At 37.4% G+C, this 61,893-nt stretch overlaps 2 protein-coding genes across 4 annotated transcripts; one reads left to right on the top strand and one right to left on the bottom strand.

The window, feature by feature from the left end:
• Nucleotides 1-27,223: 27,223 nt before the first annotated feature.
• On the bottom strand, nucleotides 27,224-29,857 carry LOC140183396 (uncharacterized). Its single transcript, XM_072231811.1, has 2 exons — nucleotides 29,788-29,857; nucleotides 27,224-28,107 (listed from the first exon to the last, which is right to left on the bottom strand). Exons 1-2 carry the CDS (start codon nucleotides 29,855-29,857, stop codon nucleotides 27,224-27,226), a joined length of 954 nt encoding a protein of 317 aa, XP_072087912.1.
• Nucleotides 29,858-33,972: 4,115 nt separating this feature from the next.
• LOC112805185 (protein LOWER TEMPERATURE 1) lies at nucleotides 33,973-45,924 on the top strand. 3 transcript variants are annotated; one of them, XR_011863290.1, is made up of 8 exons: nucleotides 33,978-34,276; nucleotides 35,271-35,316; nucleotides 36,073-36,190; nucleotides 36,421-36,491; nucleotides 36,923-37,026; nucleotides 37,696-37,784; nucleotides 38,738-39,062; nucleotides 45,270-45,924. XR_011863290.1 is itself a non-coding variant. In XM_072198577.1 (7 exons), the coding sequence occupies exons 1-6, from the start codon at nucleotides 34,178-34,180 to the stop codon at nucleotides 37,735-37,737; spliced, it is 480 nt and encodes a 159-aa protein (XP_072054678.1). In that variant the 5' UTR covers nucleotides 33,978-34,177; the 3' UTR covers nucleotides 37,738-37,784; nucleotides 38,738-39,157. The 3 variants fall into 3 exon arrangements, 2 of the variants coding, with proteins under 2 accessions (XP_025703377.1, XP_072054678.1); XM_072198577.1 differs by lacking the exon at nucleotides 45,270-45,924 and having other exon boundaries at nucleotides 38,738-39,157; XM_025847592.3 differs by lacking the exons at nucleotides 38,738-39,062; nucleotides 45,270-45,924 and having other exon boundaries at nucleotides 33,973-34,276; nucleotides 37,696-38,020.
• The last annotated feature ends 15,969 nt before the right edge of the window (nucleotides 45,925-61,893 follow it).

Below are 61,893 nucleotides of genomic sequence, written 5' to 3'. Positions count from 1 at the left end.
TTCCCTTTCTCCATCATGGACCTAAGTGGAATTGAGCAGTCCAGAAGGACTCTGGGGTCATATGCTAACCCCATTACAGCTGCATATGGGAGTAGCATCTATATACCTCCCATCAAAGCAAGCAGCTTTGAGCTAAATCCTCAACTCATTATCATGGTGCAGCAAAATTGCCAGTATTCCGGTCTTCCACAGGAAGAACCTGCTGAGTTTCTGGCACAGTTCTTACAAATTGCTGACACAGTACGTGATAAAGAGGTGGATCAGGATGTCTACAGACTATTACTGTTTCCATTTGCTGTAAAAGATCAAGCTAAGAGGTGGTTGAATAACCAACCTACAGCAAGCATAAAGACATGGAAACAGTTATCAGACAAATTCCTGAATCAATTTTACCCTCCAAAGAGGATGACACAGCTAAGGCTGGACATCCAAGGCTTTAAACAAGAGGATAATGAATCCCTTTATAATGCCTGGGAGAGGTATAGAGGTATGCTAAGAAAATGCCCCTCTGAAATATTTTCAGAGTGGGTACAGTTAAACATCTTCTACTATGGGCTTACAGAAAAAGCTCAGATGTCTTTAGACCACTCAGCTGGTGGATCTATACACATGAGGAAGACAATTGAAGAGGCTCAAGAGCTTATAGATACTGTTGCTAGAAATCAACATTTGTACTCTAGCAATGAGTTCTCTACAAAAGAGGAAGTTATGGTAGTAACCACTGATCCTAATCCTCAAGAACAGATGATTGAGCTTAATCAGCAATTACACCTGATGACAAAACAGTTAGCAGAATTTAAAGAGATGCTCCAAGAAACTAAAATTGCTAACAAGAACATAGAATCGCAGTTGAATCAGGCAAAACAGCAGCTATCTAAACAGATAACAGAAGAATGCCAAGCAGTTCAACTGAGGAGTGGGAAGACATTGAATAACACTGCTCAAAGTAGCAAAAAGCCAAATAAGGAACAATTGACAGAGGATAACCAAACCACTGTCCAAAATCCCTATGAGGATAGTAAGAGCCCAGAGAGGAATACTTTTGGCATTCAAACGCCAGAAAAGGGGAGAAAGCTGGCGTTAAACGCCCATTCCCTGCCCAGTTCTGGCGTTCAAACGCCAGAAAAGGGAGAAAAGTTGGCGTTAAACGCCCAATCTTCACCCAATCCTGGCGTTCAAACGCCAAGGGAGGATCAAACACCTGAGAGTGCTGATAGTAATCCCTCTAAAAAGGCTTCTTCAACCACTTCTGTAAGGAATAAACCTGCAGCAACTAGGGTTGAAGAATATAAAGCCAAGATGCCTTATCCTCAGAAACTCCGCCAAGCGGAGCATGATAAGCAATTTGCCCGCTTTGCAGACTATCTAAGGACTCTTGAAATAAAGATTCCGTTTGCAGAGGCACTTGAGTAAATACCTTCTTATGCTAAGTTCATGAAAGAGATCTTAAGTCATAAGAAGGATTGGAGAGAAACTGAAAAAGTATTTCTCACTGAAGAATGCAGTGCAGTCATTCTGAAAAGCTTACCAGAAAAGCTTCAAGATCCAGGAAGCTTTATGATACCATGCACATTAGAAGGTGCTTGCACCAAGACAGCCCCGTGTGATCTTGGAGCAAGCATCAATCTAATACCTGCATCCACTATCAGAAAGCTTGGGTTGACTGAAGAAGTCAAACCAACCCGGATATGCCTCCAACTTGCTGATGGCTCCATTAAATATCCATCAGGCATAATAGAGGACATGATTGTCAAGGTTGGGCCATTCGCCTTTCCAACTGACTTTGTGGTGCTGGAAATGGAGGAGCACAAGAGTGTAACTCTCATTCTAGGAAGCCTTTCCTAGCAACTGGACGAACTCTCATTGATGTACAAAAAAGGGAAGTAACCCTGAGAGTCAATGAGGATGAGTTCAAGTTGAATGCTGTAAAAGCTATGCAGCATCCAGACACACCAAATGACTGCATGGGCGCTGACATTATTGACTCTTTGGTGGAAGAGGTCAATATGACTGAAAGTCTAGAATCAGAGCTTGAGGACATCTTCGAGGATGTTCAGCCTGATCAGGAAGGACCAGAGGAAACAAAAGAATTTTTGAAAATTCCTCAGGAGGAGGATAAGCCTCCCAAACCTGAACTCAAACCACTACCACCATCCCTGAAGTATGCATTTCTGGGAGAGAGTGACACTTTTCTAGTGATTATAAGCTCTGCTTTAAATCCACAGGAAGAGGAAGCACTGATTCAAGTGCTAAGAACACACAAGACAGCTCTTGGGTGGTCCATAAGTGATCTTAAGGGCATTAGCCCAGCAAGATGCATGCACAAGATCCTATTGGAGGATAATGCCAAACCAGTGGTACAACCACAAAGGCAGCTAAATCCAGCCATGAAGGAGGTGGTGCAGAAAGAGGTCACTAAATTACTAGAGGTTGGGATTATTTATCCTATTTCTGATAGCCCCTGGGTGAGCCCTGTCCAAGTTGTCCCCAAAAAGGGAGGCATGACAGTAGTTCATAATGAAAAAAATGAACTGGTTCCTACAAGAACAGTCACATGGTGGCGTATGTGTATTGACTACAGAAGGCTCAATACAGCCACCAGAAAGGATCATTTTCCTTTACCATTCATAGACCAAATGCTAGAAAGACTAGCTGGTCATGATTATTACTGCTTTTTGGATGGCTATTCAGGTTACAACCAAATTGCAGTAGATCCTCAAGACCAAGAGAAAACAACATTTACTTGCCCTTCTGGCGTGTTTGCTTACAAGAGGATGCCTTTTGGTCTGTGTAATGCTCCTGCAACCTTTCAAAGATGCATGCTATCCATCTTCTCTGATATGGTGGAGAAATTCCTGGAAGTCTTCATGGATGACTTCTCAGTATATGGAGACTCATTCAGCTCCTGTCTTAACCACCTAGCACTTGTCCTGAAAAGATGCCAAGAGAATAACCTGGTTTTAAACTGCGAGAAATGTCACTTTATGGTGACTGAAGGAATTGTCCTTGGACACAAAATTTCAAGCAGGGGAATAGAGGTGGATAACGCAAAGGTAGAGGTAATTGAAAAATTACCACCACTTGCCAATGTTAAGGCAATCGAAAGCTTTCTGGGGCATGCAGGATTCTACAGAAGGTTTATAAAGGATTTTTCGAAAATTGCAAAACCTTTGAGCAACCTGCTAGCTGCTGACACGCCATTTGTGTTTGACACACAGTGTCTGCAGGCATTTGAGACCCTGAAAGCCAAGCTGGTCACAGCACCAGTCATTTCTGCACCAGACTGGACATTGCCATTTGAACTAATGTGTGATGCCAGTGACCATGCCATTGGTGCAGTGTTGGGACAGAGGCATAACAAGCTTCTGCACGTCATTTATTATGCCAGCCGTGTTCTAAATGATGCACAGAAGAATTACACAACCACAGAAAAAGAGTTACTTGCAGTGGCCTATGCCATTGACAAGTTTAGATCCTATCTAGTGGGATCAAAGGTGATTGTGTACACTGACCATGCTGCTCTTAAGTACTTACTCACAAAGCAGGATTCAAAACCCAGGCTTATAAGATGGGTGTTGCTTCTGCAAGAGTTTGATATAGAAATAAGAGACAGAAAAGGGACAGAGAACCAAGTAGCTGATCATCTGTCCCGAATAGAACCAGTAGCTGGGGCGTCCCTCCCTTCTACTGAGATCTCTGAGACTTTCCCAGATGAGCAACTCTTTGCCATTCAGGAAGTTCCATGGTTTGCAGATATTGCAAATTATAAAGCTGTGAGGTTCATACCACAGGAGTACAGCAGAGTGTAAAGAAAGAAATTAATTTCAGATGCCAAGTACTACCTATGGGATGAGCCATATCTCTTTAAGAGATGTGCAGACGGAATGATCCGCAGATGTGTACCCAGAGAAGAAGCACAAAGGATCTTGTGGCATTGCCATGGATCACAGTATGGGGGACATTTTGGAAGTGAGCGAACAACCACTAAGGTCCTCCAATGTGGCTTCTACTGGCCTACTCTCTATAGAGATGCCCGAGAGTTTGTGCGTAACTGTGACAGCTGCCAAAGAGCTGGTAACTTGCCTCACAGATACGCCATGCCTCAAAAAGGGATCTTAGAGATTGAGTTGTTTGATGTATGGGGAATTGACTTTATGGGTCCATTCCCACCATCATACTCAAACACTTACATTCTGGTGGCAGTGGACTATGTATCTAAATGGGTAGAAGCAATTGCTACACCCACTAATGATACTAAGACAGTGCTGAAATTCCTCCAGAAACACATCTTCAGTAGATTTGGTGTTCCCAGAGTCATAATCAGTGACGGGGTACTCATTTCTGCAATAAACAGCTTTACTCTGCTATGGTCCGATATGGAATTAGCCACAAAGTGGCTACCCCGTATCATCCACAGACAAATGGGCAAGCTGAAGTCTCTAACAGAGAGCTAAAAAGAATCCTAGAACGGACTGTAATAGCCCGAAGAAAGGATTGGGCAAAGAGCTTGGATGATGCTCTGTGGGCATACAGAACAGCATTTAAGACTCCAATAGGAACCTCACCATACCAACTTGTGTATGGCAAGGCCTGTCATCTGCCCGTGGAACTGGAACATAAAGCCTACTAGGCAACCAGATTCCTAAACCTGGATGCTAAGTTAGCTGGTGAAAAGAGATTACTCCAGCTAAATGAGCTAGATGAGTTTAGACTCAGTGCCTTTGAAAATGCAAAGATTTATAAGGAAAAGGCAAAGAAGTGGCATGACAAGAAGTTATCATCCAGAGTCTTTGAGCCAGGACAAAAAGTTTTGCTCTTCAACTCTAGGCTCAGATTGTTCCCAGGAAAACTTAAATCCTGGTGGAGGGGTCCGTATGTGATTACAAGAGTGTCACCATATGGATATGTTGAGCTTCAGGATACTGATTCTGACAAAAAGTTCATTGTTAATGGACAGAGGATCAAGCATTATCTTGAAAGCAATTTTGAGCAGGAATGCTCAAAACTGAGGCTGGAATGATCCTCAGTGAAGGTCCAGCTAAAGACAATAAAGAAGCGCTTGCTGGGAGGCAACCCAGTCATTAGCAGGTTATATGTTTTGTTTCTACAAGGGCAACTATCAAAATTGAAGGAATTCACAGAGTTACAGAAGGATTCAGTGCAAAAAGCAGAGAAAAAGAGCATGCTGGCGAAAAAAAATGCCAGAAAAGGGCACTTTGGGTGTTAAACGCCAGAATGGGCACCATTCTGGGCATTTAACGCCAGTAAAGGTGCCATTTTGGGCGTTAAACGCCAGAATGGGCACCATTCTGGGCGTTTAACGCCAGGTGTGCAGCATCCTGGACGTTTAGCAAAACGCCCAGTGACAAAGGGAATTCTTGCGTTTAACGCTAGCCAGGGTACCTGGCTGGGCGTTAAACGCCCACAATGGCCAACAAATGGGCGTTAAACGCCAGAATGGATACCATTCTGGGCGTTTAACACCAGAAAGGTGGGGGACGGAGATTTTGCTTTCTGATTAAAATTTTTTCAAACTTTCCTTTTTTGACCCATACTTTTCTACGTAAACATATTTCAAACTTTCATCATTCACCTTCAAATTTTCAAAAATTAAAATCATTCTTCAAATCTCTCTCAAATCCTTCCCAAATCTTCTTCAAAAACTCAATTTTCTCTCAAATTCTGTCCATATCTTCTCAAATCTCCTTCAAAATTTTCGAAATCTCTCTCCCCACCATTCGAATTTGCTCTCCTCCTCCCTCCCCTCTTTCCTTTCTTTTGCTTGAGGATAAGCAAACCTCTAAGTTTGGTGTGCTTTTCCGTGATCACTAAGCCAAGATTCATCAAGATCATGGCTCCTAAGGGAAAAAAACCAATTTAAGAGGAAAGAAAGAGAATAATCCAAAGAATCTTTGGAATCAAGAGAAGTTCTTAACCAAAGAACATGAAGACCACTATCACAAAATAATGGGTCAGAGGTCAGTGATCCCAGAAGTCAAATTCGATCTGAAAGAAGATGAATATTCGGGGATCCAAGAGCAAATTCGAAACAGAGGATGGGAAGTTCTAACCAATCCTGAGATAAAGGTTGAAAGAAATATGGTTCAGGAATTCTACTCAAATCTGTGGCTGACAGATAAGCAGAGAATGACTAGAACTGCTTTCCATACTTACAGAACCATGGTCAGAGGGAAAGTTATCTAATTCCATCTGGACAAAATAAGAGAGGTCTTCAAATTGCCTCAACTGCAAGATGATCCTGAATCCTTTAATAGGAGAATGGTGAGAGCAGATAAGGGGTTGGATCAAGTTCTAGAGGACATTTGCCTCCCTGGAACTAAGTGGATAACCAATTCAAAAGGTGTCCCAAACCAACTCAAGAGGGGAGACCTCAAACCAATTGCAAGAGGCTGGCTAGACTTTATTGGGCGTTCCATATTGCCCACTAGCAACCGTTCTGAGGTCACTATCAAGAGAGCAGTGATGATTCATTGCATTATGCTTGGAAAAGAAGTGGAGGTTCATCATCTGATTGCTTGTGAGATCTACACAATTGCGAATAAGAATTCCACTGAAGCCAAACTGGCTTACCCAAGCTTGATCTCCTTGCTCTGTAAAGAGGCTGGGGTGAAGATGGGAGTAGATGAATTCATACCCATTGAACATCCAATCACCAAGAAGTCAATGGAAGGACAAATGCAAGACAACTCTATCAAAAAGAGGGCGCAGGAGTTCCTCCCTGAATTTTCTGAAATTGACTACTGGGCCAGCCTAGAAGCATCTATCACCAAGTTGCAAGAAACTATGGAGCAACTTAAGGAAGAACAGCAGAATCAGAACTGCATGCTCTGCAAATTGCTGAAGGAACAAGAGAAGCAGGGGCGTGAACTTCAAGAGTTGAAACGCCAAAAGTTCTCCCCGTAATTTGAGGGAGCATCCACTTCTCAAAATCAAGGTTGTTGAGTCCTAACTCTGTGATAACCTCTATCATTAGGAGCCTATTTAAATTTTTGTTTGCTATTCCTACTAGTCTCATCTTATATCTATTTTTGAGTCTTGTTCTTAATTCATGATTAATAAAGTTTAAAGTTCATGTCTTAAAGCTATGAATGTCCTATGAATCCATCACCTCTCTTAAATGAAAAGTGCTTTAATCACAAAAGAACAAGAAGTACAGGATTTCGAATTCATCTTTGAAACTAGTTGAATTAGTTTGATGTGGTGACAATACTTTTTGGTTTTCTGAATGAATGCTTGAACAGTGCATATGTCTTTTGAATTTGTTGTTTTAAAGAATGTTAAAATTGTTGGCTCTTGAAAGAATGATGGAAAAGGAGAACTGTTATTGAGGATCTGAAAAATCATCAAATTGATTCTTGAAGCAAGAAAAAGCAGTGAATACAAAAAAAATGAAAAGAAAAGAAAGAAATAAAGTTGTGATCCAAGGCAAAAAGAGTGTGCTTAAGAACCCTGGACACCTCTAATTGGGGACTCTAGCAAAGCTGAGTCACAATCTGAAAAGGTTCACCCAATTATGTGTCTGTGGCATGTATGTATCCGGTGGTAATACTGGAAGACAGATTGCTTTGGGCCACAGCCAAGACTCATAAAGTAGCTATATTCGAGAATCATCGTACTTAACTAGGAGAATCAATAACACTATCTGAGTTCTGAGTTCCTATGGATGCCAATCATTCTAAACTTCAAAGGATAAAAGTGAGATGCCAAAACTGTTCAGAAGCAAAAAGCTACTAGTCCCGCTCATCTAATTGGAGCTTAGTTTCTTTGATATTTTGGAGTCTATAGTATATTCTCTTCTTTTTATTCTATTTTGATTTTCAGTTGCTTGGGGGCAAGCAACAATTTAAGTTTGGTGTTGTGATGAGCGGATAATTTATACGCTTTTTGGCATTGTTTTTAGTATGTTTTAGTATGTTTTAGTTAGTTTTTATTACATTTTTATTAGTTTTTAGTTAAAATTCACTTTTCTGGGCTTTACTATGAGTTTGTGTGTTTTTCTGTGATTTCAGGTATTTTCTGGCTGAAATTGAGGGTCCTGAGCAAAAATCTGATTCACAGGCTGAAAAGGACTGCAGATGCTGTTGGATTCTGACCTCCCTGCACTCGAAGTGGATTTTTTGGAGTACAGAAGTCCAATTGGCGAGCTCTCAACGACGTTGGAAAGTAGACATCCCGGGCTTTCCAGTAATGTATAATAGTCCATACTTTGCCCAAGATTTGATGGCCCAAACCGGCATTGCAAATCAGCTTCAGAATTCCCGGCGTTTAACGCCGGAACTGGCATAAGAATTGGAGTTAAACGCCCAAACTGGCATAAAAGCTGGCGTTTAACTCCAGAAAAAGTCTCTACACATAAAAGCTTCAATGCTCAGCCCAAGCACACACCAAGTGGACCCCGGGAGTGGATTTTTACGTCATTTACTCATTTCTGTATACCCTAGGCTACTAGTTCACTATTAATAGGATCTTTTGATATTGTATCTGTACCTCATGACACTTTACACGTTTCTCATTGTATCTTTTACAGCATGAGTCTCTAAACCCCATGGTTGGGGGTGAGGAGCTCTGCTGTGTCTTGATGGATTAATGCAATTACTACCATTTTTCATTCAATCACGCTTGCTTCTATTCTAAGATATCACTTGTTCCTAAACTTGATGAATGTGATGATCCGTGACACTCATCATCATTCTCACCTATGAACGTGTGCCTGACAACCACCTCCATTCTACCTTAGATTGAGTAGATATCTCTTGGATTCCTTAATCAGAATCTTCGTGGTATAAGCTAGAATTGATGGCGGCATTCAAGAGAATCCGGAAGGTCTAAACTTTGTCTGTGGTATTCTGAGTAGGATTCAAGGATTGAATGACTGTGACGAGCTTCAAACTCCTGAGGGTTGGGCGCTAGTGACAGACGTAAAAGAATCACTGGATTTTATTCCAACCCGATTGAGAACCGACAGATGATTAGCCGTGCTGTGACAGAGCATGTTGAACATTTTCACTGAGAGGATGGGAGGTAGTCATTGACAACGGTGAAACCCTACATACAGCTTGCCATGGAAGGAGTCTTGCATGCTTGAAGAAGAAGACAGTAGGAAAGCAGAGGTTCAGAAGATAGAGCATCTCCAAAACCTCAACCTGTTCCCCATTACTGCAAAACAAGTACTTATTTCATGTTCTTTTGCTTTTTACAATCAACCCTGATAAGTATTGATATCCTGACTAAGAGTTACAAGATAACCATAGCTTGCTTCAAGCCGACAATCTCCGTGGGATCGACCCTTACTCACGTAAGGTATTACTTGGACGACCCAGTGCACTTGCTGGTTAGTTGTGCAGAATTGCAAAAGTGTGATTGCAATTCCATGCACCAGTCATCACGCCTAGCCTTCAGGAGTTTGAAGCTCGTCACAGTCATTCAATCCCAGAATCCTACTCGAAATACCATAGACAAGGTTTAGACTTTCTGGATCCTCATGAATGCCGCCATCTATCTAGCTTATACCACGAAGATTCTGTTGGGGAATCTAAGAGATATGCGCCCGGCCTAGAGTAGAACGGAAGTGGTTGTCAGTCACGCGCGTTCATAGGTGAGAATGATGATGAGTATCACGGATCATCACATTCATCAAAGTGTTGTGCAACGTATATCTTGGAATAAGAATAAAAGAGAATTGAATGGAAAATAATAGTAATTGTATTGAAACTTGAGGTACAGCAGAGCTCCACACCCTTAATCTATGGTGTGCAGAAACTCCACTGTTGAAAATACATAAGTGAAAGGTTCAGGCATGGCCGAATGGCCAGCCCCCTGAATGATCAAAAGACCGAATGATCAAAGACTACAAAGTCCAAAGATTAAACTGTCAAAAGATGTCTAATACAATAGTAACTTATCCTATTTATACTAGACTAGCTACTAGGGTTTACATGAGTAAGTAATTGATGCATTAATCCACTTCCGGGGCCCACTTGGTGTATGCTTGGGCTGAGCTTGATCTATCCACGAGCTGAGGCTTTTCTTGGAGTTGAACTCCAAGTTATAACGTGTTTTGGGCGTTCAACTCCGGATCATGACGTGTTTCTGGCGTTTAACTCCAGACAGCAGCATGTACTTGGCGTTCAACGCCAAGTTAAGTCGTCAATTTCCGATTAAAGTATGGACTATTATATATTGCTGAAAAGCTCTGGATGTCTAATTTCCAACGCCGTTGAGAGCGCACCATTTGAAGTTCTGTAGCTCCGGAAAATCCATTTCGAGTGCAGGGAGGTCAGATTCCAACAGCATCAGCAGTCCTTTTGTCAGCCTTTTTCAGAGTTTTGCTCAAGTCCCTCAATTTCAGCCAGAAATTACCTGAAATCACAGAAAAACACACAAACTCATAGTAAAGTCCAGAAATGTGAATTTAACATAAAAACTAATGAAAACATCCCTAAAAGTAGCTTGAACTTACTAAAAACTACCTAAAAACAATGCCAAAAAGCGTATAAATTATCCGCTCATCACCACCCAATATGGCCGAAACTTAACCCCTCTCCCTCCACTATAAATGCCCTCCATTCTTTTTCATTTTTACACAACACAACCCTCTCTTCTCCTCCTTGTCCGAAACACAACCTTCTCTCCATCTCCTCCATATCTTCTTTTTCTTCATCTATTCTTTCTTCTCTTGTTTGAGGGCGAGCAATATTCTAAGTTTGTTGTGATAAAAGCATAGCTTTTTATTTTTCCATAACCACCTATGGCACCTAAGACCGGAGAAACCTCTAGAAAAGGGAAAGGGAAGACAAAAGCTTCCACCTCCGAGTCATGGGAGATGGAGAGATTCATCTCTAAAGCCCATCAAGACCACTCCTATGATGTTGTGGCCAAGAAGAAGGTGATCCCTGAGGTCCCTTTCAAGCTCAAGAAAAATGAGTTTCCAGAGATCCACCATGAGATCCAAAGAAGAGGTTGGGAAGTTCTGACCAACCCCATTCAACAAGTCAGAATCTTAATGGTTCAAGAGTTCTATGCCAATGCATGGATCACTAGGAACCATGATCAAAGTATGAACCCGAATCCAAAGAACTATCTTACAATGGTTCGGGGGAAATACTTAGATTTTAGTCTGGAAAATGTGAGGTTGGCATTTAACTTGCCCATGATGCAAGGAGATGCACACCCCTACACAAGAAGGGTCAACTTTGATCAAAGGTTTGACCAAGTCCTTATGGACATATGTGTTGAAGGAGCTTAATGGAAAAGAGACTCAAAAGGCAAGCTGGTTCAATTAAGAAGACTGGACCTCAAGCCTGTGGCTAGAGGATGGTTGGAGTTCATCCAACGCTCCATCATCCCCACTAGCAACCGATATGAAGTTACTGTGGATCGGGCCATCATGATTCATAGCATCATGAATGGAGAGGAAGTAGAAGTTCATGAAGTCATCTCCCTTGAATTCTACAAAATAGCCAAAAAGTCCTCCACCATGGCAAGGCTAGCTTTTCCTCATCTTATTTGCCATCTATGTTACTCAGCTGAAGTTATCATAGAAGGAGACATCCCCATTGAGGAGGACAAGCACATCACTAAGAAAATGATGAAGCAAACAAGAGAGCCCACTCATGGAACCCAAGAGACGCATGAGGAAGCTCATCACCAAGAAATCCCGGAGATGCCTCGAGGGATGCACTTTCCTCCCAACAACTATTGAAAACAACTCAACACATCTCTAGAAGATTTAAGTTACAATATGGATCAATTAAGGGTGGAACATCAAGAGCACTCCATCATTCTCCATGAAATTAGAGAAGATCAAAGAGCAATGAGGGAGGAGCAACAAAGGCAAAGAAGAGACATAGAAAAACTCAAGGACATCATTGGTTCTTCAAGAAGAAAGCGCCACCATCACTAAGGTGGACTCATTCCTTGTTTTTATTTTTTCTGTTTTTTTACTTTTATGCTCTATGTGTGTTTACGTTTATGTCTCTACCTCATGATTATTATTATTATTGAGTAACTATGTATTAAGGCTATGAATAATTCCATAAATCCTTCACCTCTCTTAAATGAAAAATGTTTCTAATTCAAAAGAACAAGAAGTACATGAATTTCGAAATTATCCTTGAATTTAGTTTAATTATATTGATGTGGTGACAATATTTTTTGTTTTCTGAATGAATGCTTGAACAATGCATAATTTTGATCTTGTTGTTTATGAATGTTAAAATTGTTGGCTCTTGAAAGAATGATGAACAAAGAGAATGCTATTGACAATCTGAAAAATCATGAAAATTGATTCTTGAAGCAAGAAAAAGCAGTGAAAAAGTAAAAGCTTGCGAAAAAAATGGCGAAAAAAAGAAAAAGAAAAAGCAAGCAGAAAAAGCCAATAGCCCTTAAAACCAAAAGGCAAGGGTAAAAAGGATCCAAGGCTTTGAGCATCAATGGATAGGAGGGCCCAAGGAAATAAAATCCAGGCCTAAGCGGCTAAATCAAGCTGTCCCTAACCATGTGCTTGTGGCATGCAGGTCCAAGTGAAAAGCTTGAGACTGAGTGGTTAAAGTCGTGATCCAAAGCAAAAAGAGTGTGCTTAAGAACTCTGGACACCTCTAACTGGGGACTTTAGCAAAGCTGAGTCACAATCTGAAAAGATTCACCCAGCTATGTGTCTGTGGCATTTATGTATCCGGTGGTTATACTGGAAAACAAAGTGCTTAGGGCCACGGCCAAGGCTCATAAAAGTAGCTGTGTTCAAGAATCAACAAACTTAACTAGGAGAATCAATAACACTATCTGAAATTCTAAGTTCCTATAGATGCCAATCATGCTAAATTTCAAAGGAGAAAGTGAAATGCCAAAACTGTTCAGAAGTAAAAAGCTACAAGTCCCGCTCATCTAATTAGAATTAATATTCATTGATATTTTGGGATTTATAGTATATTCTCTTCTTTTTATCCTAATTGATTTTCAGTTGCTTGGGGACAAGCAACAATTTAAGTTTGGTGTTGTGATGAGCGGATAATTTATACGCTTTTTGGCATTGTTTTTAGGTAGTTTTTAATAGGATCTAGTTACTTTTAGGGATGTTTTCATTAGTTTTTATGCTAAATTCACATTTCTGGACTTTACTATGAGTTTGTGTGTTTTTCTGTGATTTCAGGTATTTTCTGGCTGAAAATGAGGGACCTGAGCAAAATTCTGAAAAAAGGCTGACGAAGGAATGCTGATGCTGTTGGATTCTGATCTCCCTACACTCGAAATGGATTTTCTGGAGCTACAGAACTTCAAATAGCGCGCTCTCAACGGCGTTGGAAAGTAGACATCCAGAGCTTTCTAGAAATATATAATAGTCCATACTTTATTCGTGATTAGACGACGTAAACTGGTGCTCAACGCCAGTTCCATGCTGCATTCTAGAGTCAAACGCCAGAAACATGTCACGAACAAGAGTTGAACGCCAAAAACACGTTACAACTTGGAGTTCAACTCCAAAAGAAGCCTCTGCACGTGTAAAGTTCAAGCTCAGCCCAAGCACGCACCAAGTGGGCCCCGGATGTGGATTTCTGCATCAATTACTTACTTTTGTAAACCCTAGTAGCTAGTTTAGTATAAATAGAACATTTTACTATTGTATTCAGCGTCTTTTGACCACATATCTAGTCCTTCTCCTTATTTTCAAATTCATATAACGTTTTGGGGGGCTGGCCATTCGGCCATGCCTAGACCTTCATCACTTATGTATTTTTAACGGTGGAGTTTTTACACACCATAGATTAAGGGTGTGGAGCTCTGCTGTACCTCGCGTTTTAATGCAATTACTATTATCTTTTATTCAAATTCAATCTTATTTTTGTTCTAAGATACTACTCATACTTCAACATGATGGATGTGATGATCCGTTACACTCATCATCATCCGTCCCTATGAACGCGTGCCTCACAACCACTTCCGTTCTACAAGCAAAAGCTAGAGTGTGTATCTCTTGGATTCCTGATGCACGACGCATGGTTGCCCTCGCCTGACAACCGAGCCTTTCATTCCGTGAGATCAGAGTCTTTGTGGTATAAGCTAGAATTGATGGCGGCATTCATGAGAATCCGAAAAGTCTAAACCTTGTCTGTGGTATTCCGAGTAGGATTTCGGGATTGAATGACTGTGATGAGCTTCAAACTCGCGATTGTTGGGCGTGATGACAAACGCAAAAGAATCAAGGGATTCTATTCCGACATGATCGAGAACCGACAGATGATTAGCCGTGCCGTGACAGAGCATTTGGACCTTTTTCACTGAGAGGATGGGATGTAGCCATTGACAACGGTGATGCCTTACATACAGCTTGCCATGGAAAGGAGTAAGAAGGATTGGATGAAGGCAGTAGGAAATCAGAGATTCAGAAGGAGCACAATATCTTCATACGCCTATCTGAAATTCCCATCGATGATCTACATAAGTATTTTTATCTTTATTTTCTGTTTATTTATTATTATTATTCGAAAACTCTATCACCATTCATTATCCGCCTGACTGAGATTTACAAGATGACCATAGCTTGCTTCATACCAACAATCTCTGTGGGATCGACCCTTACTCACGTAAGGTTTATTACTTGGACGACCCAGTACACTTACTGGTTAGTTGAGCAAAGTTGTGAAATTATGTTTAGACCATGGTATTGAGCACCAAGTTTTTGGGGCCATTACCTGGGAATTAATTTTGAACAACAATTTAAGTATGAATCACAATTTCGTCCACCACGTGGGTAGGGGTGGGTGGCAATGACGTGTCCACGTGGGGAACGCAGTCGCGTCAACTAGAATTGTGCTAAACGCACGAAACCAGCGTCGTTCTGGCAGAACTTTCTGTTTCAATTGGGGAGGCAAAAATTTTCAGGCGACGCGTGGTGGGTGTAAGTGAAAATGAGGCGTTCGCATTATTGATGCGCACGCGTGGCCTAATTTATGCCTAACGCATACCAGCCGCATGATTCCAGCCTAACTTTTTGGGCGTTGGATGGTGACGCCGATTTGGAATCGACGCCCACGCGTGGTGAGGCGCGTTTTTTTTAAGAATATGCAGAATGAAAAATGCAGATGCGGATGTGGATGTTATGAATAATACTAGGGAAAATAAAATAAAATAAAACTAAAAACAAACAAAACAAAATAAAATTTAAATTGAAAGGGAACGATCATACCATGGTGGGTTGTCTCCCACCTAGCACTTTTAGTTATAGTCCTTAAATTGGACATTTGATGAGCTCCTTGTTAAGGTGGCTTGTGTTTGAACTCATCCAGGAATCTCCACCAATATTTGCAATTCCAATAGCCTCCGGGGTCCCAAACTAGATACGTAAAGCCTTCGAGCAAGTTGAAGCAGGTGTTCAGGTTCCAGGGGGATTGATTATTAGAAAGAATCCCAGGATCCCAAACCTTGCTCTTGTACCCGTCTCTGCCTTGATCTATATCTTTCCAGCCAGGCAGTACAAAACATCTTTCGAGACCCATTCAATCGAACTCTATACCAATCCTGGCACCTCAATTTGAAGCGTGGAACCATATCGAATCTTGCATATCAACTCCTATTACTAACCATTTCCCTTTTTCTCTTAAAGCCACAAAGAGCTCTAAGCTGGCCATTGGTTTCAAGCAAACCATATTCAAGTGGAAAGGTGAAGATAAGGGCTAAGGATTTTACCCACTTGAAGGTTGTATTGGGTGGTAATGGCCTTGGGACAGGTGTTTCTAGTGGTTTTGCAGGCTCCACTTCCTTGTACTCCTCTGTGAATTCTTTCAATTCCTGACAAACCTCTTCAACTGCAACCACGTCTTGATCAAAGTCTTCGATTTCTTCCTCATCATTCAAGTCATAAGTTGAAGGTTGAGAAAAGTCTACCTCCACATCGGCTTCGTATTCACTTGGGGAGGATTCTTCAAGCTCAAAGAGTTCAATGGTGGATGCAAGTTCATCACTAGAAGAGTTTGAGTCATGATCATCACTACCAGGGGAATTAGCTTCTTGATCTGTTCCGTCCAATTCTTCATAAGATACATGTCTTGGGGGTTTTGCACTATCCTCTTTGGCATCAGTTGTAATTTTCTTGGCAGAATTCTCTACAATTATTGATTTCCATGGAGGTTCAGCATCTGCTAAGTCTTCAACCAATTCTTCTTCTTCAATAAATTCGTCTTCCTCTACTTGTTCCAGTACAAAGTCATGCTCTTTACTGTCTATCGGGGCATCCAGTGTCTCCTTCATGCTATGTTCTTCATTAGATTCCCCACATGAAGCCATGGGGGTTCCTTGAACATCTAAAAGTTGCGAGGCTAATCGATTTATTGCTTGCTCCAATTGGTGAAGAGTTGCATGAAATTGGTTCACTGTTTCCTTGAGATGATCCTTTGATTTTTGTTCCACTGAATATGGGCATGGTGCATATGGAAGTGGTGGTTCTTGGGAGTAGTTGGGTTGGAATTGGGGTGAATATGGGTTAGGGTCATAAGGAGGTGAATGGTTGTAGTTGGCTTGTGACTATGGTGGTTCAAAGTTATGTTGAGGAGGTGGTTCGTAAACATATGGCGGGGCTTGTTGGTAACTACAAGGGGTTTACCATATCTATCATCTTGGTATGCTCCTCAGAATGGCTCTTGACTATAGTAATTGGATGGAGGTAGTTTGTCACGAAGGGGTCCACCATAACTATTGTCTTGGTATGCATCGTAGAATGGTCGTTGTCCATGGTACTTTGGAAAGTATTGTTGCCGAAAGGGTTGATCAGATCCTCGTGGCTCCTTCCATCTTTGATTGTTTCGACCTTGATGCATGTTCCTATTATAGCTTCCATTCCTTGTAACAACATTGGAACCAAACTTAAAGCCAGAGGGGTGAGAACTCATAGTAGCTAATAAAAATTAAAAAAAACAAATAAATAAGCAAAAAGCAAATATTTACAATAATCAATAATAAGGCACACGTTTGCAATTTCCCGGCAACGGCGCAATTTTGACGAACGGACTTTTGCTAGTAAAGAATTTCATAAGAATAATCACGTTGTAAGTATAGTTTCTAAACCAATAGAGAATCTTTTCGTACAAAAACTTATTTGTCACTAAAGCAAACCCAATAAAATTTATAACCGAAGTATTCAAATCTCGGGTCGTCTCTCAAGGAATTGCAGTGAGGTGTGTTTATTATTGGTTATGGAAAAAGTATATTCTTGGGTTTTGAAATAGGGAACAGGAAAATAAACTGGCAATAACGTAAATTAATTATCATGAAAACCATTCCAAGGTATAAGAACTGGAAATCATATCCTAGTTATCCTTATCAAGTGTGACGAAAATTATTTATTGCTCCCACTTAGTTAACCCTTACTAAATAAAGGAAAGTCAAGTTGACTAATCAATTTGATTCCTAAAGTCCTAGTCAACTCCTATGGAAAGACTAGCTTTAGAAGGATCCAAATCAATCAGCAAATTCTAATTTTCAATCAACATCTGAGTTTGATAACTCAAGTGTCACCAATTACTCAATCAAAGCAAAGGAAAAAAATCCAAATTATTTATATCCTAAAGAGAAGAAAGCAATCATAAATCTGAAATACCTCAATGTGTATTAAATAAGAAAATCAAATTCAACATAGGGATTCATAAACCATATTGAGAAAATAAACAACTAAAGTAATAGAATAAATAAAAGTAGAAGAGAACATAAATTAAGGAACATTGAACCTGGAATGAGGAAGAAGTAAACCTAACCTAAGAGAAATCCTAAATCCTAAAACCTAAGAGAGAGGAGAGAGCCTCTCTCTCTAGAAAATTACATCTAAAACCTAAATTGTGAATAATGAATGTTGTTTTTTTTTTGAATGGATGCATTCTCCCACTTTATAGCCTCTAATCTGTATTTTTTGAGCATGGATTTGGGCCGAAAAGGAGTCCAGAAATTGCTGGGGACATTTTCTGCAATTTTCTGCACATGGCATCCGTCACGCGTGCGGGTGGATCACGCGTGCGCGTCATTTTGATGTTTTCCTTGTCATGCGTACGCGTCAGTCATGCATGCGCGTCGCTTGAGCTTTGTGCTAGGCATGCGTTCACGTCGTCCACGCGTGCGCGTCGCTTGGGTTCTGCGCGAGTCACGCGTCCGCGTCGTCCATGCGTGCGCGTTGCTGCCATTTCCTTCAAAACTTCATTTTCACGCGTTCCTTCCACATTTGCATGTTTCCTTCCTATTCTCTAAGCCATTCCTGCCCTATAAAGCCTGAAAATACTCAACACACAGATTACGGCATCGAATGGTAATAAAGGATAATTAAAGTTAATAATTGTATGGACTAGGAAACATATTTTCACATATATTAAGGAATAAAGAAGGAATTGTAAAACCATACAATTTATATGAATAAGTGAGCAAAGACTTGATAGAAACCACTCAATTGAGCATAATATAAATCATAAAATAGTGGTTTACCAATCTCCTTACCTTAACCCTCTCTTTGGATTGAAATTTTGGAGCCTGTTCCCATTCCATAAAACTGCCAACGAAGAGGAAGTCACACAATTCAATTAAGATTAATGGTAGCCTTTAGAAACCCAAATCGAACCAAAGTAGCCTCCAAAAAATGCCAGTCTACCCTGTCATAAACTTTTTCTAAATCAATCTTGCACGCCATAGTCCCTTTTCAAAACTTGGTGTTCCTTATGAAGTGCATAATCTCCTGAGCAATGATAATATTCTCTATGCTTCCTCTTCCTGGAATGAACCCTCCTTGTACAGGACCAATGATCTCCGACAAGAAAGGTCTAAACCTATTAACTAGAACCTTTGTGACAATTTTAGAAATTACATTACATAAGCTACTAGGCCAAAACTCCCGTAAGGAAGAGGGAACTTCCACTTTGGAAATTAGAACAATGAGAGTATCGAAAATAGCCGCATTCATAGGCTCACCCTCAAAGGCTCGCTTGACCAGCTCACACACATCATTGCTAAGAGAGTTCCAGAACTCTTTGTAGAAAATTGCTTGAAATCCATCTAGCCCTGGGGCGTTAAACAAACTCATGGTCATCACAACTCTTTTAACCTCTTCAGATGTCACTGGTTCCACTAGCTTTTGACAAGTCTCAATGCTAAGAGACGAGCAAGGAAAAGGCCCTATGGCATTGATAAACCCATATTTCATGGTTTATCTTGTCCTCAATTGAGTGGTTTTTATCTACTCTTTACCCACTTATTCATACTATTTGCATGTTTTACATTTTCCTTCCTAATTATGTGCTTTGATTGAAAACATGCTTCTTTGACCTTAATTTTATTAATATTAATTCTCCTTTTATACCATTAGATGCCTTGATATGTGTGTTAAGTGTTTTCAGAGATTACAAGGCAGGAATGGCTCAGAGGATGGAAAGGAAGCATGCAAAAGTGGAAGGAATACAAGAAGTTGGAGAAACTGCTAAGCTGTCCAGCCTGACCTCTTCACACTCAAACGGCTACAAATTTAGCTATAGAGGTCCAAACGATGCGGTTCCACTTGCTTTGGAAAGCTAACGTCCGGAGCTTCGATTTGATATATAATTTACCATAGCTGCCCCAACGCCAGGCGACATGAACGCGTGGGTCACGCGGACGCGTGACCTGACAGGAACACAACCCGCGCGGCCGCGTGAGCCATGCGGCCGCGCCACTTTTCCGCGACCTGTACGGACCAGAAAATGCTGGAAGTGATTTCTGGGCTGTTTCTGACCCAGTTTTCGGCCCAGAGAACAAAGATTAGAGGCTATAAAGTGGGAGAATGCATCCATTCATGATCATACTCTCATAATTTACTTTTCCATGTTTTAGATGTAGTTTTGGAGAGAGAGGTTCTCTCCCCTCTCTCTCTCTCTTAGGATTTAGGTAGTGTTTTAAGAAATTAGGATTTAGGACTTCTCTTAGCTTTCTAGAGTGACTCTCGATCCCAGGTTTAATATTCCTTTTTACTATTTAATTTCTCTTTTATATTTTGATTACTCTGAAGCCTTTATTATGTTTGATTGATGTTGCCCAATTGGCTGTTGATGACATTTTTATTTAATGATAATTGAGGTATTTTCAGTTTATAATTATTCTCTTTGAATTAAATTGCCATTGCTTCTCATCCAAGGATATTTTTATTATTCCAGCAATTTTACTTTTTTTTCCCTTTTGGTTCTGATTAGGAATTTAATAACTCAACAGTTATTAAACTCAACGTAATTAATAATCGTTAACTTGCTAATTGAGCTGAACCTAAATAATCCCAACCTTTTCTTAGGAAATAATTAGGATTCAAAGGTCAGTTTAATTAGTCCCTTGACTTTTCTTTGCCCTGGCAAAGGTTGACCAAGTGGAGTTTAGATTCAACTTTTATTATAGTTGAGAGAGATAACTAAGCTAGACCTCTAAATTCCCTTATCTTGCCAAAAGTTGTTTTACAATTATTATTTATTTTTAATTGCCATTTAATTCACTCATCATTTAAATTACTTGCTTCTCACCTTCTAAACCCCGATTACAACCTTTATAACCAATAATAAGAACATACTTCCTCGCAGTTCCTTGAGAAGACGACCCGAGGTTTGAATACTTGGTTAACAATTTCTAAAGGGGTTTGTTACTTGTGACACCCAAAACGTTTGTACGAAGGGATTTTTGTCGGTTTAGAGACTATATCTACAACGCGACTATTTTTATGACATTCTTTACTAGTAAAAATCCTAACGTCAAAATGGCGCCATTGCCGGGGAATTGCAAACGTGTGCCTTATTATTGGTTATTGTAAATAATAAAAAAAATTATTTTGCTTGTTTAATTATTTTTGTTTTTAATTTTTATTAATTACTATGAATTATCACCCCTCTTGCTTTGAGTTTGGTTCTAATTTTGTTGAAGGAGATAGAAACCACAGGAGGAATATGCATCAAGGTCAGACTAATCAAGGATGGATAGAGCCAAGAGGATCTAATCAACCCTTTAGGCAACAACACCATCCTAGATATCATGGACAAAGACCAGGCTACAATGCATCCCAAGCTGATAGATATGGTGGACCACCTTGTAGCTACCAACAAGCCCCACCCTATGCTCAGAGATCATCCTTTCAACACAACCCTAACCCACCACACTCACAAGCCCCTTTCCGCCATTCACCTCCATATAACCCTAACCCTCAACCACCATACCAACCACCTTATGAGCCATATGAACCATATATAGAACCACCCCAATTCCAACCCAATTACTCACAAGAACCACCACTTCAATATTCACCATCTCCATATCCATCAATCCAAGAGCATTATGATCTTACTTATGAGAACCGAGTGCATCAAGAGGCAAAGGATTGTCTCAAGGAAACAATGGATCAATTCCAGGAAACCACTCAACAACTGGGGCAAGTATTAATTCAATGGGCTTCTAGACGCTTAAATACACAAGGATCAGCCACAGCCCCATGTGGACAGTCTAGTGAAGAGCATAGCATAAAGGAGATACCAGAAACTCCAGTGGACAAGACAAAGCATGAATACATACTAGAACAAGTAGAAGAAGCTATCATTGTTCAAGAAGAAGAGTTGGTTGAAGACTTAGGAGACGCAGAACCTCCATGGGAAAGACAAGACATAGAGCCTCCTTCCAAGACGGTTGAAATTGATGCTGAAGAGGGTGTACAACCTCCAAAGCATATCATAGTTGAAGACTTGGAAGAGGTTGATCAAGAGATGGAGATTCAAGAAGAAGAAGCACAACCTCCCATGCCCTTGGAAAGCAATAAAGGGAAGATTGAATTGGAAGAGAGCTACCAAGAGGAAGAGGTTAAAATTGAAGAAGCTTGCAAAGAGGTGGTAGTTATCCGAAAAGAGCACAAGGGAGTGGAGTTTACAATTTCATTAAAAATACCTCCCCCTAAGTTGCCATCATCCTTCACAACTTTCAAGTGGGTAAAATTCATATCCCTTAGTTTTCGAATTCCACTTGAATACAGGCTACTGGAGACGGATGGTCAACTTAGAGCTCTGTGTGACATTAAGAGTAAGCGGAAGATGGCCAGTGGTAAGAATTGTCCTGCAAGGTTCATCATAGCTGGAAGCTTTAAGTTTAAACGCAAATGTTGGTATAAAGCTCAACTGAATGGGTCTAGGAAGCTGTTTGGCAGCTCTAGTGAGAATTCAAATTGCTTGCTACCCGAATGGAATCATGTTGATCTACACAAAGACGGGTGCAAAGGCAAGGTCTGGGACCCCAGAATCCATTCTATCAATCACCACTCTTGGGGCCTTGTCACTTGCTTTAACTTACTTGAAGGCTTTCTGCGCCTAGTTTGGGACCCCGGAGGCTACTGGAAGTACAAACATTGGTGAGGATTCCTAGATCAGTACAAGCATAAACCACCATAACAGGAAGCTTATCAAATGTCCAACTTATGGACTATAACTAAAAGTGCTAGGTGGGAGACAACCCACCATGATATGATCGTTCATTTTGCAATTTTAATTTTATTTAGTTTGTTTGTTTATGAAATTTATCTTATTTTATTGAACCTGGAATCATGCATAGCATTCACATTAAGCATTGCATTCTGCATTTTTCAGATTAAAAAAAAAAGCGAGCACGCGACGCGACCGCATCAGCGACGCGTCCGCGTCGCAAGGAGATGAGAGAATAATAAATTGAACAGAGAGTTACGCAGGAGCAGGGCTGGAGGCGCGCTATTAGCACAAATTGACTCCACGCGAACACGTCGATGACGCGTCCGCGTCATTTGGAAAAATAGCCTCCCACGCGACCGCGTCACCCACGCGGCCGCGTGACCTGAAATCGGCGTAAAAAGGGTGTATGGCCGAAAGTTGTGCTGGAATTGGGCTGGACTCGTGTTAGAAGCCCAAGCCCTCCCACGCGACCGCGTGCCCCACACGGCCACGTCGTTTTCCAAAAATGGCCATCCACGCGATCGCGTCACCCCAATTTTGGCAAATAAATTAATTTGAACAGAGAGTTGTGCAGGCGCGAGGCTGCACTCGCGCCAGAAGCATCACATGGGTCACGCGACCGCGTGACCGACGCGACCGCGTCCCCTTACTTAAAGCGCAATCACGCGAACGCGTGCCCCATGCGTCCGCGTCGCCTGCGCCGCACAACATATCCCAATTTACCAAATATCTTATCTCTTCTTCCCCAATCCTAATTTTTCCCTCCCTCATTTCTTCCTTACTTCTTCTTCCCTTTTTTCCCTTCTAATTCTTCTTATTTTTCTTTTTATTTTATTTTAATTCATTTGCATACTTTCATTCATTGCATTATTTTCATTGGTGTTAGAAATTTATTTGGGTAATTATTTACCATATTTTGCTTGTGGATTATTAAGGGAATTGTTTGACAATTATATTAATTTTTAAAGGGTTGCTTGCATGTTCAATTTAATACTTTCAAATAGATTATTTCCCGTGCATGCTATGTGTTTGTGAAAACGCCAGTATGGCATTGTGCACTATTTTTAAGATTTCTTTTAATCTACTACTATAAATGCCTGCTTTTCACAAATTCCCTTTACTATTTTATTAATTAAATATAATTGTTAATACAAACGTTATTGTTAGTTTCTCACGACTAACAATACATTAAAAGCTTTTGATGCTTGATCTATGCTACTCATGCCCTTGCCGGCATGCTAACATCTTGCATCCAATACTCCCCATGCCTTGCTATATTTCCATTGATGAACTGATCACATGGAATCGCGATCATGTCTTTCATTCACTATTTATTTTGCTTGGCATGATTATCACTCGTACCGCCCTCCTCTTTGCTCCACCCCTTTGACTTCATGTGCCTTTCTCTTCTCTCTTTTTCAGGCTGGCCACCAAAACGGGTAAAGAGAAAGCCTCTACAAGAGAGCACCAGCTGAGGAGCCACAACACCCGCCCACCTGTACTTCTCAGCATGCACCAAGGACGGTGCAATCTTTAAGTGTGGGGAGGTCAATACCGATCTCCACGGGTTAGTTAGCCCCTTCTCAACACCAAATTTTTGTTTTTCATTGTTGCATTTGCATGCTTGTTTCTTTTTGTGCATATTTTACCACTTGGATAAAGTAATATTTTCTTTTTCAAGAAATTTTTATAGTATTTCACTAATTTGAATAAAACTTTTTGAAAAACTTGTATGAAAGAAATATTATTTTGGAACATAGTTTAAAGCTCGAACACACAAAACCAGAGAGATCTTGAGCCTATTTGATTGGTTGCATTTTATCAACCAATATTTTATTTTTGGTGTGTGTTTCTCTCTCTAAAATTGTGATCTTTGTCTTGCTTAATTCTATATTTTCATTGTTTAATGTATGCATACACTTATATGATTGAGGCCTTGTTTCACTGAGCTTACATACCCATATGGCCTTAACCTTTTCATTATCTATTGCAAACCAATTTTGAGCCTATTTTACCCCTTTTGTTCTTTATTTTAGCACATCATTAACTCTAAGCGAAAAACAATAATGTCTTTAATTTGAATCCTTAGTTAGCTTAGACTAGTGAGAATGCTTATGAATTAAGTGTGGGGAAGAGTGGGTTTGGAAACATCTGGTTTGAGAATTGAGTATGTTAGAATTTTCTGAAAATGTGAAAGAAATGTTTAGGACATGTTCGTGCATTCAATAAATTAATAATATGCATTGAGAAAAAACAAAAGAATATATATATATATATATATATATATATATATATATATATATATATATATATATATATATATATATATATATATATATATATATATATATATATATAAAGAGCAAAATAAGTGAAAGGGGACAAAATGGCCCAAAGTAAGTGAAAGCAATGCATATGAGTTATACTTGAAATTAGAATGCATGAATATGTGGAAAACATGGTTAATGGATGGTTAGATGTTGTATTATGATTACATGGATTGTTTAAGTTAGGTGAGAAATTTTAAGTTAATTAAGGATTCAGATTTTAGTCCACTTGGCCAAATACAATCCTACCTTGACCCTAACCCCATTACAACCCTTAAAAGACCTCTTGATATGTGTATTTATGCATTAAATTTATGTTGATTGTTAGATGAAGAGCAAGCCTTAGAAAGCAAGGTTAGTAAAGAATTGAGAGAATCGAACCTAAAACACTTGAGTGATTAGAGTGATATACACTACTAAGTGAGGGTTCGATGCTCGATTCTTTGTTCCCGGCTTTCATGAGCTATTTTCTTCTACAAGTCTATTTGTATTTCATTTTTATGATTTGAATTAGTGAAATCCAGTTCATATTTATTCTTGGGGATTTATTTGCTTTTAACCAAGTAAGTAGAAACATTTTTCATTTAGTTGCATTCATAGGTTGCATCTCATACATTCTATCATTCCTCTTCATCTTTATAGTTTCTCTTGAGCTTAGCATGAGGACATGCTAATGTTTAAGTGTGGGGAGGTTGATAAACCCATATTTCATGGTTTATCTTGTGCTCAATTGAATGGTTTTTATCTACTCTTTACCCACTTATTCATACTATTTGCATGTTTTACATTTTCCTTCCTAATTATGTGCTTTGATTGAAAACATGCTTCTTTTACCTTAATTTTATTAATATTAATTCTCCTTTTATACCATTAGATGCCTTGATATGTGTGTTAAGTGTTTTCAGAGATTACAAGGCAGGAATGGCTCAGAGGATGGAAAGGAAGCATGCAAAAGTGGAAGGAATACAAGAAGTTGGAGAAACTGCTAAGTTGTCCAGCCTGACCTCTTCACACTCAAACGACTACAACTTTAGCTACAGAGGTCCAAACGATGCGATTCCAATTGCGTTGGAAAGCTAACGTCTGGGGCTTCGATTTGATATATAATTTGCCATAGCTGCCTCGACGCCAGGCGACGCGAACGCGTGGGTCATGCGGACGCGTGACCTGGTAGGAACGCAACCCGCGCAGCCGCGTGAGCCATGCGGCCGCGCCACTTTTCCGCGACCTGTACGGACCAGAAAACGCTGGAAGTGATTTCTGGGCTGTTTCTGACCCAGTTTTCGGCCCAGAGAACACAGATTAGAGGCTATAAAGTGGGGGAATGCATCCATTCATGATCATGCTCTCATAATTTACTTTTCCATGTTTTAGATGTAGTTTTGGTCTCTCTCTCTTAGGATTTAGGTAGTGTTTTTAGAAATTAGGATTTAGGACTTCTCTTAGCTTTCTAGAGTGACTCTCGATCCCAGGTTTAATATTCCTTTTTACTATTTAATTTCTCTTTTATATTTTGATTACTCTGAAGCCTTTATTATGTTTGATTGATGTTGCCCAATTGGCTGTTGATGACATTTTTATTTAATGATAATTGAGGTATTTTCAGTTTATAATTATTCTCTTTGAATTAAATTACCATTGCTTCTCATCCAAGGATATTTTTATTATTCCAGCAATTTTACTTTTTTTCCCTTTTGGTTCTGATTAGGAATTTAGTAACTCAACAGTTATTAAACTCAACGTAATTAATAATCGTTATCTTGCTAATTGAGCTGAACCTAAATAATCCCAACCTTTTCTTAGGAAATAATTAGGATTCAAAGGTCAGTTTAATTAGTCCCTTGACTTTCCTTTGCCCTGCCAAAGGTTGACCAAGTGGAGTTTAGATTCAACTTTTATTATAGTTGAGAGAGATAACTAAGCTAGACCTCTAAATTCCCTTATCTTGCCAAAAATTGTTTTACAATTATTATTTATTTTTAATTGCCATTTAATTCACTCATCATTTAAATTACTTGCTTCTCACCTTCTAAACCCCGATTACAACCTTTATAACCAATAATAAGAACATACTTCCTCGCAGTTCCTTGAAAAGACGACCCGAGGTTTGAATACTCGGTTAGGAATTTCTAAAGGGGTTTGTTACTTGTGACACCCAAAACGTTTGTACAAAGGAATTTTTGTCGGTTTAGAGACTATATCTACAACGCGACTGTTTTTATGACATTCTTTACTGGTAAAAATCCTAAAGCCAGGCATCCATGTCAATATCCTCCCTTGTAGAAAATAGATTTTGAAAGAAAGAATTTACCGCCATTTCTAGAGTCAAAGTCTCCGTGGCCCAAGACCCATCCTCCAAAAATAACCCATGAATTTTGTTCCTCTTTCACCTGATAACTATCTGCAGATGAAAATTTTTTGTATTTCTGTCTCCACATCTCACCCATTGTTCTCTAGATTTTTGGTACCACAACAACTCTTCTTGAGAAGGACAGCATTCAGTTCTTGATGCAAAACTTGCTTTTTGATCCTAAGCTGTTGATCCTCCCGACTCTCTAGAGTAATTTGAACGTCATTCAAAAACCTCTCTAGCTCCCTTTTCTTAACATAAATATTGCCAAAAACCTTTTTATTGAAGCTACTTGCATCTTTTTGAACCTCCAACAAACATTTGACCACATCCGGAGCTCCTTTATTCCTAGTTGTATGAACAAAATTCCTAAAAAGAGGATGAGTCATCCATGCAGCCTGGAATCTGAACGGGCGATTGCCCTTGGTAGCCCTCTCTGCCATCTTGTACCTAGTGAACAACGGATAATGATCAGCGTAAAGACGCGCCATCACCTCAGTATAAGCCTCCGGAAACATTAGTCGCCAGTCCTGATTGATGACTGCTCTATCAAGCTTCTTAGCCACCTGCACCCCACCTTTCACCCTCCTGTACCAAGTGAATCTTCTCCAAATAGCTCCCATATCAAATAGCCCATAATCCTTCAATGTTTTCGCAAATTGTTCTGCTTTGGAAAGTCTAAACTGTTCCCTTCTAACTTCACTCTGCAACAGAACATCATTAAAGTCCACTAACATGATCCAAGGTTCGTGGATCATATTAGCAATCCTTGTCAAGTCACCCCAGAATTCTTTACGCCGATGTATATGTGGATTAGCATACACCGCACTGCAGTAACTAGAAGTATTACCCAAAGAGGTTTCAAAACTAATACATTGATCAACTACATCCAACACTCTCACAGAAATATTTGAATTAGAACATAGAACCCAGATACCCCCACTATGACCATTAGCCTCAACAACACCAACACCTTAATTGTTGTCACGCTTTTAATCATTCAAAAACGTATTTGTAATTTCAGAGATAATTATTTCTGTTCACGTTATTATGCACTTGGGATACCACTCCAGTAGTTGGAATAGATATAAATATAATGCATGAGTCAATGCATATATTTAGTGAGAGATGTTTTGTGCAAGTATTTTACACTTAAATATTTTCATATAATTAATTGATTATATATATGTTCTTTATGGTCAAATAATTTTATGGAGTTAGTTGTCAATATAGAATGGTGATCGATTTTTTCATGGTATGATTGAACATTTTGTTAATTACTTCGTAGTTCAGTCGATCTTCACATCTACATAATATAGTTACAGGATTGGCACAGGTTGGTTGCTTTTATCTCCATCTCAGTACTGTGTAGGGATATTTGCATAAAATCTACCTTGAACTCATTTTACCATTCTTACTAATGAAAAATATAACAACTTGTCCAAGCATTCCAAAAAAGATTTTGTTCTGGTGCAGAAAGTGCTGAAACATTTAAGTTAGATTTTTTTCTCAAAAATAGTAGGTTATTTTATTTTAAATAAAAGAAAATATTTTGTCCAAAATTTAGGACTATACAAAAGAAAGTGGGTTTCTCCCATCATTCGTTTAAACATTAGCGAGGCACAGTAAAAAGAATGAAACTAAGAAAAAAGTAAAGTTAGAATTAAGTTGGGGTTTCAGTGGGTAAGTTTATAAGTTCTTGATTTTGTTTGGTAGCAATTGCCAAAAGTTCTTCAAGATTCATAGATTGGCATTCGAGCACCCTCCTACACCTTTCTTTCCATATATGCCAGTCAATAATCAAAGCAAAACGGGTCAAGTTCTTACTCACAGATTGGTAACCTGGGGCAACAATTTGGAGTCTCCACCAATCAAAAAAGGAGATGCAGTTCGGATTTGGGGTCAAGTGCGCTATTGGACTCTTGCTCCAAGTTTCTGAAGCATCTGAACTGTTGAAGATGAAATGTAACAAGGATTCTGGTTCAGCATTGCAAAATATGACAAGTTGATGAAGTACTAGGGAATCACTGATTTATGAGCTGCATGATGGGGAGTTTTTCATGGAGGGACTTCCACCCAAATACCTGAATCTTGTGTGGGGCTGTTAGACTCCAAAGAAAATTCCAAATTTTCGGTCGTTGCATGATATTTGGACAAAATTCTAGAGAAACATGGCGGAAAAGGTAAGCAACTCTATATCTTGAAACTACATCATATATCTTGGATCTGTTGAGTGTCCATTGAATTTCATCCTCCCTTTCTTCTGGTACTGTAGATAGAATTCTCTGGGCAACATCTTGAGAGAATATTGAATTAATTAGGGACTAATTCCATTGCTTATGTGCAGAGAACATATCACAAACTAAGAAGATTGAATGTCTAGCTTGGGACTGACTTGTAAGAGTTGGTATTGAGAATGGATAAGGAGGTGGGAGCCAAGGATCTCTAAAGATTTAGATTGATGTTCCTAAACCAACTCTCCAGTTTAACCCCTTTTCAATGACACTTCTACCTGCAATGATACTCCTCCATCCCCAAGAAGGTAAGGACCCCAACTCTGCATCTAGAATGGAATTATATCTAAAATATTTTTCTTTTAAGATTCTAGATAATAAAGCATCAGGATTAGTGGCAATTCTCCAACATTGTTTACCTAGGAGAGCCAAATTTTGTGCACGTAGGTCTTTAAAGCCAAGCCCTCCTTCTTTCTTAACCCTTGTCATTGTATCCCAACTAATCTAAACCATACGATGTTCCACAGCTTGTTGACCCCACCAGAATTGATTAAGAATGCCATGAATTTCCTTGATTAGATTATTTGGAAGTCTGAAACAAGACAGGGCATATATCGGGATTGCTTCTCCTACCGCCCTTAGTAACACTTGTCTTCCTTCATTAGATAAAAGATATCGTTTCCAGCCTTAGACCTTTTTGATAACCCTTTCTTTGACAGCAGAAAAGGCGGCCTTTTTCGATTTATTTACTAAAGAAGGCAGTCCCAAATACTTATCTTAAGCTCCAATGTGTGAAATATTCATGGTAATAGCAAGTGATGTGTGTATATCATGATGAATGTTATTGCTGAAGAATATTGTAGATTTATTAAGGTTAACTTTTTAGCCACTGAAGCTTTCAAAGTCCCCTAATAAATCTAAGATCCAAATGAACCTCAAATAAACTAAGAAATGAACCGAAATTACTTAAGGAATAAAAAATTTAGTCGGTACTCATTAGCAGCATCAGGTGAACCTCAATTAACACACAAATGAACCGAAATTAGTTCAGTTTTGAACAAGCAGTAAAAAAGACTCAATAATCAATAAAAACACATACAATTTATTTCTGGATCCAAATAAACCTCAATTAAACTAAGAAATAAACCAAAATTACTTAAGGAATAAAAAATTTAGTAAATACTTAGCAGCTGCATCAAGTAAACCTCAATTAATTCACAAATGAACTGAAATTAGTTCAATTTTGAACAAATAGTCAAAAAGACTCAATCATCAATAAAAACACATCAAATTCATTATTGGATCTAAATGAACCTTAATTAAAAGGAGAAAAAGAAAAATACAATAATAACAATAGTAATAAAAGAATGATGATTGAGAGAAAACACGCAAAGAAGAAGAGAAAATACGAATAAGACTAAGGAGGAAGGCGAAAAAAAAGAAGGAAGAACACAAAGAAGAAGAAGAATAAGAAGGAATACGAAGACGAAGAAGGAGAAAAACGAAGAAGAAGAAGGAAGAACACGAAGAAGAAAGAATGCGAAGACGAACAAGGATATGTTTTGCGTTAGTGAAACGCGTGTGTGTACACGCTGGTGTGATGAAAGATTTTTGTTGAGTTTGGACCAACTTGGTTAGACTTATTTGCTAAAAATACTTGGATGTGTAGTTGGACTGTTTAACATGATATGAAAATTTGAAAATTCATTTGGATTAGCTTCTAAAAACAATTTTTTAAAATAATATTTTTAATATTTGAAAAATTAAAAAATATTGAATTTTGAACATTTTATATAAAAATATTTTTTTATTAATTCTGTCTGATTATAATAATATAAAAATATTTTTTCTAAAATAAAAAGTTTTCTTTTTAAAAAGATAAAAAATTGTAGTTTTTAGAAAATATGCTTTTATTTTTATAGTATTTTACTTAAAAAAATTATTTAACGTACCAAAATTTTACATAAAATCTTTTTTATCACTTAATGCATGTCATCCAAATATATGCTTTTACTTTTTTTTTTCTTTAAAGTTAAGAGTAAGACTCGAATTTGAGATCTTTAGATAAGAATAAAAAAACTATATTATTTGATCTATAGCTAGTTGGTAAATACATGCTTTTACTTGTTCTACACAGTTTTGTAAAATTAATTCTTGAGTTAATAGTCAAAGTCGTCCCTAAAAGATACATCGATCTCCATTTTCGTCCCCAAAAGATAAAATTAATCAAAAGCGTCCCTGAAAGTTACCAACGTTGATCGAGTTCGTCCTTCTGTCATCTCAGTTACTGAGGTGTGTAACGTTTGCTAAGCTGGAATGTTAAGTTCCAACGTGGCACACTCCAGCATGGCTAACCCTAATGCTGAGCAGATATGTTTGTTTATTGAGTTCAAATTAGTTCTAATGTTTCAACCCTAACCTAACCCCAATCTGAAATATAAATGTGCGTGATTCTCACAAAATGGCTCCCCTTCATGCCTTGTCTATCAAGAGTCAGTTCCTTTGCTGAAGTAATACGCGTTTGAAGAGCTTTTGAAGCTTATATTTCCTGCATCAAGCCTATGGATTGACAACTTGATGCAACTTGCTTTGTTCCTTCACTATGAAGGGTTGAAGTTAAAGCCAAAAATTGAAAGGTCATGTTCTAGTTTTTCAAAACTTGCTGGAGCATCTGAACAAGAAAATGCAATATGCCATGAAGATGAGGCCCTTTTTGGAGATCTTTTCTCTGAGACTGCACGTTCTGTTGGGTCTACAGATGGACGTGAACAACCTGGTACTGAGAATGCTTTTGGGGAAGAGAAATCTGTTGAACTGGCTGGGAGCATGATTTCCTCCCTGGTGGAGTTTGGTAAATTTGCATGTCTAATAAGCGCGCTCTCATCTTTGTTGGACAAGTACTTGCAAGCCCATCAGAAAGCTTTTCTTGGTAGCCTCAGTTACCAACAAAAGTCGGCTTCTAATTTTTCACCATTCTTGCTCATGAAACATACTGGAATTGATAAAAGCCTGCAGGATGAGCTGCTTGAGAGGAGTGGCTGTAATGAAGGTGAGCTTAAGTCTATCCTTGGCCTCCTATCACAGTTGGATGCTACTGTTGAGTGGCACTAGGAAAGACCCTTCAAAGTCTGCTATTTTTCACTTTTATCTTGGTATTGAAAATGTGCCTGGACAGATAAGTAGGCATTTGCAATTGCATAATGGTGACTGTTTAGTGCTAATTGATTCGCTGGATACCTGTTACTCTGAATATGTGAATGTGAAGGTTCTCGATTTCTTTGTGGATCATTTATCTGGAGAGCAATTTCCTTATCTCAGGCTGAGAATACAAAGGAAATTCCTTGGAAAAGATGTACATATGGTGTCTAAGTAGTTGGAGAAGAGGCTCTTATGAAGCATAATAAAATTAGATACTGGCGTTTGTGCAAAGGAGACCTCCATTTCTCTACAGGAATCAACAATAAATTTTATTCGGCCCAAAGAGTTGCAACATCATATTTTTAATTCTATGCTGCTGTCACTTGATACTGCTTTTTTGCAATTTGATATACTTACAGGAAACTCATATTTTAGTTTCATTGTTCAGATTTTAAGAGGAGAGTCATTAATGAAATAGCTTTTGAAGAGGACTGTTGTGTTGATGGATAAACTAGTAGGCAATGAAAGTTTGATTCCAGGGTTGAAGTTTCTATTGGGCTTTATTGAAATTGTCTTAAGTGATTGTAAATCTAGTAAAACTTCACTTCAAATAACAACTAAAAAGTGTTCATCTAGCAGTAGTCTTGAAATAGGGCATGTGTCTGCCCGATCAGTTGGATCCAGAAAGAACCCAAACACATTTATTCTTTCTGCCAATCAAAAAGGAAGATCAACGTCACTTAAATGTGATGCAATTTCTGTTGATGAGGACGAGGATGATGCAACTTCTGATGGGAAGGTTCTGAGCATAGATAAGGAAGATGAAGAGGATGCTAGTAGTGAAAGGACCTGTATGCTTTTAATGTCATCATAACAGCGACTAGACAAACATAGAGGATCATCTACTACGAGAATCACACACATTTATACTTCAAATTGGGGTTAGGTTAGGGTTGTAACATTAGGACTAATTTGAGCTAAATAAACAAACATATCTGCTTAGCATTAGGGTTAGCCATACTGGAGTGTAACATGCTAGAACTTAACATTCCAGCTCAGCAAACGTTGCACACCTCATCAACTGAGATAACGGAAGGACGAGCTTGATCAAAGTTGGTAACTTTTGGGGACATTTTTGATTAATTTTATCTTTCGAAACGGAAATTGAGATCGAGGTATCTTTCAGAAACAATTTTGACTATTAACTCATTAATTTTTTATTATTTATTAACATATCGTAGAAAACGTTCTCTCCAAAATATACTTATCCGTGATTTCTCTTTTTATTTTTCTTCTAATTTTTTTAGTCATCCGAATAGTAGACATACTCAAAAAACCAAAATTAAAAAAATTGCTCTTTAAAAATAATTTCCCGGCTTAAAAAAAAAAATTGCCGGGAAAATTACGTTGCCAAAATTAACACGCGGTTAATAATAAAAAAACACAAGAATACCCAATTACGTTTTCTCGCGAGGAAGTGTATAAGGTAAATAAATCTAATTAATTTCCGTGGTGGTCAAAGGGAGAGTCCAACTAAGGTCTATTTCGGTGTATCAACACCACAAACTTATTCTTCGCGGTAGTTCTGAACTGAAGCTGTCGCTTCAATTTGATTCCGAGGGTTTTCTTCTTCTTCTTTGTTGTGTTGGTTTCGTTCTCGTGTTCAATTCGATGGTTATGGATACGAATCGCTCATCTGGTGCTTCTTCATTTCTCTCCGATCTTCCCTCTCGAGGCCTCTTCTCTTCCACCGTTGTGTCTTCCAATCCGGTAAATCACTCTTACTTCCAACTTTTTTTTTCTTTCTTTCTTTTTCTTCTTTTTCATGCATGATTAGCGAATTTGAATTTCTGTTGGATGCTTTGATATGTGGTGTTCTTTTGTATTGATTTTGTGAATTTGAATTACAATGTGGTTTCTTGTTTATTGTTACTGTTAGGTTTTGTGGTTTTGGTTGAAGCATTGACATTTGCTTAAGAAATGTTAGAATATTGCTGTGAAAAATGGTTGATTACTTAGTACATTGATGGTTGATGTGATGTATGGAGTTTGGAGTTGAGCTAAAACATCAAAACTTAGATGAAAAAAGTGAGGAATTTTATGGCTTCGAACTGTTGTACTAAATAGCATGACTTTTCTAATAATTGAACTCGTGTCACTAACGATTCCCAACTTTGTAATAAGTAGTTTAATACGCAACATTGGAGGCTCTTTCACTTGGTATTAATCATGTGTTGTGATTAATTCGTATATTTTCTTCTTCTGCCTTTGTTTTTGTTTATGAAGATCTTAGAATTGCTTTTGCATTTCTAGTGGAACAGAATATTAGGAGCATTTGGGAGAAACTAAAAGCACTGCACATTAGGCTTCTTTTACAAGGGATTCTTTTTTAAAATTGAACCTAATCTTGTTAATGTTATACCTGTAATGGATGCTTATTACGTGTTTGAAATCTTGAAATTATTTGTTTAAATTCATGCTGAATTAAGATAATACAGGAGCTCTATTTTCATCATTAATCACATTTCCTCTATCCTGCTGGGTTCTACTGCGTAAGCATTCTTTCTTCTGAAATAAATATCAAGTGATTTTCTGCCGTGCTTTCTTTGACGCACATGCTTTTTATGTAAAGCTACCAATGTCCTACATCATAATGATACTTCTTGTCATTGAAAATGATTTTCCTTCCAGTTTTTCAGAACTCTGCATGATGTTATTTGCAAGACATTATATTCAAATTTGATTTGACATCCTGATTGTGCAGGGTGGGATGCGGGTGTACGTATGCGATCATGAAACAATGCCACCAGGTCTTCTCATTCTTTATCTTATAGTATTAAACAGGTTGCTACAACTCAGTATAGTTTGATTGCTCCAATAATGATATTTCACTTCGCTCTCAAGCAAAGACTCTAGCAATGAAACAAATGAACTTTTACCATTTTCTTCTTATAGAAACCAGAAAATTTCTCTTATCTAGAATTGATTGTTTAGCTATCATAATAAACCGTTATTAATTTAGGGAGGTATACTATGTAGCCATAGATTGTTTCGTTATAAATTATTTCCTTCTCATCGCCAGGGTTAAGATTGGCTCCCTATCATCCACAAACATTATACTTTATCATATTCAAATGGTACTCGTATTTGCCAATGAAAGATTCTTTATGAGTTTATAAGCTTTTATGTTATGTACTTTGTCAAGTTGGATTGGTATTTAGCATATTTATTGTTGCCTTAATTTGTTGAGTTTAGGGTGTTTAGTGTTTGTACATTGCATAAGTGCTGCTTAAAAGTGCTGACCATCGCCTTTATTGAGCATGAAAGGACCTTACCATCTTAGTTTCTAAATGGTTCTTGTTATCAAATTTTATTTCTTGAGTTCTTTATTGAATTTATGAAACCATATATTAAGAAGCTTTCGACACCTTCTTGGTGACTTGGTCATGATGTATATTTTTACGTAGTAAGTGGTTCATGTCATAGATTTTTGTCATATCTTTAGTATTTTCTTCATTTGATAATCATCATGAAGCAGAGGTTTTCTAACTCTCTTGTTGATCCAGAGGGCCAGCATATTAAGACAAACCAACAAAACATACTTATTAGAGCACTCACCCTAGGCCTCAAGAAACAAAAATGTGATTCCAGCTCAAAGGATGGAACCGAGGGATCTAGAAAGAGGTATTATTCCCCCCATGGGATGGTAAATAACCTCAATTCACCAACTTGCCTGCAAATTTTCTGCCACTATGTGTCTTTTGATGAAGAGATATGGATAAGTTTTTCCTTTCTCTTCACTTGCCTCTTGTGAATAACTAATGGTGCCTATTTTGCGTTCAATTAATGTCTGTATTTAAGTATTTCAATCTCGTTGTGTTATTGAACCCGGCCTCATTAAACTCTTTTATCAGGGCTAGTGACAAGGGTTTGGATGGCAGAGCTTCAGCTAAGAGAGCAAATAATCAAATAAACTCTCTACAAGGTGGGTATGGCCTTTGTAAGGCATTTTGCATTGGATCCTGAGTGGGATGTATGTAAACATTGGATTCAATTACCTACATCCTTATGCATTTTATATCATATATGTATACCGTTTGTTGGGTGTGGGATTGGTCACATCTCTTATCATACAGTCTGATACGTATCGAGACATGCACCTCAGGCTTATGTTTTAGTTATGCTTAATTTATGTGACTGGAAGTTCTCTTTACCTGTGCTTGCACCTCTAATTCAGGCTGCCTCTTGAGTTTACCTCAGGTATTTGTGATTGGCAAAGATTTAAGGTCATAGGTCTGACAATTACTATAAATTAGTTTACCATGATCCTTAGTAAGATTGCTGAACAGAGGTTTTAGCATATGGATTCTCTATATATCTCAATGACTTTTGTTTCTTATGGTTTTAAACATTCAGAGGGATCAACCAGTCAAACATTCAATAAGGATTTCCACAGGTTGACTGTAGAGAGGCTTCGTAATCTTTTGAAATCTAAAGGTCTTTCAACCAAAGGAAAGAAGGCAAGTATTTCTGCAGTTTTTTAAAAACCGGTACATAAGTTGCACTGAGATGGCACCTGCATGCATGCATAAGGATGTCCATATGACTGTTTCCTATATGTTATGTTTTACTGATGGTCCATATATATCAAATCATAATCGCATAATGGTTCCATTTGTTTCAATTATTCATAAAATTTTGATATAAATATCAAATGGTATAAGTCTAAGGGCTTGTTTGGACGCTATTTTCAAAAAAAAATCTTTTTTTTAATGATCTTTTTTTAAAAGATTTTTTATAAAAGTAAAAGTGATTTTATGTTTGGATATCTCATGTAAAAAGATTTTTTTTATCTATCAATTATGTTCGGGTAAAATAAGATAAAAAATGACTTTTTTATTCATTTATTATGTGAAAACCATCTTTTTTTTAAGGAAAAAATCTTTAAAAAAAATATGCAAGTTATAGTTTTTTAAAAAAGATGTTTTTTTTTCTAGTGCTTTTTTTTACTATTAGAAATTTGTCAGTCACACTAAAAAATAAGAAGATATTTTTTCATTAAAAAATATCTATTTTTATTAATTTAATAGTGTCCAAACAAGCACTAAGATTGACTATTGAAAAAGTACTGACTTCTATATATATATACCTATATTTGCCTTTACTAATACGTGATTTAAAATCTGTAGGAGGAGCTTATTGCACGTCTTAAAGATGCAACTGATTCGTGAACAAGAAGGGAGAATAGTAGGAAAACTCTTCTCGTTAAACATCCAATGTGAGTAGTTAGTGTTTTTTCAAGGTAACTAAGATGTAGAACTAATATAATATATTGACCTCTACAGACCTAGTGCAAGCTGCAGTAACATTTGAATATTATTGTTTTGGTGCTTCCTGTTTCATGTGAAAGCACATTCTGTATGTTTTTCTGAGTAAGTAGTTGCGTTGTATGTACTGGATGCTTTAGCTCGGCCTGAAGTTAAAAATTAATTATGCCAATCATAGTTGTTAGTATTTCCCGAATTGAATCAATTCCTCATCCTAACTATCCACAATTAAGACAAAAATCGGAAATGGCCATGAATACAAACGAATTGCTGGAATTGGTTTGATCCAGTATCAATCATACAATCATATAAACCATCTATTCGACCGATACAAAAGCCATTCGGTATCAGTGATACAACTTATTCGAATGGCTCTTCTGGCCATCTTTCTTCTGGTGGAGCCGTGGAGGGATAATTGCGGCCTTTCATTGTGGTTGATGGTGGGTGGTGAAGACTGCTATTATTCTGTGCCTCAGCCTCTGCTCTCTTTTCTCTTTTCCGTCAGAATTGGAATGACTGAGAAATGAAGGAATTAAGAAGACAAACAGAGGCTACTTGTCCTTACATGTGTGTCTTTCCAGCGGCTCTGCAAGCCTGCAACCGTATTGGAATTTAGTTGCTTACATGTTTGTTTTTTGGTTAAAAAAGGGGGCATAAACCCATAAAAAAGAAAACTTAATTACAAACTAAGCGGGATAATGTAATCCCTCTGATATTTACTCAGATTTCTAGCTAACTCAGGAGGAGGTAAATCCCAAAAAACAAAGTCATATCTATCTTTAACTCATTTGTTAGGTAATAAGCACATCTATTACCTTTCTTATAGTTCTGTACAAAATATGCTTGAATCTTATTTCCTCCTCTCATTGATTTCTCTAACATTAGCATTTGGATGGATGACCAGGTTCTTGCCTCCATTCAAAAGGTGCACCACTGCTGCTGCTGCATCAATCTCTACCACTACTTTTCTACATCCCATAGTCCAAGCTAGCTCCATGCCTTTTTTCACTCCCCATGTCTCTGCCCCAAATGCCTTTCAGTGCCTATCTTGTAGGAGAAACCCCCGATCCAGCTGCTACTCTCGTTCCTCAACAGTCTGCCAAAACCGGTGGTACGTGGGTTTCCTTGTGCGGTGCCGTCAATTTGACCCGTCCGCTCATCCTTTCTATGTTTTTCGTCAGCGGTAGTCATTGGTCAAAAATTTTATTACCAATATGATATTTTTTAAGGTGAGTTCTATCTAATTCTCTCAATATTAAAGGCTAAGTTACTCTTTGTTACATGCTACATTATTATTAGTTAAAATAAGTTGGCTTACAATCAACCGCTTTTTAAAAAATAGAAGTAAACAGTGAGATGACTTGCGTTACATTCAACAAAGAAGAATTATAACTTTATTTGTTGAGAAAATTTCTAGTAAATGCAAAGAACACAATCTTAAGAGTATGTATTGAAGGAAAGTGAAGGGTTATATACCACTCTGAAATGCACAACAATTAATTTAAACTTGAAATTTTTTATAAGATGCTTCCCGATCGAGCTTGTAATGCTAATAAATAGGGATTGTGGAATTAGGCGTTATGGTGTTCATAAAAACGGTTATTCAAATTCATAATTTATTTTATTTAAAATGTATTAATTTCAAAGGTAAAACGCATGTATAAACTAAACACGGCTCAAACTTACATGAAAGTCCCAAATTAAAAATGTTATGCGCATGTTCTCTTGCATATTTCTATATAAATCAAATTGATAAAATTCAAATTAGCTATTTAAGTACTAAAACGAATTGAGAAGATTCGAATTAGTAGGAATTGGGATAAATCGACATTACTTGAGTCAATTTATTAACGAATGTAGTTCGATACTAGTAAATCGAATCGAATGGTGTAAATTCGATTTATAAACAAGGGCATAAAGTAGATAATTCTATTTAGTGTGGTTTTACGTATATAAAAATTTGTTCATATCAAATTTCATACTATACTCTTCCGTCCATTTTTGATAGTTCATAAATATTTTGAAAAAAAAAATTATATATATTTTAGGAGAAAGATTTGTGGTCTAATTTAAATAAATTCATTAAAAAAATTATTAAAAAATATATTTATTCAAATTCCGAATACAATAATACTCTTCTACATAATTAATAATTTAAAAAATAAAAAAATAATATTATCCAAAAATTTATGAGACTTTTTCAAAATAATTACAAAGTTCTAAAAATGGACGGAAGAATTTTGTATGGAATTTGATATGAAAAATTTTTTATACAATGATATGAGTATTTTATATAAAAATCAATACAAAACAATCACAATTTAAATTCTATACAATATTCTTCTGTTTATGGTTAAAACTTTGTAATTATTTTGGAAAAATCTCAAATTATTGGATAATATTATTTTTTTAATTTTTAAATTTATGAGCTATCAAAAATGAATGGAAGAGTATTGTATTGAATTTGATATGAAAATTTTTTTATATACATAAAACTACAATAAATCGAACCTAGTGGATTCAATTTATGAACTTTATGCTATTGCGTATAAATCGAATTTACACTTTTTGATTTACTAGTATCGAACTACATTCGTTGGTAAATCGAGTCAAGTAATGTAGATTTATCCCAATTTTTATTAATTTAAATCTTGTCAATTCGATTTAGTAATTAAATGACTAATTCGAATTTTATATAAAAATATGCATGGGATATGTACGTAATATTTTTTTATTTAAGATGTTTAGATAATTTTGAAATGTGTTTTGTAACACTCTAACTACTTTAAACCTTACCTCGCATCGTAAAGTAAAGGTTAGTCAAAGGTTACGATAATTCTAAAGCTTATACATGTATATATATAGAAAAAAATAATAATTCTAAAAGCCCGATAAAGAAAAGCTCAAAAACAGAGTTTCAAAGCGCAAAACGTTCACACGAAGCTACACTAATCGAGGTACAAGATATACGTACAGATATCAAGACATATATATAGGTATATCAAAGTATAATAGTCATAAGAATCTAGCGGCCGCTCGTGGAGTTTAAGCCGGCTAGTTATATACAGACATATAGAATTTAGAGAGTAAAACAGCTTATACAAACTTCCTCTCAAGGTAAGCCTCTAGGCAAAATAAATAAAAAGTGATAGATTTAATCAAAATAAATAAATAAATAAAAACTTCAAAACATAGCAAGCATCCTCTGCTCTGTCACCATCAAAGTAACTCACCGAGGTGGGTTGCGACTTGCATCTGAAAAATAACAACAGAGTATGGGATGAGAACCAGAGGTTCTCAGTATGGTAACAGTGCCCAGTGATGTAAGATATAAGACTCTTGGATGCCAGAGGAAATCCTAAAGTTTCATATCCATCACACGATTCAAGCTTAAAACATAAGTAAACTTAAAAGCATAATTTAAAACCATAAAGATAAGGGTAATCTAACTTAGTGGATTTCGAATCTAATAATTCTCCGCTGTCCCATAGCCTTGGCCAACTTAACCGCCATGCGATCCCATTGCCACTGCCTTCTGAACCTCCTCAATTCCAGTAGAATACACATATAATAATAATAATACAAGTAAAGCATAAGTATAAGCATGTATAGCAATTAATTCAATAAGCATTTAGGCCTGTTAAACACTTAGGCAAAGAATACAAGTCGAAAAAGCAAACAAACAGATAGAATATGCACATGATGAATGTCTGTACTATTTAGCTGTGATATCACATTATCGGTTCAACTGCCAACCCGACACATCTCCATGGAGATGCCGCCTTTCGATCTTATATTGGAAACCCCCGAGATATTGTGCCCGGATCACGGTCCACGATGTCAGTGTCGGCACACTATAGTAATTTCAAAAAGTTGCGAGCGGAATACTCTTGCCACAGACCTCACATCTCAACGTAAGCGAGACTAACCACCGCCCTTACGCCGTCGTCCCTACCAGGCGTATAGCGTCACAATAATCTCAACTTTAAAAGTGTTACATCAGTGGTTTTCAAAAATCATTTAGTTTTGGTTCTCAGTAGTTCACCACTTTCACAATTCGTATCATCAATCATCAATACAATGCTTTGCCATCTTACTCAACCCATTTCGTCCCTAGTACTCCAGAACCTAAGTCTCCGTTTTCAAAATTCATGTAAAATTCACTTATTTAAGTCCTTAATTATCCTCCCTCAATCCTTAGACCTAACCATAAACATTATCCTTAAACTGCATCTTAGAAAAGTTTAGAAAGTTGAGAGAACCCTTTTTTAAAAACATAAAAAATCATTTTCAGCAAAACACGGGTCTCGCGTACGCAGGCCCCTGCCTCGCGTACGCAGGATGTTGAAAAAGGGGTGGTCGCGTATGCAATCACCTGCTCGCGTACGTGAGTATCTCAATCCGAATAGGTTCCTTGCATCGCGTGTTGAAGTTTGCGTACGTGAGTTCCCCAACCTGAATGGGTTGGTCGTGTATGCAGCCAGTACAAAACTTAGAAAAATTTTAAATGTTGTAGAATTCAGTTTTTGGCACCAATCTTTGAACAGTCATAACTTTCTCTACAAAAATCTATTTTTCACAAACTTTATATCAATTTAAAGCTCTCAAATTCATCTTTAATTTAAAAGATTCATTCAATTTCAAGCTTTGAGGCTCGAGTTATGCTCTGTCAAAGTTCACCAAAAATTAGTTTTTACCAAAAACAACAAGGTCCTCAACCTTCCAAAATCCACAACCAAAACCAATTCAAAACCAAACCAAACTCCAATTCACATCAATTTCTACCCTTTGTGTCACAATTCATCACTCTTACAAAATTTTTCACTCAAATTATACACTTCTCAACCCCAATCATCAAATATATCGTTCTAGAATCATTTCTCAACCAACACAATCATACATCATCATTCCTTAGTTATCAATCATAGTAATCAACCTTAATCATTCACAATATAAATATTCAACACTATTCATTAATCTCAACAACGTTATTCATCCAAATCATCAAGTCATCAATTCATCATAGATCATCAGTCAACCAAGTTCAACAACCAATTCAATCCAACCTATCCTATGGGTCACTAGCCTAAGTATCCAGAAATATTATATATTACATAGAAAAAACTGAAACAATACCTTAGCCAATTTCCAATATACCCAAAATCCAAAAATTGAGTCCAACTTAAGTTCCAATCACCAACAATCAATCCAAAGCTCCAAATAAATGCCAACAATCACAACTTCAAGCCATATACACACATAATTTAAAACCATTCAACTTAGGGTTCATCATAATCACAATTTCACAAGGTAAAAAGTTTTCTTATCTTTTATGATGGTGTTTGGAGCACAAACCACCGATTGCCTAACCTTAAGTAATACCTAAACAATTAAAAACACAAAATCTATTCAAAACCAAAACCCACAAATTTGAAATTCTTAGGGCTGCAGGAAGGGATAGAAATATCAAAATCTTATCTAGAAGATTTAGATGAGAGTAACGGGCTAGACAAGAGTTTTGTGTAGCCGCTGACGGCACGCGAATCGGAGCACCATAACTCGAGTTATGGCCATCGGAAGTTATATGTGAATAGTAACACTTCTCTCTTCTCCTCTCAATTCACGCAGCTGCTCAAACTCTTATGTGTGTGTGTGTTTGTGGCTGAAAGGATTAATTAATAAGTGTTATATATATTGGGCTTGGACCCTACTTAGGTCCGGTCCAATCCGTTAGCGTTTTTTGTTCGTTTGGCCCAATTTTGGGCTAAACTTTTAAAATTAGCACTCGGTTTTTAACTTTAATTTATTTTCTAAAATTTTCTACTGTTTTTATTATTCTCGCATAGTACCGGATAGATTTAAGCTGGTACCGTCGGTAAATTTACCGACGAATTTTTACGCAATTTTCTGAAGAAAATGACATTTTCCAACTCAGAAAAATCTACTGGGTCCAATTATCATGTTTATATTTTCTAATTAATATTCTAAATTTTTGGAACCTATTTTGAGACTATTAATTTAATTTAATTAAGCGGCTAATTAATCGCAGTTCTTACATTGCCATTCTTAAATTTTCCCTCAACTTAAACCTACCTCTCACAATTCATCTTTCTCATTTCTCCATGTCAGCTCAAATCCCTATTTACATCCTTCATTCTTATTTCTAACGCCATATTTTATTCGAATTCAAGTCTACGCTATTCTCATTCTGCTCACTCTTAACTTCTCTCAATTCAACTTCAATGCTACATCAGCATTTCAACTCAATATGTTCCAAATTCGTCTCTCAAATAAACCATTCCCTATTTCAATCTAAACCCAAAGTCACCATGATCTATTATCTCAATCTTTATTTTCCAAACTCGACAATTGCACTCACTTATCACCCAAATTCTAATTTATTCACCTACCTTCATCTCCACAACCTATCCCAATTTATTCTAATCTTACAGCCAATAGCCTACTAAACTCTTCCAGCATTCAAGTCTAAAATATTTTCAGTCACCATTCTACTACTTCTATTAACAACTATACCAATTCTAATCTTAAAAAATTTTTCATAGCTCTAAGTACAATATCCATCAATTTTCAACCATTTAAAACTTCCAAAGCCTAACAACAGTTCTTATACCAACCACAATTTCAACACCATCCACTCAATCGTACTCATAATACACTTAATCATTCTAAAACTTAAAATATTCTATTCTCTATTTTCTTTACTCATTTGCAAATTCCCAAGGTCCACAATACCACCATACCGTTTATTCCGCATCTAATTATCCAATTCATTTATAATTCTACCAATGTATACAATTCAACCTCCTTTAGTCATGCTAATCAACTAATAAATTCCTACTTATCATAACTAAATCAAATGTTGAATTCAGCCAAAAATTCAAGCCTAAATTTATTCTCACTTATTTTTCTCCTTCTCTACTTATCTCTGCACTCTATAATTCACTAAGTACCAAATATTATATAAACCACCCTATAATCTACACATAAAAACCAAAGTCAAAAGAGAGCTCAATGGTTGCATCTAGAGATTACATGAGATGTCGAAATGAGCTCAAGTTATCTGAAGGGATATCAAACTCAAAAGAGAGCAAATAATTTTTAATGGTATCCGTAAGAAATTGAAATGATACATTATGTTGTAATCAGACAAGGTTGTAGAAAATAAGAAATGTACCAGAAAGAGAATTAGAGTAGGGATGGCAACACCACCCAAATTCGTGGGTACCCACCCCACATCGGGACAGGTTTTTGGGAGGGGCGGGGTGGGTCGAGTTTAGGTAATACTGATGCGTGAGTATCTTGCTTATCTTTTCCTAGTGAATTTGTACTTAAATTGTTGAGTTTAATCAAGAATTAATTATCTTTTAGCCACTATGGATGCTACTTTGAGTCTTGTGTATTTCTATTTATTTCAGGTAGCATTCAACTGGATTTGATGGAGTTTCTACAGCACAAGAATTAAAGGAGAAAACCAGCGAGGAGCAATGCGTGCGTGTGCTTGATGCGTACGCGTGATTTGGAACTTTTCATGGCGACGCATGCGCGTGGATGACGCGTACGCATGATTTGAAGATTTGCACGGCGACGCGTGCGCGTGACACGCGAAAAAGACTATCGACGCGTATGCGTGACATGCGCCACGTGCAGAAAACGCTGGGGGCGATTTTTAGGATGTTTTTGACCCAGTTTTCAACCCAGAAAGCACAGATCAGAGGCTGCAGAGTGAAGGAACCAAGTGGTCCCCATCCATCAATTGAAGACTTGCGGATTGTTATAATTAATTCTTATTTAAATTCAAATTTGATTTTAAATTAGAAAAATATATTACGTAAATTTTAGAAAATAGATTTTTAAATTAAATTATTTAGGATTAGTTATAAAAAGGGATTCCATTAGGGAATTCGATAGCAACTTTATATGCCGCAATCTGGCACTTTTACCTGAATCCTTTTTTTTCTCTCTAAACCATGAGCAACTAAACCTCCACTGTTAAGGTTAGAAGCTTTATATATTGTATGGATTGATACTATTATTTCTCTATTTTAATTCATGTTTTGATTTATATTTCAATAATTGTTTTCATTTTTTATTTTATGAATTTGGGTGGAACAGAAGTATGACCCATGTTCTAATTGAGTTCTTGTATAACTTGGAAAAGCTCTTTACTTGAACAACAACTTGAAAATATATTATCCTGAATTTCTAATTGTTTGTATTTAACGGGATACGTGACATATAATTTCCTTATTTTTGGATAATTAGGATTCTTGTGGCATATAAATTGGAATTTGATCATCACCCTCTAATTGGAATTAATTGACCAAGGAATTGGCAGTTGATGAATTTTAGAGGAGACTAGGAAGGTCTAAGGAATTAGGGTCTAGTCACAGATAGTTTGCCATGAATTAAATCTTGCATGATTAAAAAAGTTAATAAGAAAAGTCAATCCGAAAAATAGATAACTCTGAAACCTTAACTGTTTTCTCTATATTTTATTTCCAAACCATTTACTTTACTATTTTAGTTTCTGCACGATTGTTTAATGCTCTTTGAACATCCAACACTCTTTTTTGTTTGCCTAACTAAGTAAATCAATTAACCATTGTTGCTTGATCCATCAATCCTCGTGGGATCGACCCTCACTCACCTGAGGTATTACTTTGTACGACTTGGTGCACTTGTCAGTTAGTTTGTGGGTTATAAATCACCGCACCAAATACCCATCCCGATATATATATATATATATATATATATATATATATATATATATATATATATATATATATATATAATATAATTTTAATATATAATATGTATAATATATGTAAATAATTAATAAATGATTAATAATATTGTATCATATTTAAATTTTACTTTAATTTATGTTATGTATGTAATGATGGTTATATAAATTTTAAAATTTAATTTTATTTATTGGATTTTAATAATTATAGGGGCGGGTACCCACAGGGGTGGGTTAGGGTTCAACGTTTTACTACCCGCGGGTAGAAGCAGGGCGGGTTTTACACGGATTGGTGTATGGCGGGGCGGGGTCGGGTAGAGCAAAAACCCGCCCCTACCTGCCCCGTTGCGACCCCTAAATTAGAGTGCACCTTAAAGAGGGATTCCAAATTAAGAATCTTTGGTGGAAAAAATAAGGCAAATTGAATCAAAATATGTCTGTACTGATTTTAAGAGGATTACGAGCCTTTCAATAATAGCAGTTCAACCTAACCGTACACGTTCATGCTTACATCAAGGAGTACAAGGTTTGCGCGAGGATATGTGAAAATAAGGAATAGGATTGGGCTAGGTTCAATTTATTCACCAAGAGGGATTCCGATATAAAGAGCTCTAATGCAATTTACAGGGAAAATATAGGTTGGTTCACAAGGAAACCTCACACCGTTATTAAGATTACCGTACTTCCGCAACGTTACTCTGACTCATTAATCTCTAAGAATTGGGTTATTTTCCCACGTCAACCAAAAACGTCCCTAAATTCTATCAGCTCTAGCAGTAATACTCTACACGGCACAAGTGAGTTTGATCCTAAATTTGATACTAAGTATGACACCTCTATCCTAAAACCTTTCTCTCCATCACATGCTAGGTGTAATGCGGTGTTTTAAATTCACACAATGCAGTTAAAGCTTTATAACCAATTATACACCTACCCTTTTTCCTCAGGCTCCCACGTAGGGTATTCATAGTGAATACACAACCTCACTGTTAGTTCTGACTTGCATCCTGGTTTTTCCCACGACAGTAATCCTTAGCAATGTGTCCAAATAGTCCACAAGAATAGCATCAACCATTTCCTTTCGCTTGGTGAAACCGGGCATTGTTGATTCTTCGGAAGTTTCTTTGACCATGAGGATGTTGAATGGCATGTCCATCCCTTTAGAAGATCTGGCCCCTTGGTGGAAAATACTTTCCACGACCTCTGCTACTGGTACCACTGAGAGTATCTCTCATTAAATTTGTCTTCCTAATGCAATCCTCCACAACTCTTGCCTCGTTCACTAATTATGAGAATCCCCTAATCTCCAATGGAGCCACAACACGCATGATATATTTCCTCAACCCTACTTGGTATTTATTGCATTCCAACCCTCACAGGACTCAGGGGCACTGTGACCTATTCTCGAGAACTTGCAGAGTTCCTCGAATTTACTGGTGTATTTAGCTACATTCATGGATCCTTGTTTCAGCTGTAAGAGCTCCAACTCTCTGGCCTCCCTTATTGACTCATGAAAGTACTTCTTGTAGAAAGCTGCTTGGAATAACGTCCCTGTATTGTCCACATTATGTTGGTGTAGCAGTCGGCGCTCTCCTTGCCACCATTACTGAGCTTCTCCTACTAGTTGATAAGCCGCATATTCTATGAATTGATAATTCGGGACATGTTGAGTTTATAGTGCAGACTCCACAGCAAGGTTTTGAAAATTGGACCGGACCAGTCAGTTTGACCAGTTTAACCACAAACCGGTGCCTTTTATGGTTTAGTTCAATATCAAAAACCGCCAGAATCAAAACCATTTTCAAACCGCTGAACCGGCCGAGAACCGGTCGGTCAAACCGAACCGGGACCTGGTCGGTTTTGAAAAACGGCACCATTTTTCATTCTGTTAGAAAATGAAATGGCCAGGTCTTCTTAGCATCTACCCATTGAGCCATTCTTCAATCTTTCTCCCCAACACACAACCCTTGATCCCCCACCGCCACAGGGCTCAGCGCCGCCGTTCGTTGCTCTCAAGCACCACCGTGTTTTCGTCCGATCGTCCACGCTTCTCCCTCATTCGGAAATCGGTGCGTCTTCCTCGAGCTCGCCATCATTTGCTGCCTCGTTGGTCTTCGTCTGCTCAAACCCTAGCCTCCATCACTCTCCTCTTCAAGCTGTGTCACCGCCGCCGCCGAATCTGGTCCAACCGTCGTCCCTACTATTTCAGCGTCGTCGTAGCTCGTCTTTGCCGTCGCGTCGCATATGCTCCACTCTCCTCTGCCGTCGCGTCACGCTGTGAAGGGGAAAGAAGGGGGTGGAGGTTGTGGGAGGAGGCGCGTGAAGACAGCTGCCAGTGCTGCTACCTCTGTTGCTGCCTCTGTCGTGCCTTGCCATCATATTACCACTGATTTCATCTGCCCTCATCCTTGTTCTACTTCAAAATCATGCTAAATTTGTGAGTATCTGTCTTTTTTGAATATGGTTACAAATAATAAGATTAGACATTGATTTTTCTGAATTCTAATTATGGTTTTGTTCAAATTTACTGATGGCTTTGTTTGTAGTTGCTGGTTTTGCTGGGTGAAGGTTTAGTGTTTTGGAATGTTTTATAATGTGCTAATGTTTGTAATTGCTAGCTTTGTTTGTAATTGCTGGGTGAAGGTTTAGTGTTTTGTGATTATTGGTTAATATTTTGGTTTATTGGTTAATATTTTGGTTTAGTGTTCTCTCTTTTCCAGATTTTTCTTCTCCCTGTATTTTTGCATGTTACTGAATTGGTAATTAATAAATTTGCCTTTTTGCTGTAAATCGAGACTTTACTAGGATTTGTTAAATTTGTTGCTTGTTGCTGAATTTGTTGCTTCCCAGTCACAGAATCAGAACAGAATGCTCAGTCAGTGCTTGATTGATTGGCTTTGCTCACTGATTGTATTTGATGATAAATTTTAAATTGATATCTTTTAAATTTTAAATTTGCACTGCCTATGTTACTGATTCACTGTTCTTTCAGTGCTTTTTGTTGTTGTTAATCATTGTGATGAGCTTTGTTAAATTTGCACTGCCTATATTACTGAGTGTTCCTTCAGTGCTTTTGTTGTTGTTAATCATTGTGATGAACTTTGTAAAAATTTGCACTGCCTATGTTACTAATTCACAGATTCATCCCTCTCGTCATTATCATTAGCATGAACTCCGAACCAAAACCCCAACTCTCTGGATAAAATTGTAACAAAAGCTGATTGGGACTTTTTCTTCTACTTAAGGTATGAATCAAAATGATGAGGCCAAGTTGTGAATACACAAGTGTCAACGGACTATAATATATATTGAGTTTGTGACATTAGAAGGGTGTAATAATAACAATAATGGAGTCATGTTATTTGAATATTGAGGTTTAACATCTAAACTCTCAACTTCTCAGCCCTGTTTGATTCTTCATCTCAGGCAATTGAATCAAATCAACCAGGCTTTTATTTTCTTTTTCTCTTAGTTGATTCTTAATTTTTCTAATATATGTAGCTTTTTGAATCAAGTGGATTAAATTATGTAGTTTTCTTGATTTGGGATATTTTCGGAGACGCATTAGAAGAGCTATTTTATTATTATGTTTGCTATAATAATATTCAGATGTTCTGTATGCTTGTGATTGTTTCAGTGTTTACATTTTCTTTCCAAGTCACTTGCTGTGGTTGTTCTTTGAGTTAAGGCTTTGTATGTGTGTGTGAGAATATGTGATAATGTTGAATGTTGTTGCATCTAATAGGAGTTATTAGAGTACCCTCGTCTTTGGTCCTTTATATTTTATTTATTATTTTATTCTAAAACGGTTTTTTTGGTTGAACCACCGGTTGGACCGGTTGGACCAATGAACCAGTAAACCAGTGATTAAAGCGGTTTGATGATCGGTCTGGTTTTCAAAACCTTGCTCCACAGCTTTGAACCAGTTGTCTGCTTTAGCAGGATTTGTCGATCCATTGAAAATAGGTGGGTCAACGTTCAGAAAAGCAGCTAGAGTTCTGGGATCACCACCTAAGCTATCTTCAACACCTTCTCCATTTTTGTTTCAGGCTAATTGCCTTGTCCGCCACATAGCATGAGTAGTCATAGCAGTGCTCACTTGAATCGTGTTAGCAAAGTTAGTCATCACCGCCATGAGTTTAGCGTGATTGTCCGTCGACGGGTTACCCTCATTCTTTCTTCGAGTACATCTCTGACCTCATCCGTGAGTCACCATTCAGGGTCCTGTCCACACCAAGCAACCGATATCAAGGTGATCAATCTCAATATATCGAGCTTAGTGCTTCAATTATCCCAAAAAGGCACTCACAAACAAGCATGCTATAAATATATCAAGCAGATAACCTAAATAGCATGAAAGAAAAATGACCCAGAGTATGCAATAAAGCACAATTAGTCCATCCCTCAGGCTCATGATAAACCACAATTTTATGGTTTATCCTGTACTAAATTGAGTGGATTTTATCAATTATTCCTACACTTATTCATATAAACTGCATGGTTTTACAAATCCTTCCTAATTTTGTTCCATGATTGAAAACTTGCTTCCTAAGGGTTTAAATTGTTAATTTTTAATTCTTATTTATTACCATTCGATGCCGTGATGTGTATGTGAAGTGTTTTCAGGTTTACAAGGCATGAATGACTTAAAGGATGAAGAGGAGGCATGTCAAAATGGAAGGAACACAAGAAACTAAAGAGATTGGAAGCGAGCAGCGACGTGCACGCAAGCGCATTGGCGCATTTCACAGCGACGCGTACGCGTGACAAGCGCAAATGACTAGCGACGCGTACGCGTGGCCGACGCGTACGCGTGACAGAGCGTCACGTGCGGCACTATCAGCACTCGCTCGGGGCGATTTTTGGGTTGATTTGGACCTAGTTTCAAGCCCCAAAAACGCAGACTAAAGGCAGGGGTCTAGATGAGACTGATGACTCACTTCACTTTGACTTTCACTTTAGTTTTAGTTTTAGTTTTGAATTCGAGAGAGAGAAAACACTACTTCTCCTAGGGTTCTTAGTATTCTTAGTTTTTGGCTTTTGGATTGGATATTGAGAGAGTTTCTACTACCTTCGATTGAAATCTTCATCGTTATAGTTTGCCTTTCTATCACTCTACTCTTTTATTTCCATTTAGTTGCTTGAATTCATGTTTGGATTTTCTTAATTTTAAATCTATTAATGCAATGAACCATTTTTATATTTAATTCCGTTACTTGTTTGATTTCTTTTAATTAATTATCAGTTCCAGATTTGCTTTTATAAATTTAATTTTAATTACCATGTCTCCTATCTACTCCCTTTACATGTTTGTGGAAATGGCATTCATGTTAATGGAGTAGAGCTCCTAACTTGGCTTTAGAGTTGATTAATTGGAAACCCTTGAGTTGGAATACTCAGGTATTAATCTGTAATTGGAAATTGTTGGCTAACTCACTTTTTACTAACTCTAATCCTTCTCTATGAAGTGATTAGGACTTGTGAATCAGAGTTAGTATTCTTCACTTAACCTTCCTTTGTAACTACAAGAGGATAACTGAGTGAAAGCAACCACCTTTTACTATTATACTTGGGAAAAATCAACAAGGATAGGAACTCCAATTTTCACTCTTAGCCAAGACTTTTTATTAAATACACAACATCTCTTGTTATTTGCTCCTTGCATTAATTCCTAGTTATTTATTTTTCCGTTTTCCAATCCTAAATTTTCTCAGAAAATTCCTGACCAATAATAATTCTAGAAAGAAAGAAATAATAAGCAAGAACGCAAAAACAGAGTTTCAAAGCGCAAAACGCTCACACAAAGCTACACTAATCGAGGCACAAGATATACATACAGATATCAAGACATATATATAGGTATATCAAAGTATAATAGTCATAAGAATCTAGCCGCCGCCTGCGGAGTTTAAGTTGGCTAGTTATATACAGACATACAGAATATAGAAAGTAAAACAGCTTATACAAACTTCCTCTCAAGGTAAGCCTCTAGGCAAAATAAATACAAAATTGAGAAAATTAATCAAAATAAATAAAAAAAACTTCAAAACATAACAAGGATCCTCTACTTTGTCACCATCAAAGTGACTCACCAAGGTGCGTTGCGACCTGTATCTGAAAAATAATAACAGAGTATGGGATGAGAACTGGAGGTTCTCAGTATGGTAACAGTGTCCAGTGATGTAACATATAAGACTCTTGGACGCCAAAGGCAATCCTAGAGCTTCATATCCATCACACGATTCAAGCTTAAAATATAAGAAAACTTAAAAGCATAATTTAAAACCATAAAGATAAAGGTAATCTAACTTAGTGGATTTCTAATCTAATAATTCTCTGCTGTCCCACAGCCTTCACCAGCCTAACCGACATGCGATCCCATCGCCACCGCCTTCCGAACTACCTCAATCCAAGTAGAATGCACAGATAATAACAATACAAATAAAGCACAAGTATAAGCAAGTATAGCATTTAATTCAAAAAGCATTTAGGCATGTTAAACATTTAGGCAAACAATACAAGTCAGCAAATCAAACAAACAGATAAAATATGCACATGATGAATGTCTATCCTATTTGGCTGTGATATCACATTGTCGGTTCAACTGCCAACCCGACACATCTCCATGGAGATGTCACCTTTCGGTCTCATATTAGGAACCCCCGAGATATCATACCCGGATCACGGTCCAGAATGTCAGTGCCTGCACATTATAGTGATTTTGAAAGAATGCGAGCGGGATACTCTTTCCACAGACCTCACATCTCAACGTAAGCAGGACTAACCACCGCCCTTACGCCGCCGCCGTGACCTCGACAGGTGGGATTAACCGCCGTCCCTGCCAGGCACATAGTGTCTCAATAATCTCAACTTTAAAAGTGTTACATCAGTGGTTTTCAAAAATCATTTAGTTTCACTTATCAGTAGTTCACCACTTTTACTGTTCGTATCATCAATCATTAATACAATGCTTCACCATCTTACTAAACCCAATTCATCCCCAGTACTCCAGAACCTAAGTCTCCGTTTTCTAAATTCATGTAAAAATTCACTTATTTAAGTCCTTAATTATCCTCCATCAATCCTTAGACCTAACCATAAACATTACCCTTAAACTGCATCTTTGGGATGTTTAGAAAGTTGAGAGAATCATTTTTCAAAAACATAAAAAATCATTTTCAGCAAAACATGGGTCTCGCGTATGTAAGCCTCTGCCTCGCGTACGTAGGATGTTGAAAAAGGGGTGGTCACGTACGCAACCACCTACTCATGTACGTGAGTGTCTCAACCCGAATGGATTGTTTGCGTCGCGTATTGAAGTTCACGTATGCAAGGGTTAAAAATCCACTTGCTCTCATACGCAGGCAGAGTTCACGTACGAGAGTTCCCCAACCTGAATGGGTTGGTCGCGTTGCGTGTCCCTGTCGCATACGCAGTCAGTACAAAACTTAGAAAAATTTTTTAAATGTTGCAGAATTCAATTTTTGACACCAAACTTTGAACATTCATAACTTTCTCTAAAAAAATTTATTTTCTACAAACTATATATCAATTTAAAGCTCTCAAAACCATCTTTAATTTAAAACAAAGTTTATTCAATTTCAAGCTCTAGGGCTCGAGTTATGCTTTGTCAAAATTCACCAAAAACTAGTTTTTACTAAAAATAACAAGGTCCTCAACTTTCCAAAATTCACAATCAAAACCAATTCAAAACCAAACCGAACTCCAATTCACATCAATTTCTACCCTTTGTGTCACAATTTATCACTCTTATCAAATTTTTCACGCACATTATACACTTCTCAACCCCAATCATCAAATATATCGTTTTATAATCATTTCTCAACCAACACAATCATACATCATCATTCTATAGTTATCAATCATAGTAATCAAATTTAATCATTTACAATATCAATATTCAACACTATTTATTAATCTCAACAACGTTATTCATCCAAATCATCAAGTCATCAATTCATCATACATCATCAATCATCCAAATTTAACAACCAATTCAATCCAACCTATCCTATGTGTCACTAGCCTAAGTATTCAAAAATATTATATATTACATAGAGAAAACCGAAATCATACCTTGGTCGATTTCTAATATGCCCAAAATTCGAAAATTGAGTCCAACTCAAGCCTCAAATCACTAATAATCAATCCAAAACTCCAAATAAATGCCAACAATAACAACTTCAAGCTATATATACACATAATTTATAACCAACAAACTTAGGGTTCATCATAATCACAATTTAACAAGGTAAAGAGTTTTTTTACCTTTTTCGATGGTGTTTGGTGCACAAACCACCAATTTCCTAACCTTAAGTACCACCTAAACAATTAAAAACACAAAATCCATTCAAAACCAAAACCCACAAATTCGAAATTTTTAAAGCTGCAAGAAGGGGAAGAAATATCGAAATCTTACCTATAAGAGTTAGATGAGAGTAACGGTTTTGACAAGAGTTTTGTGTAGCCACTGACGACACGCGAATCGGAGGATCGTAGCTCGAGTTATGGCCACCGGAAGTTGTATGTGAATAGTAACACTTCTCTCTTCTTCTCTCAATTCATGCAGTTGCTCAGACCCTTATGTGTGTTTGTGGCTTAAAGGATTCATTAATAAGTGTTATATATGTTGGGTTTGGGCCAACTTGGATGCGATCCAATCTGTTAACGTTTTTTGCCCGTTTGGCCTAGTTTTGGGCCAAATCTTTAAAATTAGCGCTCGATTTTTCAACTTTAATTCATTTCCTAAGGCTTTCTACTGTTTTTATTATTCTCGCATAGTACCGGACAAATTTTAGTCAGTATTGCCAGTAAATTTACCGGTATGCATTTTTATGCAATTTTTTAAAAAAAATTACATTTTTCAACTCAAAAAAATTTATTGAGTCCAATTATCATGTTTATATTTTTTAATTAATATTCTAAATTTTTGGAACCTATTTTAGAACTATTAATTTAATTCAATTAAGCAGCTAATTAACCACGATTCTTACATATTTGATTTCTATATGCATTTTACCTTCGTTGCAATGAATTATGTATTTACAGTTGAAACTCAGTTAAAACTAAAATTGATGTTTATTGCAAATAAAAGAAAGAAGAAAATAAAACTTTTATTTCAATCAAATATACAATATTTTATTATATAATCCGACTATTTTGATAATAAAGTTTTTTCAATAAATTTTTATAAATTATAAAAATAGTTATATTATGGTTAATTAGTTAGGTTAAATGAAGGATTAAAATTAACCATGATAAACTAACTCATTTTAACTAATAATAATTTGACATGTAATAAGAAATAATTTATCTTTTACTATTAATAAGATTGAATAAATTTATCTTTTTTCGAATTAATTATTTAGATGTCACCAATTTGCTATCGTGGCACTTTATATAATTTTTTGTAGTGTAAGGTACATAAAATTGTGGAATCAGGAATATGAAAACGCGGGACATTTAATTTCATTCTTCTGTCTCTATCTAATCTATTATATTTAGGGTAAACTATTATTTTGGTCCCCTATGTTTAGGGTGAATTTTATTTTAGTCCCCAACGTTTAAATTGTTCTATTTAAATCCTAAAAAGATTTGATTTGCATCAATCAAGTCCTTCCATTAAGTGGGTGTCAAATTATTGACGCCGTGTCCAACGTGACAAGGAAGAGGTGATAGTGGTTAGTAAACGTGTAAGCCTTTTTCTCGCCTTTGGACATAACGCATGCTGCTTACCCTGACTCTTCTTCTTCTTCTTCTTCTTCTTCTTGTGAAGCACGAAACGCAAAGGAAAAGTCACAAATCCTACCGCTAGTCACTGAAGACTTGTGATTCGCAGCCAGAGAAGTGACATTGTTGTTCAGTAACGTTAAAGGTCCACAGTAATAGTGAGTTTGAAACCCTTGCTTTCCGGAAGAAGATCGTGTCAGGTATTCCATTATCAAATCTTCTGAACCCATTTGGTTTTCATCTTAATGCGTGTTTATATGTAATGATGTATGTTGATGTGTGATTATTTTGTTTTATAGTTTCATATTCGTTTCTTGTTTTGTTTTGGAAGTTTTTATTTTGCCCTAGTGATTTTATTTATGCATTTCTGTTGTTGTTGGTCAATGTGAGAATTTTATGAAGTGTATTGTATTTGTGTAACAGATTGGTCGAGAAATGAGCTATTTTAGTGTCAAGATACACCATGGGGGGAAGTTCGGGTTTGATGGTGCCTTTACACTATGTAGGGGGTGAGACTTCGATAGTGGACTACTGTGATGAAGATAGGTGGAGTAGGTTTGAGGCTATGGAGATAGTGCTCGAACAGGAATATGTGGTAGAGAATATCGCTGCAATATGGTATAAGTCTCTGAACGATAAAACAGATGTAAGGTTGAGGATGCTTCACACAGACAAGGATGCCATGGACATGGCTAGAATTGGAATGAGGGACAACATGGTGGAGCTTTTGTTGTTCATAAAGATGCTGCTACTACTAGGAAAGGCTGCACTATTGAGGAAGTTGAAGAGATAGATGGTGATGAGGCTGCTGCACCCACTGCAGACACTATTGGGCCTGGTCGAATTGTGTTGCACAAGGCCCAATCTCTTGCTCAGGCCAAGGTGGGTAAGAAGTCCAAGGTGGTGAGAAAAGCCCAGAATGATGTGCTGGAGGATGGTGGTGAAGAGAGGTCAGAGGGTCAGATTTTTCAGGTGATGAAGAATCTGAGGATGATGACTACCAGCCAGGAATTGATGATGAGGGGGACAGTGATGAACAATGGAGTGGAAATAGCTCTGGAGATACTGATCTGGAGGTTGCATTTGATGACAGCGATGATGATTGGAATGGTGATGGGGGTTTGTATGATGTTGAAGTCACAACTGCAAAAGATCTCCAAAGGCCAAAACAGAGTGTTCCAACTGAGAGAGAACAAGGAGAGCACAGTGGCAGTGTTAATAAGGGTAAGGAGCAAGTGGTGGCTGCTGGATTAAGGGATGAGGATGATGGGTATGAGAGTGAGGGGTTGTGGGATGTCCCTGTAAGTGACGATGAAGGGGATCCCTTGTTCAGGAGGTACCCGTTGTATAAGGGTTTGAAGAATATGAAGGAGTATAAATGGGAGGTTGGGACAATATACGTAGATAGGAATGCTTTTAAGGAATGTGTAACGAGCTATGCCGTGCACAGTGGCAGAGAAATATGGTTCTCGAAGTGTGATAGCCATAGGTGCAAATCTGTTTGCAAAGAAGGTTGTAAGTGGTTTGCTTACTGCCATAAGATGAAGAGAGAGGATTCATGGCAACTGACCAGCTATTACAAAAAACACACATGCTCTAAGGCAACCAAGATTGGTATAATGAGTTCTCAGTGGCTAAGTAAGGCTTTTATGAAGAAGATCTATGAAAACCCAAAAATCAAGTTGAGAAGTTTGATAAAGAAGGCTCATAGCAAGTGGAATGTGGATCTCACAATGACCAAAGCTGCCAGAGTGAAGCAGCAAGCCCTGGATGAAATTAATGGTACTTATGGAGAGCAATATAGGAGGATTCATGACTATGCTGCGGAGTTATTGAGGTCTAATCCAGGGTCCACTGTTCAGATACAAGTGGAGAGACCTCCTGAATTTGAGCTAGAGACACCACCTCCTGGTACGGACATGAGACCACGATTTCAGAGGATCTATATCTGCTTGAATGCTTGTAAACGGAGTTTCATGGTGTGCAGACCCATGATCGGCCTTGATGGATGCTTCATCAAGACTCCATATGGGGGTCAACTTCTAACAGCCATTGGATGGGACCCCAATGATCAGATTCTGCCAATTGCCTATGCTGTTGTTGAAGCAGAGATGAAAGATTCGTGGAGATGGTTTTTGTTGAATCTGTGTGATGATTTGGGAGTTGATAAGATCAGATGGTGTACATTCATGAGCGACCAACAAAAGGTAACTCTCAACCTAGACTTGTGTAATTAATTCTTTCTTTAATTCATGTTGTGCTGTTATTGACTGGTGATGTTTTTAAATTCTGCTTCAAAGGGATTGATCCCAACCTTTGATGAATTGCTGCCTGGCATAGACCACAGGTTTTGTGTCAGGCACTTATATAGCAACTTCAGAAAAAGGTTCCCAGGTGTTCAGCTAAAGATGATGATGTGAAAGGCTGCAAAGGCAACATATGTCTAGGAATGGGAGAGGAGGATGAAGGAGATTCAGCAAGTTAATCAAGGAGCTTATAATCATCTCATGGAGATCCCTGCCAACTATTGGAGCAAGTCCAAGTTTAATTATTTTCCTAGATTCGATACACTTGTTAACAACATGTGTGAGTATTTTAACTCTGTTATTGTAGAGGCTAGAGAGAAATCCATTGTGTCCATGCTAGAAGACATTAGGGTTTATCTAATGAATAGAAGGTCTGATAACAGACAAAGTATAGTCATATATACCGGAGAAATATTGCCAAAAATAAACAAGAAAATTGAAAGAGAGTTTGATAAGGGTGGGGAGTGGTTGGCCATATATGCTGGTAGGGACAAATATGAAGTGTCTAGCAGTCAGGGTAATAGAGCCAAGTTTGTTGTGGACTTAAACTTACATGAGTGCTCCTGTAGAAAATTTCAACTAACAGGTTACCCTTGTGAGCATGCCATGAGTTGCATTAGGAAAATGTGTCTAGATGTTAAGAACTATGTGAACAAGTGTTATAGGAAAGAGACCTACGTGGACTGCTACCAACATGTAATCTACCCACTGAATGGACCAAATCTCTGGTTCCGGGCTGAAAATGATGATGTGCTGCCACCAGTGTTTAGGAAACCAATAGGGCACCCAAAACTGAGGAGGAACAAGATTGGTGATGAGCCACGCAACAATGGACCACTGTCTAAGTTATCCAGGACTGGACAACAACAAAAATGTTCATATTGTTTTGCACTTGGTCACAACAAAAGAACCTGCCCTAGAAAACGTAAGATGGAGGCCGCAGCAAAAAAGGTAAAGTTGTTATTGTCAATTCGATTACAATTCCTTACATGTGAATGTTGATACTGTCCCATTAACCCAATTTGTTGTTACTGTTTATAGCAGAATGCAACTGCACAAGCCAAGAAAGGGGCCAAGAAAGGGGCTGGCACAACTAGGACTCCAAAATCCAACAAGATCCCTGCCAAGACAACAACACAACCAGCAACAAGACTTCAGCCAAAGAGGAAGAGCAGTACACAAGTTGGAGGAAGCCAGGAGTCACAGACATCATCCAAGAGAGCTAGATGCAGCAGCAGTGCCAGTCAACCATAACCATCAACAGCAACAGTCACTAGCCCATCAAGGAGGACCCTGAGGTTCATGGCAAAAACACCACCTAGGGCCTGGAAGGCATTGGGATGAAGAACATAGTAGATTTTAGTGATACCATCTGTTTTGTAATAAATCTGTCAATGACCAAGGGCTAATGTCCCTGTGATACTTTAGACACCTTACTTTAAGACTACTACTGTCATGTTGATCTCTTTTGTGTTGTTACCTTTTCATGGTTATATTTAAGGCTTGTTTGGATATTGTTATGGTTAAGAGAAGCTACTTTAAGACTTCTCCATTATCTAATAAATTACATGAATTTTCAGTAGCATAGTATGTGAATTGGAATATTAAGCCTTGTATTTATTAGTAGATGAAACTAAAATAAACTTGTACAGAGCCAAATAATGTATGTCACAATACAGGAACTCATTGCTATTCATTTCAGTCAAAAACCTTACAATGTTTACAGCAAATGCCTTTACACATACAGCCACAAAAAAATTTCATTCTCTTTACATCACTGTTATCACCCAACTGTATGTCAATTTTTTCAATCCCTAAACAATTGACATTCCCTACAAACTAGGGGACAACAACAGAATGGAAAAAATAAACAAAATGCTAACCCCCTAAACCTCAATTAAGTCGATCACATAGCAGCAGCCCAGCCATTGTCCATCCAAGAATTCCAACACCAACTGCCAATGCAAATTTTCTTTCAGCTTTCTGCAGTTCTTCTTTCAACGAGCTTGCTTTGTTCTTCAGTCTTTGAATTTGTGGATCTTGTCCTTCAGGCTCTGCCCAAGCAAAATAATCGCATCCATCTCCTATCTGTTCTCAACCAAACCAACACGAACACACCAGCACGAACACACCAAACACTTCAGATCCTCCAAACACTTACACCCAATGCTATTTTCAAACAAGAGATAGAAAAGATGAGACTCACCTGAAAGTTGACGCAGCCCCAGAATCTTCTTCCTGGGTTCTCCGCTATAGATGATGTGCGCAATACCGGTCTCTCTCCACAGAAGCAAGTCCTCCTTCTCCCACGACTCTTGGTGCTGCTATGCGAACCTTGGGAGGACGACTGGGTAGCCATTCTCAGCAGACGAAGAACATCAACTTTGGGGATTAGGGTTTACTTATTGGACCGGATTGCATTTCGTTTTCTTTTTTTTTTTTCGTGCTTCCAATTTCAACTGTTAACTACAGCCAAACTGCCAACTTTGCCATGTCGGACACGGCGTCAATAATTTGACACCCTCTTAACGGAAGGACTTGATTGATGCAAATCAAATCTTTTTAGGATTTAAATAGAACAGTTTAAACGTTGGGGACTAAAATAAAATTCACCCCAAACATAGGGGACCAAAATAATAGTTTACCCTTATATTTATTATATATTTTATTTATTATATATTATTAATTTTATAATCAAAATATCTCACATGTTATTTTTTATTATAATTAAAATTAAATATATTTTTTTAAATTAAAGAGTTTTATTCACCTTTTTACTAATTTTACAATTATAATAACTATCAATATAATTTTTTTATGTTAATATCTAATTATATTTTTATATACATAGAGAAAAAAATATTATTTTTAAATAGCAAGCATAAAAATTAATTATTTTTATTTGTGCAACAGGCTTAACACCTAATTAAAAGTATACAAGTTAAATCGTTTCAAATTTTGGATAACGAATATTAAAATTATATATTAGTAATAAATTAAACTCTTTGACATGAAAATAATAACTAAAAATCTTATTATTTGATTTTTTATCTACGGTGACCTTAATCTTCTTAGTCGAAAGAGACTTTTATCCTCTATGATTTTTTTATAAAAATAGTTTGATTCTATAAATTTTTTATGCCATAATGTATAATGTCAAGACAAAATCAACGTAATTTTAAAAGATTTATAAGTAATAGAATTATAAGTAAAAATACTAGTTCTATATAATTTTAAAAT

This window comes from Arachis hypogaea, chromosome 1, assembly GCF_003086295.3.
Source record: "Arachis hypogaea cultivar Tifrunner chromosome 1, arahy.Tifrunner.gnm2.J5K5, whole genome shotgun sequence".
Taxonomy (NCBI): Eukaryota; Viridiplantae; Streptophyta; class Magnoliopsida; order Fabales; family Fabaceae; genus Arachis; species Arachis hypogaea.
The sequence above is the reverse complement of the archived record's forward strand: the minus strand, read 5'-3'. Positions and strand labels throughout refer to the sequence as shown.

Bases quoted from the DNA above. Each gene is read 5' to 3' on its own strand.
- LOC112805185 (XM_072198577.1), top strand. From the start codon at position 34,178: ATGGTTATGGATACGAATCGCTCATCTGGTGCTTCTTCATTTCTCTCC. The intron at 36,191-36,420 runs GTATTATTCCCC...CTCTTTTATCAG, and splicing joins ACCGAGGGATCTAGAAAGAG to GGCTAGTGACAAGGGTTTGG. The intron at 36,492-36,922 runs GTGGGTATGGCC...TTAAACATTCAG, and splicing joins TCAAATAAACTCTCTACAAG to AGGGATCAACCAGTCAAACA.
- LOC140183396 (XM_072231811.1), bottom strand. From the start codon at position 29,857: ATGACAAGGGTTAAGAAAGAAGGAGGGCTTGGCTTTAAAGACCTACGT. The intron at 28,108-29,787 runs GTAAACAATGTT...ACAACAATTAAG, and splicing joins ACAAAATTTGGCTCTCCTAG to GTGTTGGTGTTGTTGAGGCT.